We start from the raw sequence: 72,089 nt of genomic DNA, 5'->3' as shown, positions 1-72,089 counted from the left end.
ATTTGCTGTTGCTACGGAGATAGCTTATTGTAAAATAGCCTTTAGTATACAAGGAAGAATACTGTAGATTTTACTATTTTGAAATTTGTGTTTGGTACTCAATGATTACAATTTATTTGATTTTTCTTGCAATGCTTTTCATTTTCTCCTTTTTTAATTAATCAACCCATCCATTTTTGTTGCTTAGCAACAGATAGGAATTTTCAAATTTGCAAAACTTTTTATTTCAAATTCTAAGAGAGGCTTTCCAGTGGTTTTACAAGAAATAGATGAAACAGTTGTATTAAGATGGTGAAATGAATAATATCGACTTGATTTTTGCTAAAATCAAGCAAAATGCTGAATCAGCAAAAAGTGGGAGACATGTATCTTTACCTGTGTCTATAGCAAATATATTAGAGAATGTAATTTCTTTTTATTATGTTGACAGAACACTTTAAAAATGTATCTTTCTTATTACACTAAATAAGAGAAAAAAATCACGATATTTACGTTTCGTATAAAGCCTTCAAACTGAGTGAAATTTCGTCAATCTCAAAGAAAAATTGGGCGGTTGCTAGGGAAATTTCTTTGTCCAGGTTTCCATAGTAACAATGACCCAAAATATTTTTCCTTCCACATACACGGCTTATAGACCAAGAAAAAACTGTGAGTGAAAAATCATTAATTTCTGAGAACCCCCATGTATCACCTTTTATATAAAAGCTGCCTGATTGTTACGTGGAACTGTACTTATGTCTTCTCTGATTTGAACACCGTGATTTAGCGTGAATATAATGCGCACGCGCAAGATTGTAAAATCCGAAAGAAATCCAGATGATTTCCGGAATTTTTTGAGGAATTTTCTTTGATTATTAATTAGCGAGGCTTAATTGAGAAAAAATAAAAACAAATTGGTAATCTTCAAGTACCAATGATGTTTAAAATATATAAAACAAAAGACAGTACTCTTCCGATTTATCGGCATTAAAGGTCAAAAATTCGAGTCTATAATTTTAATATAGTAGTATAGATAGATGACCATTCAAATTCCAACCTTGTTTTTTTTTTTCTTTGTATCAAACAGTGCATCGCCATGACAGGTATCCATAAATTTCTTTAATAGAGTTTTAGTAAAAGTGCTGTTCAAATTTAAATTCATATTTTTAAAATTATTTTTTGTTACATACCCATAAAGTGTTTATGAAGACGGTTTTAATTTTGTATACAACAAAATGCGGTGTCATTATTTGCAATGTGAGCCCCAACCAACATTATCAGTGTTGCCGTTTTATCTACCCAATGTTTGCTGTTTGCATTAAGCAAATATTAAATCTGATACGCTAAAAAAAACCTTGATTGCAATCCATGTACCAGTTGGTAAGATATTTTATATTTTCATGTTTTTTCCAAGTCCCTTCCACAATGTGTGCTGAATAATAAAGCAGTTTTTAAAAAAACACTCAGAGACACATTTCAAGGATGTCTCAAGCTTCTCAAAATATTTGACTGTGAAAGGTAATTCCTGACTACTCAGTATCTTTTTGATGCTCTTTCTTCCTTCTTGGAGATTCAAAATCTTTTTACACTGAATTTGGATTAAAGCAACGCAAACCAATTAAAGAAGTATGGGGAAACACGATTCCCTATACTGCATATTACCCATAAATAAAATATATATATATATATATATATATATATATATATATATATATATATATATATATATATATATATATATATATATATATATATATATAAACAAGCCGATATTGAAAAACGTGTACTTTGCAATGTCCTCTGACGTAATTATTGGGTTTAACATTAGCAATAAAAAAAAAAATCATTGTAGATCAGGTTACAGGTTATTTTGGCATAAAGTCTGAGTAAATTCAATCAAAAATTTTAAACATTAAGTATGAATTCATCTAGCTGTATCAGTATCTCTATTCCCTTTCAACAAATAGTTATGATAATGAATATATTAGGGTGTACAGTATCTTTGAAGCGCTTTCAATGAATTGGATCTCAAATTAAAGGATTCGATACTAAAAAAAATTATACTTACAATTAAGACAAAAAGAATGTTAACGAGGTCTTTCATGCTTTCTAATCTGTAATATAACATATATAAAAAGTTAATTAAAAAAAAACAGTGTGTTTTGAAACACTGATGCCCCGTATAGCAGCTTTTGGCGAAGGTTAAAGTTTCTCAAATGCAAATCAAACTCTAAGGTCAAAGTCAAGAGTTAAAATCCAAAGAAAAGACTTGTCTCAATAAATATACATGAGAAATGTAAAAGCCCAAGGATGAACCATTCAATGCAGAAATCATTTCCTTAGAAATCTTTTTAAAGAATAGTTTATAGAAATTAAAAAAAACCTTTTAGGAAAGGAAAAGTAATTGTAAAAATGGTTAACATGAAATGAAAATTACCTTAATTTCTTTGTTCAAGAATAGGAAACTGAACTTGGTTTAAGTTAACACCTTATTACTTAATACTATATTGATGATAAATAGCACACCTTATCTTATCCAGACTGAGCTTGAATATTAGTATGTCGTAAAAATATTTCCCGACAACCTCCAATGATTGTTTTTCAGAAAATCCTACAGTGGAAACCTAGTTTAATACAGATTGTGTATTTATGATAAAAAGTAGTTCTGAAGTATAAAAAGTCAAGTATTGTCTTCTAAAAATAGATCCTATCAACTACGCACAAAAATATAATAATCTAAGCCTTTGATAATCTCTACTGATATTCGGTTTAGCTGTGTATTTGGACACACGCTTTAACCACAGTGTTTTTCTAGGTGTTTCCTAGTCTCTCCTGTGGTTCCATTGAGTATACTTTTAAATCCAAAAGCAGAGAATAAGTCTTTTGTGCCAAAGGTTTGTAGTCTTTGACACGGACCATGCTTAACATCCCATCCTAAGAAACAGGGTTGTTGACAGTTTTAAAGTACTACGAAATTCTTTATGAAAGAAAAATACTAGTCAAAGCTCATCAAGTAAATAACATTTGGACATTAAATATATATAAATGCGTTTTTTATTTACTGAAACAACAAAACAAAGGGATCATAAAAGCCCACCCCCTTCCTTTAGTCACTAGGTTATTGTGTTTCTAGGCAGCATAAATGTAATTACCGGCCGCCAGGAGGAATCCCTAGGCTCTATTATATTTCTTCAGATTTAAATAAAATAATGTTTTTCTTTCATTTCGAAAAGCGAAACATATATTTGATCGGGATCGAGATATGTTTTGCTGACAGCAATGGGACATACTATCTGCCGACTTCATTGAAACTACGAAAGGAAAAACACATGTTAAAGAAAATATTTTTTACTGTCAAATTTCTACTATATCGTTTTTAAAAGTAGTTATGGAATATAAAATGAGTCATATGAATAAAAATCATATATAATTTCTCGACACGCGTACTTTATTTCAATAGGCAGACAATCGCGGCAAATTTTGACTGGTGCTGTATGATGTTAGAAACAATGATATTCGACTTGCCTATTTACCAAAAGATATTTCTTCCTTATCTTGATATGTTTCTTTGCGTTAACCTACACTTGTAAAATTTCATAATAAAAGATGTTAGCTTAAAATAGTTTAAGTGTTGATGTGGTTGAAGTGTAAAATTAGCGATTCAAAAATTGAAAAATAGTACTTATCTACATAAAATACATAAAATCTGGCATTTTAGCCACCAGACGTAACTATGACACCTTCTGTACTTAAACTGTAACTTAAGACCGGTTCTCTGTAAAAATCAAACAGATTGAAAAAAGGCTGGCCACGACATGTCTCAGATTTTCTTCAAACTTGGCATATAGTATCTTCCCAAGGTAAAACTTATATGGATGACATAATTTTTTTCTGGACATCCTCTGCTACCATGGTAACTGGAATACAAAATTGTGACCAATATGGCTAATGTGTGCATGGCAATCTTACTAAAATAACACTTTTTACACCATTTGTGCTGAGACCATATTTAGGATTGGACCTCTGTTACTAATATTTTATAAAACTACAACATCAACACTTTCAAGGGATATCTTTAATAATTTAAAAATAGTATAAATATCATTTCTGCTTGAATTTTCAGTAAGGCGTGATACTCTCGGCTATGCATATTTAGCGTCTCTCAAATAGTGACCTAGATTCTCATTGATTGTCACCTCATCAATGCTGAAATTTACACAGCTTTTCATTCAGGGGTGAAATACACATAGAATAAAAATGGACGTCAACTAGTGACGCAAGGAACTAATTAGATCGATTCTTACATTAAAGAGGTGTGGCGTATGTCATCTCATTGTTGTTAACAACAATCTAAAGTTGCTAATATTATTAATTTCTTAACCAATGAGAATCTAGGTCACCATTTGAGAGACGCTAATCATGTATCGCCGAGATTGTCACGCCTTAGTGAAAGTTCAAGCAGAAATGATATTTGTACTAAAAGTCGTTTTGGGGATTTTGAAAATCCACAAAGACAACCAGGAACGGTCATATATATATATTTTTTTTTATTTTAGTTCATATACAATGTACCCTGTATTAGAACCTTTTGACAAGTTTTTATAACTTAATTGCTGTAAGTTCAAAATGCAGTAAAATTATTTCGTGCAAGGCCAAAGAATTCCTGTTTAACCACTCAAGATTATATATGTAACCCGGGGTCTTAGGGTTGGTTCAGGTTTAGTAGGAATGACTACGTAAAGCTTTCCATCCTTTATTTGCAATAACCAATAGATAGATGTTCAGCTCAGAATATATTTTTTAACCCTGTAACATAGTAAAAGCTCAATAAACAACATTGCAAGAAAGATAACTCTTACGTTCATGTTTCCGAATAAAATAAAAATACTAGTTACTTCCCTTTTATACACAAGACTCAAAAATATTTGCGTCTATTAAAATATCTATGACTGTTCATTATTTTAACAAACAAGGTATTATAAATATACTGATAATATACTCATTCCAGTTTTACTGCATAATATCATGTAAAACCTTATTTCACATGAATTCATTAAGAAAATATTTTAGGAATGACTCTAATTCTTGGCCAAATTATTCGCGTATAACCTGGTTTCGGTCAGTTTACGCTTTATAATCCGCGAAGCGGATTATAAATCAGCGTAAACTGACCCAAACCAGGTTATACGCGAACAATTTGGCCAAGAATTAGAGTCATTCCTTATAATTTAATTTTAAAATCATCAAATAACTATGGGTGTAAAATTTCGTTGCTTTTTATTAGTTCAAATTTGCCGCTCAATAATACAACCGTAGTAACGGAAGTACCGGAAGTGATGGGAAGCGAGGGGAGGTAAAAACTGATACATAGGCCTAGCAGCCTTGTTGTTTGTTTACACGTGGTAAGATCGAATTATTGTTTGGTACATTCATTAAATCTGGAATTTTCCATGAATCCCGAGGACTGGAAATGAGAGGATGAGAGGATTGTATGGATACAGATGATTCAGCTGGTTGTCAGGGGGGTGTGTCCCCATACCAAACCAGGTTATACAGAAATAATTTGTGTTCCTTTTTGGATATTAACCAATCAGAGGTTAGAATACAAACAAAATTAAATTATTTACATGTATGTTTCATCAGTATTATGATTATAGATGTATCATGATATATATTTCAAACATAGTACTGGTACTCTAGAAATTATGCTTACCTCACATGAGGTGTAAAGGTCGTTTAACAATAAGTTTAGGCTACGTACATCATCTGATCTTGAGCATTCTATGTAAAGGTAAAAATAAATACACTGACTTCAGCTATTCAGTTCACTGTGCTATATCTATAATTACATTACAAATCCTATCTTTCCTTTCAAAGTAAATGTTACACTTATATTTATGCTTTCAATATAATCAGCCATTTCAATAAACATGATAAAACAGGTTTCTAAATATTACTATCATCTCAGAAACAGATATTTATGTATTTAATATAAAGACTATATAGGTATATATAAATCAACTGACCTGATTATGAGAATAAGTTCCAAAGTATAAAAATAAATCAATAAACTGACTGATACTTTCAACAATGACTGCAGCACAGGAACTACTTAACACAATAGAAAAATTCCCTCCAAAATTATCACATGATCAAATTCTTTACAATTGACCATAACTGACCAATCAAATACAAAGAAAGGGTATTCCCTCTAAATATAGTTACAGTATGTAAAAGTTAAAAATATTCACATGAGTGACTTACTAAATTCAAAAGTAACTTACAGTACTATCAATATATTCATATTCAATAAACTCATGTGTTGCAAATAATTCTATAAATAATGAAAAATAATAAATTAATTCATCATAATAAATTGATAAAATTAATTACAAATTTCACTCTGTCACATATATGTCATATGTTATTTTACCTCTGGAATTTCCTGGGGACCGTGTTTATGCCTTGTTTACAGTTTTGTATTGTTTGTAGTTTTTATGAGATCGATTTCAGTTCATTATCTTCACCATTTTTCAAATAAAATTGAAAATTTAAGAGTTGGATCAGGATTTACTTAAGAATTTGAATTTCGTAAAGGTATACTTATTATGTAAATCTATTATACTTGAAACTTAGAAACCTTTTTTTCACTCAAGACCTCACATGAGGCATAAGAGTACAAGGATACTAATACAGGTTTTTTTTTAAAAAAATACACATGTACCTAAGATTAGTCAACAAAATAGAATCAAACATATGTACAAGAGTTACAGGTGTTGGAAGATAATATAATTGTTGTATTCATTGCTTAAAAACTAACATGACGATTTTAAGGTATTTATATAGAATATAGACAAAATTGTAAGAGTTGTCTTTCTTTGTTACAGTGTATATGGTATTTTTGAAATCTTTTTATTGAAATTGTAAACAAAATCATCAAAAACTCTCAAGTTATGTACATAACACACAATATATTCTACTTTGCTAAAACTGGGTTGGGGCAGTTTACGCTTTATAAACCGCGGAGCGCTTTATAAAAAAGCCAGGTTATACCAGGCTTCCTGGCCACCAACGTATAAAAATCTCAGCTCAAAGCTCAACCTCAAATCTTAAATTTCTGCCTTAGCTGAAATTTTCCTAAGACACCGTGCCACCAACATTTCTGACATTCGTCTCACGTAAGCTGATTTTTGAGAAAAATCTAAGACTTATTCTCGTTGTTATAAGCAACCTTTTTTTCTTATTATGCTCGAATTTGTTGAAGGAATGATTGAATTTACCTTTCAGTTAGTTGTTTATGCAATATTTTGGTATATAATCACCAAAATACACATTTTCAACTTCCTTCGTTTTTTTATTAGCTGTTTCGAGTCACTCACACAAAGGATTCCATTACGATCTCTGCGACAATAAATATTCACCGAGTCCCCGTAAAATAATCCCTACAGAAGAATAAGACAAAAATGTATCCAAACTTTATAGTCTTGGCTCGTCTGTCGACATAAACAAACAAAAATATACACCGAGGCGTCACTTCCGCCATTGTGACGTTACGTGTCGCAAGATTACAAAAAGTAGATAGGCGGATCGAGAATAGGGTGAATTCACCATGCATCGGACACCCTTGCACTTCAACAAGTTCTAGCGGTATCGCTACCGACCGAATATTATCAAAATGGAACTTAACATGTAGTATGTGGTTAAAATATAAATTTTTGACGCAATCGTGCCCAATTTCTTGAGAAAATATCATGAAAAACCGATTTTTTTCGAAATAAGTCAGAATTCACCATGGATCGGACAATATTCACCATGCATCGGACATACGATATTTAAACCAGAAAAATATCATACCTTGATTTCGGTGCTTTAAAATTAGTGATATCGAAACATTTTTATCTTTTATTTAAAAATTAACCTTCTAATTAAATTTGAATGACTATTTCGATCCACAAATATGAAGAGATTTTAGTTGCATCACATCGCCCTAGAAAGGCTTTACAATGCTAGTAATATGACAACTCACGCCTTTGTCTCGTGGGCTATAATCATCTAGTTTAAATAAATAAATTGAGACCACTTCTAGTCGTCATATATCGATAATTTGTAATTTCAATGAAAATTTAAAGTTTCTTTTTTCTATTTCCGTAAAAAAACAGCTGTCATTTGGGTTTTACATGAAAATGAAAGTGATTACCCATGCATCGGAAAGTGTCCGATGCATGGTTAATTTGTGTCCGATGTACGGTGAAATAAACATACTAGTTAAAAACAACTCTAAAATATATTATACAAACATTGAAGTAAAATTTTTGAAAAATTTCTGTAATATTATCAATCATTGGCAAATTTTACCAAGGTGCGACCCGTTCCGTCGACGTCCATTTAAAAGAACGAAAACTCTAAAAATTGCAAAATCGTAAAATTCTGGTTACTCCCCTTTGCTGATGCAAAATATGGCGTAATTTCAAGGCCATTCTGTGGTATTTTTATCACAACATGAAAATAAAAATCGACATCGTTAAAAAGTTAAATTCTTCATCTTTAAGACAGAAACAAGTCAAAACATGGGGAGACTCAGGTTCAATGAAAGTTTGTTGCTCAAAGTTGTCCGAAGCAAGGTATGTGTCCGATGCATGGTTAACTCCAGGCCCGTAGGAAGCAACTTCAGTTTGGGGGGGGGGGGGGCACAGCTACATTTTCAGTTGAGGGGGCACTATCAACTACCAAAAATTCCTTGACAAGCAAAAAAAAAAAGGTACGTCATCAGACTTTTTTTTTTGAGGGGGCACAACCAAATAACAGCTGTGTTTTCTATAGTAAACTATATATCGGCAAAATTATTTGGGGGGCACGCCCCCCCCCCGTGCCCCCCCCCCCCCGGTTCCTACGGCCATGAACTCACCCTATATATTTGCATGTCGATTACACATTTTTCTTTCTTTGCTTTTGCTTTGTGAAATGTCAAATATATATATATTACATTTTATTCTCCATAGCAAAAATATGTAGGTAAATGGACTTTTTGTCCCTATTTAGATTTTAAAAAAATCAAAGGAAATAAATTTTACCGCCGAAATTATTATTTAAAACTGTCAATTCAGCGTTAAGAAAAAAAACACCGAGTGATTTTTTTTTCATCCCGATCAAATGCTCGATATATAGCTAGTTTTCTAACATGCGGGTACATATGTAGACTATGCTTGGTTTACATGATCCCAGTTTATCAAGAAAATTTCGATACGAACTGTTTAATTGTCAGGTAATTTCAGGTCCAACCCCCCCCCCCCCCCCATTCTCCAGAAGATAGAAAAACCTGAAATTGAACTACGGACATTTTTCGGAACGAGGCTAAATAAAACATCGCATTTTCCACTATCTCCTGTTAGAAAATGTCAGAGAAGAGACTACAAACTACGATCCCCTGTGAGAAAGTGTCACAGAAAAATATATTTTTCGTTTTAAATATAATAAGAACGAATATACTTGATAAAGTGAACAATTAACGTCGTTACACTGGAAACCAAAATCAAGTGGCGATTGACTGCATGATTAATTCTTATTATCATATCGTTAGTAAAAGTTTCATGTCGTGTTCATGTAATATTTGAAACTTAGGACCATATTTTTTTTTAATTCATTTCAAAATGTAACCAGTCGTATTAAAAAAAGATTTAATTATACTGTAAGTTCTTGTGATTTATACATGTACTTTCGAATGGTCATAAGTCAGGCTTATTCTTATAAATAATATAAATGGTCAAGGATTTTTGTGCGCGATGCATCATAAGTATATATAAAGTAGATTCCAATTCTCTATTAAGAATTTTATAGATTTAATTAAGCAAATTAGAGAGACTATAATCATCAGTGATTAATAAATGGTGATTTATAAATCATTTCAAAAGCATAGAGATATTTGTACATGAAATTCTTTTAATATTTTCCGATAATTTACAAATAAATATTTTGAACAAATAAAAAAAAATGACTATAGGAGAAAGAAGAAAGAAGTCGCATGGGAGGTTTGATATTTTATCCAACAATATGTCCTTTTTCTGATATACATGAAAATTGTGATTTAGTATTTGCCATGCTATAAATAGCAAAAGATGAATTTATTTAATTGAATAAATCAATTCCTGCATGAATGAAGATATACGTTATGTATAATATACAACTTAAATATTTCTATCATCACCCCCCCCCCTCCCCCCTTTATTACGGCATATCACAGGATTATCTAGTTTTGGAAGAAATTAACATGTTTTTCGTGCTTGCACGTTAATTTCATGTATTCATGGATTAAAGTGTGCACTGGCATACTATTTGCGACCATTTCACCATAAAATAGTTCTGTGAGATTTTGTTTGAGACAGCAATCTCAAGATTTTCTGAGAAATCTCAGAATTTTTTTTTCAGCTGAGTCTGAAAAAACAATGGTGGCACACATGTTTGAGAAAAATCTCAGACTTGAGAAAAATCTCAGATAAGAAAAAAAAACTCAAAAGACTGGTCTGAGTTTTAGATAAATTTTTTTTTTTTGGTGGCACAGTTTGGCGAGAAAAACTCAAATTTTCTGAGAAATCTCAGTTTTGAGAAAATCTCAGCGTTGGTGGCCTCGAAGCCAGTATACTTGGGAAGCCATTAAATTCATCACTTATAATGTAGTTTTCCATCGTTAAGTGTAGAAATTAGACAAATTCTCCTTCAAAAATGCCTTCAAAATGTACATAATTAAATTAAATGTAACGTCAAGCGGATTGATACTTTTTTGACTTAGTCATTGTGACGTAGGCAACAGAGGTTAAACGATATAAACTATTTTTTTATCCAATCAAATTACGCGTAACAAAGAATATTAATCTATTGTTTGATAAGCATGACTGTTAATGTGTTCAAACATAGGGGAAGCTGCGATCGATGCATGATCGATCAAAATATGATTTCTGGTTGGTGCAGTGAGAACAATGGATAGTAATAGATGTAATCAAGGTAAAAACCAAACTTAACAAACTAGTTGCCAAAGGGTTCTGCATGGATTTCTAACAGTCTTTCATTTAAGAATAAGAGCTGCTAGCTAGATCAAACGTTGTAGACAAGTGAATAATATATTGTAAAAAAAAAAAAAAAAAAAGAAAGAAAATAGAGTTAGAGTTGTTGCTTATTACATCATTCTACTTACTTGATAGAAGCAAGAACAACCAAAGAACTTTGCAAATTTCCATTTTAGGAGATTCTTTAGATTTCATGCATTGGAACTAGGTCACACAAATCGGGATTACGTAAAGGATGTGTACAAATGTTTGATAAGGAGCATTGCTAACGTAAGAATTCATGTCTCTGAAAGTGCAGTTTCGGAAAAGAAATAGCCTTGTTCATTTTAGCCTTATTACTTGTACGAACAGTAAATTTGTAAAGATAAAAATTATATCTCCGTGGTTTCATAGACCACTTATGCATATTTTATAACTTGAAGCGCTAGCAAGATGTTCAATTATGTTGAAATACACTGCAAAACAGCCATTTCACTTCAAACCTCGGTAGCATATATCCAAGAGGCTTCATTATATTTTTTATCCGGTATTGATTTAGATTTTTTTTTTATTTTACAAAAATGTATAATGCAGATTTAAAAGAATGTTGCTTTACCATATTTTTCTTTTTTTAAACATAAACATGATGCAGTAGTTCTTTTGTCTAAGACGGGGATGCTTCCTGGACGTATGCTCCCTTGACAGAGACTAAAAAAGCGGACGTTAACACTTTTTTGGTCACAACCTAGGTGAAGTCATATTATATCAGATGTAAATAAAACGCTGTATGACACATGAAGGAGTAATGCACTATATAATATATATCATTGTGAAAGGGGACATATGGTGCAATTTACATTTTAAAAAATAGAACACTGACAAGGCCGTACAGGTATCTGCAGTCTGCCCTTTACAAAATGATGACCTTTTGTCTTTGAACTTTGAGCAGGTAGCTATAAAGTATACTGACGTTATGTACAATTTCATTATATGTATATACGCTTTCCTATGGTGTAGCAGGAATATTGTTCATGGGGAAATAAAATATCTTAAATTGTCTCGTGCTATTCAAAATCTAAAGTTATCTTCCTACAATGATATTCATCTAAAAAATCGAAACATCTGTATTTTTCCAGATACTACATTACTCTAAGATTTAGATGTCACAAGAAAAGTCTTGACTTTCTTAATTTTGATCTTTGCTCAGATGACATTCAAATCAATAAATGACTACATTAACCAATTCTGTTTACTTGAAACAAATATAAAATCATTAATGTAATCGTATTAAAATTATGATAATAAACTTACAATATTGTCAATAATGTTGACTTTTTTTTTTTTTGACTCACCTGAGCTGAAAGCTCAAGTGAGCTTTCCTTATCAGATTTTGCCTGTTGTCATTCTGTCTGTTCGTTTGTCTGTTAACATTTACATTTTTTGACTTCTTCTCCAAAACAATGAGCAAATATCAACCAAACTTGCCACAAAAGATCTTTGTGTCAAGGAGGTTCAATTTTGTTCAGAGGAAGGAACATGCCCCTTTTCAGGAGAAAATAATTAAAAATTTGTAAAAAATTTATGGTATCTTAAGAATCTTCTTACATGTATAAAGAACAATTAAGCCAAGACAGTTGAAACTTTTTTGTACGCTTAATTACATAATGAAAATTAAATTCATTCAAAGCATGACTCCCCAGAAGGGGGGGGGGGGGTTAAGGTAGGGCCACAATGGGGGATCAAAGTTTTACATAATTAGTAATACATAAATCTTGTTCTCGTGAACGGCAAATCCAAGATTAGTCATACTGATATTAAATCATCCTCAGGAAGTGTAATTTCAGGTTTGTTCAAATCATGACCCCTGAGGATAGGGTGGGGTCACTTGAGGGATAAAAGATTTACATAGTGATATATACATGTAGACAAAAATCTGATGAAGAAAAAGAGGGTTAAATTGACTCAGGAGAGAGACGAGGCCCATGGGCCTATTGTCTTGATATTTTTACCTTCTTTAATGTAGGAAATATGAAGTCTATTGGTCAAAACTACATGAAATATTGCACCAAACTATAGGTGAAATGGTCAAAAAACAGTTTATCATGAATTTGAAATTACATGTAATATTAACTTAGTGATTTCTAAATGCTGAGGTTCTCTCAGGCACATAGTATCATTTTTGAAAAGGGGGAGGCAGAAAAAATACAACTTACCTGAAGCATCTTTGACAAACAGACAAAAAAGGGGGATTGTCCAGAACAAGGATATCGGGAGTTGCAAATATGATATATTGCAACAAAATGTGGGGGGACCACTCCTTTCAATCACAATGAACATTTTATACAGTGGTAAATAGTGCCCCCCACCCCCCTCCCCGATACTACGTGCCAGTAGACTCTTTCTCTAACCGTAATCCAGCTTTATCGTATAAGTCTATAAAATTTATAAGTTAAAAAAATCATCTTGAATTTTGACTTTAAAATTTTACCAGGTTACCTTTTCCCTCTACCCATCCCTTATCTCAGCAGAAAATAAAAAAAAAATAATGAAGATTGAAAAGTACTCACACGAAATTAATTGATGACAGACAGAGAGCTATACAGACGGACAAACAAACTGGCAGACAGCCATGGTACAAAGTTTTTTATCAATGTCAGTCATGCTACAATTTAATGAGCACAGAAATATATCATGTAAGCCTTTAATTGTTTTGCAATTATATATTTAAAAGAAAATATCCATTAAGTATCCCGGCATCATTTTGGCAACGAGAATCGATTTTTGAACGAATTTGTTTAATACTTCATTGACAGAACAGTTTATTGGGCGAAATCATTCTTTTCAAAAAAAAAAATCCGGAATATACATTCGTAAAGATGCAGTGTTAGGACTTTTCTTTGCATGTATCAGTTGTGGCATTATTGCTGGTTTTCTGGAATGTTTGGCTTCCTGAAGGTAAAATGTGCTTGTGCCCTTTTTCCTGTTTGCTAATTAGATTAAAGACACAATTTATATGCTGAGCCTACTCTGACTTAATTTAGACCAGTGTTATTGAAATAACATTGATACTGGTAAATGCAAGGAGATGTTGATGTATTTAAATGAAAATGTTGATATATTTAAATGCAAGATGTTGAGATATTGCAGGTTTAGAAAGAAACTCATAAAGCTTATAAAGAATGAAAGAAAGATTAACTATAAATGTACGTGTATGCATAGAATTGGCTTTCGTTATGATTGGAACAAAATCATCATATCGTGCTAAAATAAGAAAGAAAGAAAAAAACATTGTCTGAAATTAAGTATATGCTGAGTACTTGCTTCTGATACTTCATGTACTTATTAATTGCTGTCTAATGCTTGTAATTCTAGAAAAGGATTTTTTTTATCCCAATTCTGATTAAACAGGAAATAATCCCCTTAATAGTCCCCTACCGGTGATACCGGAGGGGACTATAGGTTTCCTCTGCGTCTGTCCGTCCGTCTGTCTAGCTGTCCGTCCGTCTAGCTGTCCCTTCCTCTGCATGTCAGTCTGTCCCACTTACTTTTCCACATTTCCCCCTCTAACGCTTGCAGATATTGCACCGATTTTTGGTATGTGAATGTATCTTGATGAGATACAGATCAAATTTGGATTTTGTTCCGCTTCAATGATTTTTTAGGGAATTACGGCCTTTTTAATTTTTAAGAGTTTTCGCTCCTTTTTTCTATAAGCTTGTCGATAGATATTCAGCCGATTTTTGTTATGCGAGTCTACCTTGATGAGTTTTAGATCAAGTTTGTATTATGTTCTGCTTCAATGACTTTTTTACGGAAATACGGCATTTTCAATTTTTAACGGGAACTAGATTATATTTGCCGGTAGGGGACTAGTATTGCTTATGCAATACTCTCAGAACGCTTGTTCAATTAGTGGCTCATTGTCATTTGGCCTGGCTATATCTTTAGACTTTGGAAAGTAAGATTTAAATTGAATATACCTCGTTAAGTATTTACAAATAAAATAATGCTGGATCTTAGTAGACCTCAAATATTTGTGTAGGAATGCAAATCTAAGTGTAGCGTGTTTGCCTTACACGTATATAGTTTTCCTCTGGGTCTAGGGCCCCCTCAGATAACTTGCTGAGGTATCTGATTGTTTGATAAGAAGTCATTTACATTTACTATATGTAAATATATAGGGTGCTTCCCTAGCACGCAAATAAACAAAATAATTTTATCAACTGCCTCCTAATCAATGGGGCTTCTAACACTGGTGTGACTTCCAAAAGCGCCCTCAGAAGCAACCAAAGCGCCGGCACGACACTTCTACCAGAAGCGACTGGTTACTTCTACTTAAACAAAGACTGCAGGCAACGCTCACGTAGATTGTTGCACAGGTAAAATACTGTTCTGCAAATCGCTGAGCAATGTTGATTTACGAACAGAATTACCAATGTCTTGCTTGCCGTCTTCTTCTGCTTATCTGCTACTGACTACAACACTCGCACTCTATCAGTAACTGACTTAATTGAGTCTCTAAAACCTTATATATACTCTGGGTATATCACGTGATCAGCCCATTCGGCATACTTGGGAACTCGGGGTTTTACGAACTCGGGGTCCTCTCGGAACTCCCTGTGCCCTTCCCATTATTAGCTATTTCCGTTACATAAGAAATGTGATCATTAATTTGTTCTTCTAAGCATAGGCCTAATTAGCGGCCTTCTAACAAATGAAAAAAAATTGAATAATTTGCAGATTATCACATGATTTTATATGTCTCGTTCTTCAGGATAACGATGTATTACAGTTCCGGAGAAACCCTTTAATACTTCATCATCTCTTGATCTAAGCCCTCAAACAAATGTTATCTTCGATTTCCAGCTCTCTCATTTTTTATCTTGTTTTACTGCTTTATGTACATTTAGGTGGAAGGCATGTCCATATACTTTTTTCTGCTTCTTCTCTTCAAAAACAGGCGAGTTATTTTTTTTTAAATTTCAATAGCATCCTTTCCCTGTCCACATTTACTTGATGAAATTGTAGCTTAATTTGTAATATTGAGATAGTAAACAATTATTTATTTGTACATGTTTATGCAAAGTATACTTCACATTTCTTCGAAATAAACGTTTTAAGAAATGTTAAGTAAGTTGAAGTTCTTGAGTTCTATCTAGTTTAAGATTAAAAACTCGAAGAATAAAGCTGAAAATGTATCTCAAAATGAAGCACTCTATTTAATTCGAGCAATGTATCTTAATGTTAGCCAGATATTTATCGTTTCTGTATAATGCGATTTACTTTGTAAGTTAGTGTTATGATCAGGAAAAAGTATCTTAAAACAGCTAATAAAATTAAGACATTTTTATGATGTAACTGATTTTCGGTTGACTCAAAAGCAATTTCTTAGAAAATGGTAATTGGAAACAAATTTCTGCTGACTACCTCCACATGATTTAATAGCCTCTAGGCATGAGGATTAATTGATTGTTTGGTGGTATGCTGTTAAACATTCCATTCAAGAATTTTTCAAACACTTATAGAGGCGTCATCATATACCGGTAAAGGGCTTCAAATTTAGACCTATACTCGGCACTCAGGGCCATTGAGAAGTGAGGGATCTTTATCGTGCCATTCTTATTGTGACACGGAGCCTCAGTTTTTATGGTTTCGTCCGAAAGACCCGAACCATCAATTTTAACCCCTAGGTAAATTATCAAAAGTTTAATTACAACGTATACATTTAAGCATAATTCAATTCACATGCTTATTCCGTTCCAATTTTCAGTAGAGGACATTTCTGTTAGTCAATCTCAAGGGTCTATGACAAATTTATCAAATTCTTAGCTTGCCGACTTAGACGCTTTCTCATGCTGCTTGGTGTTCTTAATTGTGTATATTCTTTATCGATTAAAAATTGGCAATGCAATAAATATATACATAATTAATATAAATATTAATTTCAGCATTGCTATTTAAACAGTTATAAATAATTTTGAGTCTTTTGATTGCAAAAATGCATTTAGAGATTCTCACAAAATGTAAACGGAGAACTCTTAATTTTTGCTAAAGTACCTTTGTTATTTTCAAAAGCACAATTGACTTAGTTCTGATGCTAATCAAGGGCTATTACATACTGATGGAATGCTTGTAATGCTGATTCTGTTCACAGACAATGCTGTTTGTCTGCTAGCTGAATCATGATGTGGATTCAGTCAGGAACTCAATTTCTATCAAACACACTAGTGCTTCAACTATTCTTATAGAAATCGAATCCGATGTAAAAGAATGCTGCATTGTTTCTTTATGTTATTTTTCTTTAATTTTGTTTTATTAAGGACTGAAATGTTCAGAAGAATGAATGGAAATGAGGCAAACACGTCACATCACATACTGATTGTGTAACAAATTTCCAAAGTTCTCTGGAATAAAATAAACACAAAAAATGTTTCATTGAAAAAAAAAGCTTACTTTCTGTTTTGATTTCTTTAAAACAATCACGATTCAATATAGTTTACGTTTCAGTTTGTTCATGTTTGGTTTGCTACAAAACTAAACCAATTAGTCATTATTTGATGAAATATAAAACGGAATATTATTTTTATACGATTCTTACTCGAGTGATAATACTTCCTCTTTTGCAAATATTTAAAATAAATTGTGAAAATACACTTGTGATGACAACTTAACATGAAAAGAATGAATCAATCTTGTTAAAAATAACAAAGTCTTTTTCACTTAAATATGCTGAAGATTGACGACAAAATCACAATTCCAATGGAAAGCTTGATCCATTCAAATAAACCTGAAAAGAAAATAAAAAGACACGTTTATCCAGTCACAAAGGTTTCGGACGATCTTTTCTCACATAGATTCAAGAAAACAATTTCACTAAATGTTAGTAACAAATAAACTATATTCAATCTTCTGATTTTGATATCAGGGTCAGGTAAAAGTAACAATCCTTCCCTCGTACTGTTGTCAATGATGTGATTTCCTAATTTCTTTCAATACTTCTCTGTTTTACGTTAAAAAGATATTATTTCAACTACAATAATTAGATGTGAATTGAATTTCTTCTGATTAATTTGAATTCTTCAGGTATTTTTAGTTTTTATGCCTCGTGTATTTGAATTCTTATATTTCAATTTGGTTAAAAGGCTACATGTTGTATTATATACAAAATGATGGAAAACCAAACAAAAATTTAAACGATTTATTATTCCAAACAGTAGAAACAATTGATATTTTCCACCAAAAATATAGTTCCAGGTAGATTTTAAAATCGGTTTACCATTGCCATTTCTTCATTAAGTTGAAGAAGTATAAGACGTAAAGAAAAATGTTTTTAATGAGATTTCATGAAACTGTATTATATCCAATTTAACTTCTTCATGTCAAAAGTAATCTGCAGCAATGTCAATGGTGACACAAACTTATACAGGTTTCCTTCGAATAAAATAGTAAAAGAGGATTGGGATGATTTTTTTTTTTGTGCAGAAAAAAACAGAAAGTGCTAAGATCTTCTCGTAAAAATGAAATCAAAATTTTAAGCGTCAATTTGATATGATTGAAAAATAATTTCTTGATCATTAAAAATAATCTTTTAAATTTTAATGTCTAATCATTTCCTTAGCATCGCTGATGCTAGATGAAGGTCTCTAGACCTACACAAAATTAGAGGTATGACAAACAGCTTGTTCTATTTATCTTATTTTGTACTACTACCACAACTACTACAATGATGATAATAAAACTTATTTTACCTCCAGTTTTACTGGCCATATTTTTATATTCAGAGGGGTGATCAATTATTCTTATTTTGCCGATGATGTTCTTCCTCTGAACTGCAGTCTCAACAACACCCCGTCTCCTCAGTCTTACATCCCTTTTTCGTTTTGTTGAATTGCATATTTTCTAAGTGAAAATAAGATAAATGGAAAAAAAGAGGAAACGACTCCAAACTTAATTAACTCTGAAGAAAGTGTAGCATTTTTTGAGACTTCCGCATACACATTGCTTAACCTATCAAGTATGGCATAAGCGGAAATCCACTATTATAATTGTTATTTTACACTATCTTTTAGGAACCCTCTATACACTTCATAATAATTCTTATTCCATTCTTTTATGCAGTTAGAGTGATCTGTCCTTAGATCTTAATTGAAATTGAAATCAAAAGTTTGTTTCTCAATTTGTAAGCTATTTAAGCGTGTTGCCTAGATAAATTATTTGAGCATTTTTAGGTCACCTGAGTCACTCAGGTGACCTTATGCTATCCGTTTTTGTCTGCCGTCGTGCGTCGTGCGTTAACTTTTGAACATTTTCAACTTCTTCTCTAGAACAACTCAACCCATTTCAACCAATTTTTGGCAAATAGCATGTTTGGGTGAAGGGGAACAAAAAATGTGAATTTCATGGTCCCTGTCCCCCTGGGGCCCTAGGGGTGGGGCTAAAACCACCAAAATTGATGCAATCTTTAAAAATCTTCTTTACTCCTGGACATCAAGCCGTCAAACTGTTTGCATGTTTGTAATAAGCATTGGGCCCTCAAGAAATTGTGAAATTCATGGCCCCTGGATCAAGGGTTCCGGTGTTGGGGTGGGACTCTATTGATTATAGTAGTGAAAGTGCATTATTTCTTTGAAAATCTTCTCTTCTCCTTGGTATTATTTAAACAAACTAAGTGCATGGTTATGACAAACAATGATGCCTTTTTCAAAATTGTGAAATTCATGGCCCCTCGATCAGGGATTCCGGTGTTAGGGCGGGGCTCAATATATTATAAAGTGAAATGCATTAATTCTTTGAAAATCTTCTCTGTTCCTGGATATTATATAAACAAACTTTGTGCATGGTTATTATAAGCATTTATGCCTTTTCCAGAATTGTGAATTTCATGACCCCTGGGTCAGTGGTTCTGGTGTTAGGGCGGGGTTCTATTGATTATATAGGAAAATGCATTAATTCTTTGAAAATTTTCTTCTCTGCTCCTGGGTATCATTTAAACAAACTAAGTGCATAGTAATAGGTTCTGGTGGTTGGGCGGGGCTCTATTGATTATATAGTGAAAATGCATTAATTCTTTGAAAATTTTCTTTTTTGCTCCTGAGTATTATTTAAACAAACTAAGTGCATAGTAATGGTGCACAAGGATGCTTTTTCCAAAATTGTAAAAGTCATGGCCTCAGGGTCAGGGATTCTGGTGTTAGGGCGGGGCTTTATTGATTGTATAGTGAAAATCCATGAATTCTTTGAAAATCTTCTCTGCCCCTGGATATTATATAAACAAACTTAGTGCATGGTAAGATAAGCATTGATGCCTTTTCCAAAATTGTGAATTTCAAGGCCCCTGGGTCAATGTTCTGGTGTTAGGGCGGGGCTCTATTGATTATATAGTAAAGATGCATTAATTCTTTGAAAATTTTCTTCTCTGCTCCAGGGTATTATTTAAACAAATTGGTTATGATGCACAAGGATGCTTTTCCGAAATTGGGAAGTTCATGGCCCCAGGGTTGGGGAGGGGGCTCTATTGATTATGTATATATTGAAAAAAGCATTAATTCTTTGAAAATCTTTTTTTTTCTGCTCCTGGTTATAGAGTAAACTAAATGTGTTGTTATGATGGACAAGTGTACTTCATCATGAATCATTGCCTCTTAGTCAGATGTTCTGGTGGAAGGGTCGGACTCTATTGATGATATAGTGAAAATGCATTAATTCTGTTAAATAATCCTGTCTGCTCCTTAGTGTTGAGTAGATAAATAAAGTGCATAGTTATGATGAACAATTGTGCTTCTTACAAAATTTTATAACTTGTGGTCTTCAGGTTTTGGTGTTTTGTTTTTAGTGGGGGGATATATTTATTAATAAAGTGAAAATGTGTTAATTCTTTGAAAATTCCCAACTGAGTGCATAGTTATGATGATAAGGGTACCTCTACCAAATTTATGAATTTCATGACCCTGGGACATGGGTTTTATTGTTAAGGTAGGGATGTGTTGAATCTGTAGTGAAAATGCATTATTTCTTTAAAAGTCTTCTCTGCTCCTTGGCATTTCGAAGACAAACAGAATTAAAGTTTTAATAAGCAAGGATACCCTGGTATTTTTTACCAGATTCTTGAACATCAGAACCATTTAGTCAAGTGTTCTGGTCCTAGTCAGGACTCTATTAATTTGTATTCATCTGAGAGAAGTTATTCCCCTTTGCCATTTACTTTTGATAATTAATTACTGTAAATAATGTATTTGAAAATGATTAGAATAAGAGAATTATGCATAAAAAAAAAATTATTGAATGATACAAAAAGGACTTTCATAGTTTTAATGATCAGGTAGACCTGTAAATAATAAATAAATAAAAATGAGATAAAAATAACTTGTTAAATGTTCTTCAAAGACCAAGAGAGGCCAATTTGAGAGGTCACAATGTGGGGTTAAAAGTAGTACAGAGGAACTAATAGTTTGTTAATAGTAATAATAAGAAACTTAGGAATAATACATTTTGCGTTAATACGTTTTGCGTTTATTTCAAAGCAAAATCTAATAACGTAAAATGTAATAATATATTTTTTGGATAATTATATTTTTGTTATTATATTTTGCGTCGATATTAAGCAAAACGTAACAATGCAAAATGTAAAAACACACTTTCTGGTCAGTAAGGTTGAGAATAATTTTCACACCAATGATTATATATTGTTTATTATTAGCTGATTTCTGATCTTAACATAATGCATGTTCCATTTCAAGGGATCACATATAATGTGCCAATTTCCTGGTTTTCAGACATGACAATTATTATTATATATTTTTTGTTTTTGTTTTTTTTTTATGGAAAAGGACATGCCCATATCTTGTGTTTAAATATATTTGAGTAACTAGTTTTTGATTCGCCAATTATTAAATTCCACCGATTTTAAATCATCTTTGCTTTAAGTATCACTAGTATTTATTGGATATTCAATTTTTATGATAGAAAGGTGCAACGTAAAAATTTACTAGGAAATAAAACCTCAAAATTCTTTGAGACAAAGCTTTATTCATGCATATTAAAAGGGAAAATTATATAAAGGACCATAAAAGAATTTCATATTCCTAACCGACTTATCCACTTCGGCACAATACCAATTACTTCAAATTTTATAATATTAAAGATATGTTTAAATCAATTTTATGATGCTTTGCGTTGCACACAATAAAAACAGCATTATGTTTTGTGTTGTTACATTTCTATTTTATTACATTACTCCCTGAATAACGCAAAATGTAATAAACAAAAAGTACATTATTACATTCTGCGTTAATCTCAACACAAAATGAAATAACGCGAAATGTAATAACCCTAGAAAGTCTGTTATTAAATTTTGCGTTACTACACTCTGCGTTGATTTTGACCATTTCGCGTTGTAACAGTGCACGCGATTCCACAACAGTGCACGCGATTTCACGAAGACTACTGGATAAATGTTTGCTGGAACAACGTGTTGCAATCTAACGTTATTTCATCCTAGAGAAAATTTGAAAACTCACTCTCAGTGCCAAGATACGGAACATTTTTCTGAATTAAAAATGACATTTTGTCTGCAGATAATCTCAAGGACGGCAAAAGATATTAATGTTAAATTTTAAGGGATAATCATTATAGATTATGATAAATACAAGCTAATACGTGACTTTTCGTTCGTCATCGGTACCTCCGGTGGCAAATCTCAAAAATCGTATTTTTTTTTTATTTTCTATTTTTATGATACAAATATGAATACAAGAGAGTTTTATAAGAATGCGAAATATATAATATTTTTCACAATTTTCCAAACAATTTTCTAGATATTCGTAATTTTTTACTCTGAAGCGAACAAGTCCCGATGGTTTAATGGTTAGCGCCTTGGATTTTTACGAACACGACCCGGGTTCAATCCCTAGATTGACCAATTTTTTTCATTTTTATCATTTGTTTTAGCTAAAATTTATGTTTTACCTTTTTTATGATATCTGCTAATTGTAACTGATAGAAGTTTGCGTTATTTTTTATAGTTTTCTTTGCAAATTGCAATTACTTCTTAGGATTGCCGAAAACCTAGGTTCTGCATGTACACTTTATTTGAGGTCCTTCGGATGAGACCTTAAAATCAGAGACCCCTTGTCACGGCAGACGTTGGCAAGATAAAGATCCCTCACTGCTCAATGGCCCTGAGTGCCGAGTAAAGGTCAAAATTTGAAGCCCTTCACCGGTATACATTGACGTCTCTATATGAGTGAAAAATTTTCGAATTGGAAGTAAAACAACAATCAATCAATCATTTACACTTTATCTCCGGATCCAAGCTAAAAACTGTTTTTTTTAAATATATTTTATGTATGCCAGGAAAGGACGTTATAGGAGTTATATGCATTCTGTGAAATAAGTAATAGCTTTTCAAGAGGCTTGGCAGACTAAAGCAATCAATATTTATAGTAAACAATACTTAGCAAATGTTTCTTTCGCATGCCGATCTCTTCTCCTATTCAATGAACAGAAAACGACAAAGAAGAAATCATTTTGTTAAAAAAAAGATTACTTATTGAAGTTGATAGAAATGTTTCTATAAATGCAAGTTACTGAATATAATTATTCCGCAATATGAAAAATTGACCTTTACCCTGCCTGACGCTCGTAAATTCAGGCAATGATCCATATTAAATTTCCACGTAGGTGATCTGGGTTTAATCCCGACTATGTTCGATTTTTTGAATTCATTTTTTAATTTAATCCTATGTTTTCATCTTTATAAATGATGTTTGGCTTTTTTTCTGTGTGAATTTTGCGCTAGTTTCAGTTTTTTTTTTTTTTTTTTTTTTTTTTTTTAAAATGAAATCTATTAAATCCTTGTATTTTTTAAAGACTCGAGTTATATTTTTAGGTACATTGTACATGTATTTTTACTTCGAACAGCTATAAATGTAATTTTACATGCAAAGAATATCACATCTAAGGATATCTATTCGGATGGAAGACCTCTCTTTGCTCCCAACGATTTTCTAGTTAACTTTTTTTTTCACTGCTTTTCCAAATTATGGCAAGACAATCAACGTTGATTATGTAAAGACAGACAAGAATAAGATAAATTAGCACCTTGCAGGACAAGTGTCACCTAAATAATCAACTCATTTCTCGGGTCCAGGTGTCATTTTAATGTTCAGGTAAAGATACTGATTAACTCGTAACTAAACGTTTGCGTACACATAGCCACATGGAGGTATAGAGGGTAAATTACATAGCAGGAGTTCCTTTTGACTTCAAAGAATTAAGGTTTCGAGAGGCTAAAAGTTTGAGAGATAAAGAGTAAAATTGTTCAGTTATGGAAGGGGAGGGGGGACGGTGGAATCGAGAATGGAGACACTCTTTAAGCGATCAAAAACTTCGAGAGATGGAAATTCGAACTATCAAGAATTACCTGTGATTTTAATTTAAAGATCTATCTTTAAAGCACATACACTATAAAGGCCTCTTGCCTTAACATTTTTCCCATGAATTCAAGCCTAAAGGACAATTTAATACTTGATAGAAAACCCTAGTACTGTGTGAATGACATTTGCACAAAAACTCCTCTGTTTGACCTTTGGCGAGTTCATTCAAAATCTTTTCAAACAGTTGGTTTTAGGCTGGATTTTACAAATAGCAAAGCTTTAATTCACGTAAGACTTCAAAACCTCACTGACAAGACAATGAAAAGAGCTGTGTAGAGAAGAGTTAAACAGATCTTATATTTATAAAAAGTGATTTGCATATATGACTCTTTATATATATATATATATATATATATATATATATATATATATATATATATATATATATATATATATATATATATATATATATATATATATATATATATATATATATAAGATATATATATATATATATAAGATATATATATATATATATATATATATATATATATATATATATATATATATATATATATATATATATATATATATATATATATATATATATATATATATATATATATAAGATATATAAGAAATATAGGACTTTCATAAGGTCGATCCATAGATATATCGACGAACACGAAGTGCGAGGTCCATCTGCTATTATTATGGAATGACCGAATGAAAGGGCTACATTTGTTATAATATTGACAAAAACAAAATTTGAAAATAATGGGAACATCAAGCCATAAGCAATCCCTTATCTTTTTTAACACGTAGAGACTACAGATCAAAATAAATTAAGCTGAGACTAGAGATCAAAATAAAGCTGTTTTACATGATTTATGTTTGTTTATACTGATGGAGTAATTTAGGGAATTTAATAATAATATGAAAGGCTACAATTGTTTTATTATGCTTTGTATCGATTAATGAAATACACGTCTCATATGTTTTAATGAAATATATGGAAATAACGAACAGTATTCAAGCTCAGAAGTCCATTAAAATAGAAAATATAATGTAGTATTATAATTGACCGAATGAATGGGCTACATTTGTTTGTTATATTATTTTTTTTATTGAGATTGACAGAACAAAATTAATTTGAAAAAGAGGAACAAAGTTTTCTCTCTTTTTACACATACACACTAGACATCTAAACAAAATAAGCTGTTTTTATGCCACATCGTGTTTCCTTTATTCTGAAGGAATAATTTAGGGAATGTAAAATAATAAAATGCTAAATTTGTTCATGTTTTTTTTTTTTTGGCATAATTTTTTCTTGATATATTAAACATCTATGTTCACTATGTAGAGTAGTTCCACATTCAAGATATTGTTATGTCATACCCATTATGACGTCAGAATTACAAAGAGGAGTTGATATATCTTTTTTAAAGAAAGTCTGGGTCTATCCCAGTTTTTAAGTTTACAATTAGAAAGTACAGGTCCATCCGCATTTGTATACCTTGGCACGTGAATTACTAATCTCTGTACAATGTATGAAAATAATATATATATATATATATATATATATATATATATATATATATATATATATATATATATATATATATATATATATATATATATATATATATATATATATATATATATATAATTCCAATCTTAATTTTATTTATTGATTTCCTGTGTTTTGATTGGACGAGAACAAATTCAAGAAAAAGTTTACACATCGATAAATTCTAAATCAGAACTACTTTCTTGACCTAGCTTTTATTGTAAAAAAAAAAAAAAGAAAAAAAAAGAAGAAACAAACAAACAACCCCTCAAATTCTGTGTTTTAGCTAAACAATTACAGAAACTTGAAATTAAATAAAAACAAAACTGACGACATACAGGACTGTCAGACGGCAATATTATGTTTATGTCACTGTTAGATCACGAGCGTGAATTTTAAATCTCTGAAGTCATATTCTCGACGTTCCTAATAGGCCTACAAAACAAATCAGCTCGGTTCTCGGTAGGGCTGTGATAGGAAAGAGAAACGTACCTTAAGGAGGTTGGATCCTGTCATCAGAAGTAATGAGAATTTTTTATCAAGTATATTTTTAGAATTTATACACATAGCTTTATTAAAAATCAAAACAAAAAATGGGGGTCAATGCGCTTCGTTTGGCGCTACAGAGCATTTAGTTTGACCTTTTTGCACTGAAAATACATCTTACACATAAATCAATTTTAAAGTTTTTCCTTCAATATTTTTTGTTCAAATAAATTATGGGAACAAAAACAGTCTTATTTTATCTTAAATAGACACATTAAAATTTGTGACAACGAGGAAATTTTCAAATTACTCCGCATGTTCAATTATTTGACCTTTTTGTACTCAAACATTTTCATTTTTCTGGCATTAAAAATTTAACAAGCAAAAAAATCATTAGAAAGTAATGACATTTTACTGAATTTAAGAAGAATGGTAAAGAGTATCGTATATATTCAGAAAAGAAAATTAAAAGTGGGGGTCTGTGATGTTATTTTTTAGATATTACTAAAATAGTGCTAATTTTAAGCTTAAATTAGGGCTATTTTTTTTTCTTCATTTTCACAATTTATTTGCTATATTTATCAAATATGATGATAGAATTCATGACAGTTTATTTAATAGATAATTTAGGACCAGTATAAAACAGTCCACTGCAAAAAAATAACTATGTGTGCAGACTGCATGTAAAAATAGGAATCCAAACCTAACATACTTTAGATACTTCGAAAGAGAAAAAATGATCATTTTCTTCTAAAAATCCTTCCGCCACAAAATATAGTTCCTCGCTTAATGCTTTTGGTATGGAATTCAATCATGGAGTTTTAACTGAATATAGTTAAATTGGCATTGTAGAATCCAAATTTATTGTAAGAATTAAAACATTATGGAGAATTTTTGAAATATAGGTTAAGATAAAAATCTGCTCAAAAGCTCAGGAGCGAACCTCGTTAAGACTCTTGCCTTATTAGCATCAAATTCATTTTTCTACATCCTATATTCTGTCCCGTCTTTGAACAAACCAGAGCAAATCAAGGTTGTCGTCGGTCTGCTACTTTCGTTTTAGAGCGTCTGTCGTTATATTGTCAACATGGTCAAGGACGAATTCTTTTGAAGTTTACTTGTATTTACGATATTTGATGACTTAAACAATATTCGAAGAGCTTTTATAAGCTTATTTTATTAAATGTTTTGACAATTAAAGTTGAACTTATCGACGTTCATCTCGATTGCGATTCATTTCCACATCGCGGCATAAAGTATTCCTACGCTGTACAAAAATAACAGATTGTATGGAGGCTTCAAAGAGAAATAATTTTAAAACTTCGTAATTGGAATTATAAGAATTAAACGTTCTTTTTTCAGAATCTATCGATGTGTAAACACATGCCTTTGTACTCACAAACTTTACATAAATTTGTGAGTACAAAGGCATGAGTTTACACATCGATAAATTCTGAAAAAAGAACATTTAACCCTATAATATATATATATATATATATATATATATATATATATATATATATATATATATATATATATATATATATATATATATATATATATATATATATATATATATATATATATATATATATTCAATAAAACAGTTTCCAAACTTCATTTCACTAGCGCTTTACGGATTTTCATACATCTATCTTCAGGTGTACATACATACATTTGCTGTGATTTCTACTAAGCCAACTGTGAAAGTGATCTGAAAGCCATTTTTGTGTATATACACGTAGAAACTCGCGCTATGGTGACGTCACATAAAGGCTACAGAGACGTTAACGAAAATATAACAATACAGGGCATCGAGAAATTCAAATATTGAGTATATTTTTGGTGCTTTTTAACTGTAATGTAAAATGCAGATATAAGGAATGTTTTAAAGTTTAGTGTGAATTATAGATGCCTACATGACAAATATGATCCTTTTGCTCAGAAACGTTAACTATGACCCTGGACTACATGACGTCATAGTTAACGTCAATAAGCCAAACAATCTGTTCAAATGTATTTACGTCAGAAGATATATGCATGAAATTCGAGAAAGCGCTAGTGAAAGGAAATCTGGAATATGTGCATTTTCTTTTTCTTTTATAATTATTTTTACCGTGTGACATATATTTATCATTTTGTATACAACTTCATATCTTACTCACTTTCTGAGAATTCTTGGGGAAAACACCAACTTCACAGGCTATAGTGATGTAATTACTTCCTTTAAACCTGAACCCATATATCTTGGCGGCAATGACATCAGTTTTGTTTTGGTATTTGTTTATAGATGACAATAATTCCTCGTGTACTTTGCATCCCGTTCTATTATGAAAAAGCGTAAAGCTGCATTGTTCTTTGAAAAGAACTTAAGCTTGTGTTAAAAAAGACAAATATAACCCAGTTATCAATGACACAAAACCAATAAAATATACATATTGCGCACAAGGCAAATAAATAAATGAATGAATAAAAAGATAAATAACAAAACGAATGAATAAAAAATTATATATAAAAAATATTTTCAATATGAATACTTACACCGCACATACCATGTTTACTTTATGATTGTGTGGAAGGCAAATTGCATTTTATCGGTTCCAAAAAACGAAACTGTTTGCCTGAGTTTGTTAGGCTAAGGACAAATGTTTGGTTTAGGGGTTCGATGAAACGCATTTTGCACAAAAAACAATTCAGTAAAAGTTTTGCTATACTTTAAACAATTGTTTCTAATGCTTATAATACAATCCATTGACTCATCGAGCAGTCCTACATTATATTTATGGACTTATCAGGAGAAATACTGGAATAGTAATTTATAAAAAAATATATATATATATAGGAGACAATTATTATTAAAAGTATCATCCTTTAACAACGTCTCCGATCTATGTGCATTTAAACTAATTTAGAAGATATTTTGATTAATGAAATGTCGAGTGATGAAAAATAAATTTTATGCTTTCTTCACAGTGAGAGGTGTACAAGCAAATTTTCATAACGCACTTATTGTAGAGACAAGAAGGAAATAAAAGTGGTCTTATATGATCATGTTTTTCCCCTTACTTTTTAAAAATGACAATATTTTTTCCCGAAAAACGAAAGATCATATTTCTTTCGGGAAGATTTGGTATGATGCAGCAAAGAGATTTTTTATATCTAACAACCTTGAAGCCCAACACACTGCGTATAAAACAAATGATATGAAAATTGTTCTTACTTGCTTTCATCCCATAATGAAACATTTTTCCCGCGTTCTCCAGGGACTACTGTTCCTGCATATGCAGTACATTGTTTTGGTATTACCTCATAATGGGAGACTGAAAATGATAATGATAGAGTAAGAAAGGTCCAAAATACTTTTTCTTTACATTGGGACAATTAAAACTAATTTAAATGTCAACATGCAAACATATGCATTGTCGTTAGTAAAGATAAGTTGCTTAAATATGCAAGTACATGTATTACCTGGTAAGTGTACAAGTTTATGATACGCTTGAATATTTCTCAACTACATTTTAAAGAGGTTTACTAGAATTATACATATCTCTATGATATTCAAACCAAAGATTTCTATTCATTTTAAGGACTTAATATGCATATCATAATTAAATAAGGGATATTGTGTATTTTTTCAAAATATGTTTGATAAACTAAGCTGGTATCATGCCAGATTTTGAACTTGTAACACACACCGACATTATTCGATTGCCCCAACAATTTAGATTTTATACGCACATGGCGATTTCTTAATTGCCTTTTTATCTCACCTGAGCCGAAGGCTCAAGTGAGCTTTTCTGATCGAAATTTGTCCGTTGTCTTTCGTCGTCGTCGCTGTTGTTGTCGTTGTAAACTTTTCACATTTTCATCTTCTTCTCAAGAACCACTGGGCCAATTTCAACCAAACTAGCCACAAAGTATCCTTGGGTAAAGGGGATTCAGTTTGTTCAAACGAAGGGCCATGCCTTCTTCCAAGAGGAGATGATCAATTATAAATTCGTGAAAAATTAATGGCATCATTTAAAAATCTTCTTCTCAAGAACCACTGTGCTTGAAAATATGAAACTTATATGAAAGCATCCTCAGGTAGTGTAGATTCAAATTTGTCCAAATCATGACCCCCGGGGGTAGAGTGGGGCCACAATTGGCGACCAAAGTTTTACATGGGAATATGTAGGGTAATTATTTAAGAACACTCAATTATTCTCAAGAACACGAAGCCATGATTGGTCATATTTATATGGAAGCATCCTCAGGTAGTTTACATTCAAGTTTATTCAAATCATGACCTCCGAGGGTAGGGTGGGGCCACAATGGGCGATCAAAGTTTTATATAAGAATATATAGGAAAATTCTTTAAAAATCTTCTCAACGCAGGTAGCTATAGGTTAAGGTTCCCATAGAATATCACAGTGCACTCTGTACCTTCCCTTCTCTTAACTACCAAAATATGACGTCATAATGGAAAATGACGTCATGTCACTGCAAACTTGAGTTGTTATGACGGGGAGAGTGTCATAAACTTTACACTTTATTTCAAACTACATGTAAAATGCTAGATAGCTATTGCAAAATTCACGAGTCATTAAAGGTTTTTTTAAGTCTTATATGTCCGAATTTTTTGAAAATACATCACTTACGTACCCTTCGTTGAAAATCAGCATGTTCAAAATGCTTACGAAAATTAAACTTTTGAAAAGTATACTTTTTTCCCCCGTGGTTGAAGGTAGAATTTTTTTTTGTGTGTGTATAAAAGAGTCTGGCGCTGGTGATTAATGAGGATTAATCTGAGTTTTCTTATGGAAATCTGTAAGAAGAGGTTGTTCTCTAACTGAATCTTGCTTAGGAAAAATGTGTAATGGCTTTCTTTTAATACAGATAACGATATTGTGTGGAAAATACACATACATTTGTAGGTAAGATGAATTTCTCACGAAATATTTTGTACCCAAGTAATACCATGACTTTTCCCAAGCACATTTCGGGTACACAATGATACGATGGGTTTATTTATATGACAGAATATTAATAATTATTTTGTTAATCAGCTGCGCCGAAGCGATTTATGTGAAACACTTCAAAAAATTATAAATGACCGTCACATGATCAACAAAGTCATGTGATACCATGACACATATCTTTAATATATAGCCGAGGGAATCCTTTATATTATTTGGAAGTACTAAAGTACAATGCTTATAAATTGAATCCGAAACCGACCTCGCAATGCAATATTATGCTTTGAGCGCATTTCAAAGCTTCGGGAAGCCTTAACATAGCTGCGAAGAACAACAAAGCCGTGATTGGTCATATTTATATCGAAGCATCCTCAGATAGTGTAGATTCAAGTTTGTTCAAATCATAACCCCCCCCCCCTCCCCTGGGTAGGGTGGGGCCACAATGGTCGATCAAAGTTTTACATAGGAATATATAGTAAAAATCTTTAAAAATCTTCTTCTCAAGAAAAGCATAGCTATGTTTAGTCGTATTTATATGGTAGCATCCTCAGATAGTGTACATTCAAGTTGGTTCAAACCCTCAACCCCATGGGTAGGGTGGGGCCACAATGGGCGATCAAAGTTTTACATAGGAATACATAGGAAAAATATTTAAGAATCTTCTTCTCAAGAACAGCAAAGCCATGATTGGTCATATTTAAATGGAAGCATGCTCAGGTAATGTAGATTCAAGTTTGTTCAAATCATGACCCCCAGGAGAATAGAGGGGTCATAACAGGGGATAATGGTCATACAAATGATTTATCAATAAATATTTTCTTCTTAAGAACAGCAAAGCCATTATTTTTCATATATATTCAAAACATCCCAATGAAGTATAGATTCAAGTTGGTTCACCCCCCCCCCACCTCTTTTATTTTTAAACTTTTCAAGACTAAACTGATTTCTACGGTTTCCTAGCCAATATGGCCCCTGTGCCTCCTGTTTTATTTACATTTCACGTGTCATCAGAATATGAACTATTCTGTACAGAGCTTGATGATATCGAAAATTGTATTGTTAAAAATTGTCCTTATGTTTACGTGTTGTCATATGCTGAAGGAAATTGACTTGTCATGACAAAATGCATAAGAAATCAATTATGACTGTGAAGTCTTAATTCGTTTTACTTTAAAAAAAAAGAGGACAATTACAGAAGGTACAGAATACATCCCTTAGTATTCACAATAATTTTTCTTATATTTTTATGACAGAATTCATAATTAATATATGGTGAGTTATTGCATTAACTTTGCTTTTGTTGCATTTTGCAATGGTTTGGGAAAATTGTGCACTAGGATTAAACACAAATACATTTAGATTTCAATAATAAAAAAACAATGCTTATATTACGGATCTTAAAGTGAATTTAGGATATACGATTATTATTTACACAATTCATACATACCTCCAGTATATTTAAGAAACATGAAAAATTCATCTCCAATATAGATCTCGCTGATGTCAGGAGAGTTGATATCCTCGATTGATTTAAAGTGCATTTCAATTGATGATACTTCTTTTTGGTTGTCTGGTAATATGTGGGACCTGAATGTTTTTGAAATTCATCATCAATTTACTTACTTCAATAGTAATGGTTTGACTAAGAACTTTCGAAGTTGATATGTATTCAGGTGCATACATACAATCATTTATACTCTCTTTTTTTTCATAATACAGAAAGTATTGGATTGTATTTAAAATATTGCAACTTTTATCTGAAATACACAATTCCGAATATGGCACATCACACGTTGCAATATTCGATATTTTCCATTTGTATTGTACACCTTTATTTGCATTCTACTTATACTTTTCCATTTTTATTCTTTACTTTTTCCTTTGTATTCTAAAATGTTTAATATGTATTCTATAATTTTCAATGCGTATTCTATAATTATATAATACAATTGGAAAATTATACAATAAAAAGGGACAATTATATGTTTACAATACAAATGAAAGTTACTGTATATAATACAAATATAAATTATGCAATACAAATATAAATTATGCAATACAAATATAAATTATGCAATACAAATGAATAATTATACAATACAAATAAAAATTTTAGAATAGAAACGGAAAGTATAGAATACAAATAGAAAATTATACAATACAAATGGACAATTATACACTACGAGGGTTGTAGAAAAAGTTGGCGGACACGTTGATTTATGGAAAATATATTGTAGACTTTGAAGAATGAAATATATCTAATTAAATTCTTATCGTTTGTTAATTTGTATGTAAGAGGTCGGATCCATTTACTATAACTTGGAAAATATACGATGGTTTTTACTGCGCGGTCAAAGGATTCACGGAACAATCACTTGACGTTTTATGATGTTAGTTGACGTGACAACCTGTATCCAGACCTGTGAAGCGTTTTCATAGTTCTAAATGCATTTCATTTCTACAGACTTTTCATGTCTTTTTCTGACCTAAAAATTGGACAAGTATATCAAGACATGTTATAATTTTTAATAGATGTGTAGTTAACGCCACAAATGCCCTCGCAAGCATCCAAAATTTCAAATGCAATTTTTAGTTTTAAATTTGTATTCAAGCTTGACCCGTATTTTCTGATAAAATAGCTGCATATGTAATTTTAACCTTTTACATACATCCCTACAAAAGTTAAAAAGCAGAAACTGAAAATCTCTTATTTTTTCAACGTTCAGGTTCAAAAATCATCGGACCATGACCAAATTCGAACTTGACCTGTATTTCCTGGTTAAAATCCTGCATATGCAGTTTCAACCTTATACATACATCCCTACAAATGTTAGAGAGTGAAAACTGAAAATTTCTTCCTTTTTTTAAGTTCAAGAGGGATAACTCTGTCAAAAATCATCGGACCATGACCAATTTCGAACTTAATCTGCGTATTCCTCTAACGTATCCAATTGTCAAATTTGTGTTGATTGAAATATGAAGATAACGAACAGTATTCAATCTCGATTGATTGATTGATTGTGTGTTGTTTTATGTCAAATTCCAGAATTTTTCACTCTTTTAGAAACGTCACCATATACCGGTGAAGGGCTTCAAATTTTGACCTTTACTCGGCACTCAGGGCCATGAGCAATGGGGGTCTTTCTCGTGCCAACGTCTGCCGTGACACGGGACCTCGGTTTTTAAGGTCTCATCCGAAGTACCCGCAACGTTCACTTTAAAGTACCGAGCTCATGGCGAAAACGAACAGTTTCACCTATTTTTTATCGACTTATATATAGGTCTGTCGCGGCCGTGGTTCGCACTCACGACCTCCCGATCACGGAGCAAGCGCTCTACCGACTTAGCTACGGTGAACGGTATATTCAATCTCGATAGTCAAATGAAACGATACATATTCTAGTACTGCGGCATAGGTAACCTATTGTGCATTTTGTGATAAAAGCACCGTTTTTTGGCACAAATATAGACATTCACAATATAAAGAAATCTGGATATTGGGCCATCGCAGAATCTAGCCTTGATGGCCATGGCAGCCATTTCACAAAATGGCCCTCAGAAATTACGCTTATGGTTGACATTTACTAATTTCTTGCACGGATTTCCCCTACTATTATGGTTTAAGATAATAAAAATACTTTATGAATTATTAGTAAAAATGTTTGGTGCTTTTAATAAAATATATGCATATGACATCACTTTTTAATATACTATGCCGCTTTTCATAAGATGAAACTAAGATAAAGTCAAAAATAACATTTGCATCTAGCTACCTAAATTAATATTGATTTAATAAATGATCCCTTTTAGATATAATTAAATAGTAAAAGATATTATAAACAACATACCCAGTTATCAACGTCATTTGAATTCAATACAACAGTCTAAGCTGTCCTGCTATATGTCCCAAGTGGTCACAATTACAATATTCACAATGTTGTGATATAAAGTCCATATTGACTTTAAACAAAAAAATAAGCCCTTCGTATAACTTGAGTTTGGGTATTTTACATGGGCTCAAATGACAAGAGAAGTACCTGCACAATTCCGTTTTTTCGCTTTGCTCTTGCTGCATTTTTAAAGAAAATATACATGTATGCATTTTTAACTAGATCTAATGTGAGACTCTTTGAACTTGCTAGAAATTTGATCAAAGAAAGATCTGATGACCATTTGGACAATGATATAAACCATCCATAGTAAATAGTTTGTCACTTGATCCTCGGGCTACATATCCTTACTGAAAATCCTACATGCATAGAATAAAATCACTTTTGGTTCTAAGATGTAGATAACAACCACCACAGAATGGAGATGAGCTCGATTCTTATGCTGAAAGGAAAATGTGAGGTTTCTTTGTTTTATTTGAAAGACAATATAGAGAGGAGATTAACATTTAATCTGAATGAAGTCAAACCCTTCTATCCTGTTACCGATTGCTGGATTTTGTGTTGTTAGGGGTTTTGTGATGAATAGAAATATGGCCGAACAGAATAAAGACGTTCTCTGACTAAAATCTTCAAACTTATCTTTTCCAATTCTATTCAAACTTTCTGCAGAGTTTAATGCAGAATGGTCTGCATGCTCCATAATATCCAGAACTATGAGGCCATTACTTAATTTTTCAGAGGGATTGTTAGTCATTGATCAAACAAGAGATCAAACACCTGTAGCAAACAAGGTGTATACACTTGTAATTTGATATTGATGACATTTTTTTTCTGTGGGGTCATCATGACACTTCTGTATTAATCTCTGGTCCAGCTAGCATCTACCTTCCATCAGAGAAGAACTAATTCTTCATTGAAAAGGAAACAGTTTCTTTCTAATCCTTGATATATACATTCTTAGGTGTTTGTATCTGATCAATGGGAAAACAGATAACACCCTCTTGGTATCCCTTTCTTCATGGTTTACTTTAAGGTATTTTGATATATCACTAAAATGAATAGTATCCAACAACAGATTGCAAGCTCTATAAGAGCTGGAAATGATCGAAGCTGTGGGCTTAAAACGAAGGTCAATTCACACAACAGTCTAAAATTACTAAAAATGGGAATAAAATTGATCCCTTTCTTTGCAAGAGTTTTTGAACTCCAAAATTTTATTTTCAGTTTCTGTGAATATCATTCAATAACAGTCAATAGCACGTTGCTAATGTATGAAATATGAAGTTTTGAACAGCAATCAAGCTCAAATGTCTAATACAACGTTACAAATTCGGAGCAATCAGCATAAACGGAACTCTAAAGACATAAGAGGTGGGATCAAGTGCTATGGAGGAGTAAGCATCCCCTGTCGATCGGTCACATTTGCTGTGTGCTCCTTGTCTTGATGGGTAAACGAAAATATCCGTAGTAAATTCAGTGAAATAATGGCTTTACATCTTGATAAACACAAGACAGAGACGGTTACCTCATGTTCTCTTCTTGAACAAGAATCATAGGATGCATGTGAGAAAAGGACATCTTTCTCTGTAGTCGTAATATCTGTTTTTGAAAAGTGACTGGATGGATTAGTAAACCCAGCCGTTCTCATAATTTAAAGAATCTGATGTGATTACTTTTAACTTAACGCCTTGGGCAACAATGCATAATATAACTAAGTAAACTTGACCATTCTGTTCTTCAAAAGAATTCCGTTTTTCTTTCAATTCACCGAAAGTTTTTGCCACGTACTCTGCACTCATCCTAACCCCCCAAAGGGGCCATGACATTTGAATCCACACAACATTGAGATGTTTCAGTATTCATATGGCTAAATATGGCCATTTCATGGCGGGGGCATAAAAATGTCTTTTATGGCGTATCAGATATTAGTGAGATGTTTAAACCAATGTCTACGCAGTTCAGCGATCAGATATACGAGAAACACTGCAAATTCCATAGGCGCAACGTCCATGCAAAGAGCAGGATTTTGGGGGTATCGCAGGAGTTGAAAATAAAAAAAAATGTCCATCCTTTCATTCTTAAAAAGTTCTACCACATGAACATTGTGGTACTAGATACGTGTAAGCCATCCCCAGCAGCATCTAAAAATATATTTATATCTTTCGGGCATTTTCCTGTCTGCACACAATTTTTTTTAAAAGCTTGGTGCTCCTAGACGTTCAATGACGTTACCATTTTTTTTTTTTTTAACGCATTGATCATTTACATGTATAATTAGCGATACAACAGTCAAAACTTCTCCAATTTTATTCAAAAGTTCGCTAAATGACGTTTCATGAATATCTTAGAGAGATGTGAAATATCATAAATCTTAATACGCTACAACAGTGCAATTTTTAATTTCAAAATTATGTCTCTAAATTGTAAAGCTGCAATAATTTAGCTAGGTATACTTTAAAAAAAAGATCATCGGAAAACACATATTCTTTGTACATTAATAGGAAAATGCGTATAGCTTTTTTTAATGCAGAGTTTTACTGATTTCATACAAATAGCGCGCTCACAACAGAACTTGTCCGCGAATATTCTAACAATCCTAGTACAAATGAAAGTTGTACAATGCAAATTAATATTATATTAAACAAATATAAATTATGCAATTCAAATGAAAAAAAAATACAACACAAATAAAAAAAAGTTTAGAATGCAAATGGAAAATTATACAATACAAATGTAAAATTATACAATACAAATGAAAAAAATTGAATATTGCGACGTTTGACATGCCATACACATACTTCTGCACAGATGGCACAAATTAGAGGGGGAAAAGTAGAAGCATATTAGAAAAAATGCAGCATTTCTTTGATCAGAGTACACCTGATAGACCGGACGCAATTCATAGCGCTCCGGATTTCTTTCTTCACAACTGTTTATAAACTTCTTAACTTTTTTCTTTGTCCTGAGGAAGGGACAGGTCGTCCCACAAAATTTGACAATTTTTATTGTTCGTGTCGTTGGTCATTTTAAGTTCTTTATAGAAATTTCCATCCGTGACCTTGTATCTACATAGTAGATCCGACACTTAGGATATACAGTGTTGTTGGTTTTTAGTGCTTTATATATATATATATATATATATATATATATATATATATATATATATATATATATATATATATATATATATATATATATATATATATATATATATATATGTGTGTGTGTGTGTGTGTGTGTGTGTGTGTGTGTGTGGGTGTGGGTGTGTGGGTGTGCTAAATGGGCTAGATCTAAATGTATTAATGTATTGCAGTAGCAAAATTGGATATATGAATGGGTAAATGTTTTTGTTTAAGCAAGATGAAAAAGAACCTTGATAGAGCCGAATGAGTAGAGAGAAAACACCATCGGGCTTTCGGTTCTCGGAGGGAATGTTTTCTCTACTAAAGTATTCCACACCATCTCGTTATTCATACATTCCATAATGACCGATGTGAGACAAGTATCAAAAAATATATAGAAGAATATCCGAATTGAATTCAGACATTTTTCGAAGGCTACATAAATGTAACGATAAAATATATTATTTTCTCAATAAAACGATACATACCCTCCTTCAAAAACATGTGCAACAGTTTTATTTACTCCAGCATTTGGGATGTTAAGGCATCTTATTTTAAATTTATGGTTGTTGTGTCCTCCAATAAAAACTTGGGTCGTTGTAGATAAAGTTTTGTTCGCTGATACAGTTGTGGCACTTGTGGTTTCATCAAATATTGGATCTTTAACACTTATTTCTACTTCAATTGCAGTGGGAGTTTCCTGCAATTTGTTAAAACTGTATTGTAGAATTTGCTACAATAAATGTACGTATTGACGTGATCTGGTTAAAATATTTGATACAAATGTTTTACAATGTACAAACATATTTTAGATCGATCGAGATGCAGGATTTTGAAAACAGGGAAAAATAAGATAAAAGAATCTATTTTAAAACAAATGTTCATTCAAAAACCTGTCTTACAAATACGTGTATCTTAGGCACAAAAAAAATCATTGAAAAAGGTGACATTAAATGATCTTATTCAAATTAGCAAATATAAAATTTGATAAAAGAAATCAGACCCCCTTCACTTCATCAGTGCAATTATACGAAATATTAAAAATTCCTTCATGTTGTGTCAGAGGTGTATTTTTGCAAGTTCCATTCGAAATGATCACTGTACTATCCTTATGAATCCCAAAAATTTCTATGCCTTCACTCTCACGGCATCCTGGAAATAAAAATATGTTTTTGACTAATTCATTGCAAGGAACTTCATTCGTCATTCACATTTTACTTATATGGAATATTCTTTCTATTTCCATTAAAAATAGAAACAAAATTACACAAACATGACATACTAAAACTATAGTGAGGATGCATCCAGTCAGCAAGCGCTTGGCCAGAGATCTTAAAAGAGGAAGAGAAATGAATGAATAATTGTAAAAAAAAATATGTATCAATTATAGATTGGCTTCAGAGAGTGTGTATCTTCGACAACCTCTAAAATTATTTCTCTTTTCATCTTATTGTATTACAGAGGATTCTTTCTCTTTTCATCTTATTGTATTACAGAGGATTCCTACTCAGTCCTTCTTGGCAGCTGATCCAACCTCTGGTGTTTCCATGGGTCCGTATTTTTGCCCTGTTCATGATTAGTTTTGTTGACGTGATTGATGAGGGTGATCAATGTTCGTTATTTTCACCTTTTATACATTATTGGTAATAAAAATTTATGAAAATTGAATTGTGAAAAAGGATGGATATATAAATATATATAATGTTCCATAACATTAACTTCAAAAGTTATTAATATTCAAAGGAACGTCGTTTCTTTAACATTTAAAGATTAAGGAGTCATCAGATTTTTGCATATGGAAAAAAAACATCCTTAAAAATAGTCTCATTAAAAAGTAGTGCTAATTGTAACGGGAACCGTTACAGATGTTCCCCAAACGGCTCCCCAATCCCTTATGATGCTCCATTCCCTGAAAGCTTCATTATACTAGACAATACTTTTGTAATATAGTTGGACACTTTATTTTTAAGGGTATTTCATCGGAAAACTACTCCGATATAGCTATATGGGTATTAGCCAATCAAATTTCAACGCATGTGCTTGCACATGTTTTCTACATTTTTCACATTAATTTTCCTATAGTGTCTCACAATACATATATTTGTGTTAAATATTAAAGAATTTCATTGAAAAATAAGAGCGATGTACCCCTTTAAGTATTAGCCAATCAGAATTCAGCATACGCGCATGCATGGCGTTGCATTCAATTTTGATAGTATCATAATGTAAGAGCTCTATGTGCCTATCCATGTCGTAAATTTCATCCTTTCTTTTGTTTTTTGAAAACCAAGGGAGTTATAGACATTTAAAGTTTCAACCAATCAGATTGCAGCACACTTGCATGCGCGTGTTTTCAAGAAATTTCTTATATATCATGTTGAAGCACCTTATAATATATACTTATATTCTAAATTTGAAAGCATTTTGTCAAAAAAGAGGGAAATTATTGAAATTTTTGTATCAGCCAATCAGAGAAGAGCACACGTGCATGCGCGTGCGTTCAAGCTAATTTGACCATGTTATCTTGTCTAGACTACTAATATATCTTTATATTTTGAGTTTCAAAGCAATTCATCAAGAAATATTAAAGTTACGGCTTCATCAAGTATATCAATCATTTCACTCATTGCACGCGCGCGCACGTGCATGCATGTGCGCGCAAAATGACCTTCGTTCCGAACACCTACACAACATGCCTATTAACCCTAAAAAGGTTTCATGTCAATCGGATTCTATGAGAACACTCCCGGACAAAAAAGTACCGGAGAAGAAAGTAGAAAAAAAAAGAATAATAAGAAGAAGAAACAGAGTAAAAACAATATGTTCCCAAATTTCGTTTGGGGAACATAATAATGTAATTTAAATCTGGAAAAATATAAAATTAATCAATCTACGTTTTTTTTTACGTATACTCGTAAACACCCATTATTAACACATGGCACCTGATCCCACCTTTGATGTTTTAGAGATCCGTGTTTGCTGTGCTCCTGATTTGTATTGTTTGAATGGATTTTTGAGCTTAAATACTGTTCGTTATATCCATATATTTCATCGTTGCCTTCTTACTTCGCTAATATTTAGAAAAAAAATACAGGTTAAACACAGGTAAATCTGTACCAAATCTGTGTTGGCTAAGTGAGAATAGGATATAGGTGGAGAACAAAAGAATTTGATAACAGGTAGGCTATAGTTTCTTTAAGCTACTACTGTGTTGGCTAAGTGGGGATGAGGTACAGGTAGAAAACAAAATAATTTAGTCACAAGTAGGCTATTGCCTGTTTTAAGCTACTACTGTGTTGGCTAAGTTTGAATGGGTTACAGGTGGAGAACAAAATGATTTAATTACATATTTATTATATTAATAGCATAATATATACAGCCAAACATCGTTATCTCGAGCTCGATATTTTATATCTTATTTGTAATCTATTTTAAAACAATAATTAAATATTATTTATCATAAAAATCAAATAATTTTAGGAAATATTTTCAACATATTGATTTTTCTTCTATTCCTGACTTTTGTTGGGCTGGTTATCTATCAGTGTTGTCATCTCTCTCTTTCTTTAAAATAATTAAATTATAGCTCATCACTGATGTAAACTAAAAATTAATTTATTAAATATTGAATTAAATATTTTTTTCATCAAGATAATATATCAATAAAGCTTTATAGAATAAGAAATTAAAAACGCTTGTGTATGGTAATGATATTTTACTTCTGGTATTTTTTTAACATGGCATAAGAAACCTTAATAAATAAGACAAAAATAAGACTGACAATCATCACAATCACTGTTCACTGCTCACTTTTAAAGAAATATCATTATTATTTTATCTATATAATTTCTGCTCACTCAAAATGAATTAGTTGCGAAGCAGCATCAGCTTAGACCACTATGTCCATTTGCCCTTGACACAGACTGTCCTTGAGACGTTGTAGAAGTGAATCCAGCAGACGATACTATCTTTTTGCGACGCACGACTCATCCTATTGTGATCTGAATTATCTTTGCTTCATTTGAAGCTTGTTCTTTTTGAAGCACTTCGATAAACACAAAGATGTTTGTGTGGGCACGTCTGCACATTCTATTGAACTTGTGGTGCCACCCCTCAACTGCGTTGTTGGTTCTCGGTCTCTCATGATCAAAATGGTTCCACGTTTCAAGATGTCCTTCGACCCAGGTTTCAGTCACATAGTCCTTGAAGCGCATTCCAGCGGTAGTGTTGTCATCATTGTCATCTAAGGACTGGAACAACACATCTTCAACACGGGGACATGGTACCAGAGGGAGGACGGCAGCTCTTCTTACAAGTCTATGGAAGTCCTCGTTCTCCTTAAATTCAGTTGTCAGACCACAGTTTTGGACTTTCCTCGAAATAGACTGAGTGTAGTGGAAAAAGCATCCTCAAATGGTTGTGTTTGGAAAGTTCTCTTTCATTGCATTTCTGGCTGCCACTTAAAAAAAAATCATCCAGGATTCGGTTGTAAGCATGGAATGTCGTTCGTTGACTGTGGTCTTCAAAAGAGAAAACAGTAAGTTGCTTCAGTTTTGTTGGGAAGCAAGCAAACTGTTCCATCAACATCTGCATACAGGGTGTATAGCTGGGTGAATAGAGATGTTCAGGAATAGAAAGTTCCATTACTAAATACGGTTGTGGACTCACAAAGTCTCTGAAGGTTGGAATCAATTGCAAACACAATTATTCTTTTTCCTGCTTCATCTCTGTCATCACATAAAAGCAATCTCTCACGAGCTAAGGTCTATGTCCATGGATCCGTAGATTGATTTCTTCTTGTGTGGTAGGCTGTTTGAGCATCATTTTTCCTCGACTCAGGTACGTACAGATTTGCAGGATTGAAAGGTAGGGATCTGTCTAATCATGTCTATCACAGTGTCATCACAGTCAGCATTCTGGAGTGCTCCTAACTCCTCATCATATATGGATGGTATGAGTGCTGCTTTCTCTCTGCATCTCTTCTTCATTTTTTTGACAAAGGATTCTGTTGCCAAATCAATGAAGTCCCCTTCATGATTTTGAGGCCGACCAAAGGACATAAGGATGTTGTCAATTGTCACAACTGTAGCTTGACACTGTCGGTCTACACATCTCCAATATGTTCGGTCGTTGCGTCTCGTCCTCACTGAATACTTATATCAACCATGAAGAAGGTATAATTTTCTCTGTCGTTCTCTAGAAAGTTGATTTGCGCTTGTAGATTGGCCATTTTCTTCTTCTTTTTTGTTGGATTCAATTTTTATAATGGAAAGCCCAGAAAACAATTAAGATCTCATAATTTTCATGCCTGTGATTCAGTAATTTAATGATCATTATTATGCCTATCTAGCTTATATTCTATAAAAACTAAAGGTGTAATGATACCTTCAATTTGAACCATTTACATGTATAAAGTAGTTACACGAACTTATAACTGGTGTATAGTTATCAAAGTGTTTGCATAATTGTGTATTTCAATTCTATGTTGTATAAAATGTACTTTTGGCTGATAAAAACTCCTTTAAGAAGCGTTTGTGATAGCATAAGAGAACTGTAAAGTAATATCTTTTGAAGTCTGACCATGATTTTTTTAAACGGACAAAAAGATGGAATTGTCGATCTCTTCGAGATGTTGCAAATTAATTTTTAGCAATTTACTTAATGACGGTGGATTTTAAATATTTCTTTTACCAGTGGTATGAATTTTTTTCCACACAAGCATTTTCTTTGCGATTTTCCCCATTGTTTACGTCTCAATATAGATATTGATACCCCCATGTCATTTTCATACAAACAGGGACGTAACAGTTTACTCTTAAACTTTGTGATTATGATAATGAATTTAAATCAAACAGACCTTTACTTTAAAAAAAATCATGGGCAGTTTAAAGCGGTATTTTCTGCTCCAGGCAAATCTTGTTACCGTCTCCTTACAAGACGTTATCTAAAGTTAAAGTATTTTACAGTCTTCGGACTACGCACTTCCTCTTATGATTTGTAGAAAACGCATGATATGAAAATTTTCAATTATTTCATTGGTTGAAATGCTGTTGAGGACAGGGAGATAATTTGCTGGTGATATGATTTTCGTACGACTTAACAATTCTTCAAGATTATTATTCTTCAAAAAAATCTACAAAAACGACCAAAGAAAATTGCATTAAATTGCAATAAATAAAACTGACACTTCAATTTTTATAGCAATTATATAAATGCATTTTTTTATAGCAATATATAAATGCATATTCATGGTAAACAGAAATGTTCTTTTTTGCATGCAAATATTGAAATTTGTATTTATTCTTTTTACTTTAAAAAAGTCTTTCATTTGGTAAGGCTAATGTCTGTAAAAATCTAATGAAGAAACTAACTGCTCAAAAAGGATACGTCCTTATAGGTTTATGTCACTCAGTTAAAGAAGATGGGAAAACAAGGCGAGCGAAGTATACCTATAGTGCGACAAACACGTAGGTGAAAAAATTTCTTTGATACTTCATCCATCATTAAAGTATACCTTTATGTAAAATCTCCACAATTTGCAAAATTCTTCCAAAGATAGAAATTATTTGCCTCTGAAATAACATACACACACTTAAGAGAGCAAAAATGATAATTTTCTCATACTATAACAGAATGTTTTGATATGAGTGAGTATTTGCTCCATTTTTTTTTTTTTTTTGGAAAGTTTATCCTTAAAGTTTGCGTAAAAATATACATTTATCGGTTAACAAAAACATGGAGCAAAGACCCACTATACTATATTAAATCTTTTAAACAAAACATTAAAATATAAAGTTTCCTTTCTTCCATAAGAGGCATAAAAACTGATTCCGTTTCGTCTTTTACTACAAAATATTTCCATTTAAAACTCATAGCATTATACACTGTGTTAAATGGAAATAAAAATAATGAAAAACAATATAACAGCTAAAAAAAAAAAAAAGAAAACTTTCTTTCTTGTTTTTATTTAGACCATTTTGACCATTTTTTTTTTCAGATTGACTGATTGTGTATTGATTTAACAACTTATTAAATTGAATAAACTTGTCAAAATATTTATTACTGATTAAGAGATTTTACAGAAAGAAAAAAACTTATATGTCCGATAATTAAAATCTGATACAAATATTTAATAATTATTTTTCATCATTTGAATAATTTTCTTTCCTAAATCAATTATCATGCAACAGAATAGAAATTCGAAAATAATTTTGAATTTTATCAGTCCACAGTTAAATTGTAATCTTTAGAAATAATGAAATTATTTTTAGGTAAATTTTATGGTTAATAATCACAATTTAACATTTAAGTAAACAATTTAAGAAGAAATAAACATCTAACCATTACCAGTTCTACGTATCTAAATCTTATCACAATAAGAAAAAAACAAAAACATTTAAAGATGTGAACAATTTTATTCAAAATTTGTAAAAGAATAATTATTGATAAACTAATAAAAGCCGAAAAAAGGTCGTTGAATTACAACTGAAAGGTCACTGAAAGATGATGGAGGGTCACTGAAAGGCGTCTGAAAGACGACGGAAAGGTCACTGAAAGATAACTGAAATGTGTCTGCTGAATGATGACTGGAAGGTACCTGAATTGTGAAAGGTCACTGAAATGAACCTGCCATTCAGTGACTGACTGGACACTGAAAAGTCACTGAAAGCCGCCTTTCAGTTTTACCTGAAAGAGTTTGTTTCTTCCTTGATATAAAGCGGAAAAAATATTAAGCTAAAGTAAATATATGGATACAAAACATGATAATTATATGTATGGCAATGAATAATTCTTATTTGTGCACCATAAAACTACACAGTCTTTATCTCCTACATTTAAATTCATATTGTAAAATCAATACGGAAAATCTTGCGCTAATGCTAGCATTCCATTTCCATGCTATTTAATTGTCTCCGCCTTTTTTCGGGTACCTTAAACTTGAAAGTGGGCTAGTTCAAATTTCCGGAATTTAAGGCTTTTACATGTCTGTAATTAAAGAAATATGTATGACGAAAAATTCCAGGCATTAATATCAAAAGCATATGCATGCACAATTTAACGATATATTGTAATTCAACGCTTAAAACGGATAGCTAATAAGATTCCAAATGACGTGCTAAAGTGCACTGATTCTTTACACCATAGAAGCCAGCACAAGATACATGTATGTCAAAATAAACAAACATTCTGAGAGTAGCGCATAAGCAATACATGTCCCCTACCGGTATTCCCTTTTCTTTTTAGGATGTCATTTTAAAAGACCCTGTATATGGAAAGTGCCCCCCAAAATGTGGACCTTTCGGTAATTACTTGTTTATACATGAAATGCCTTGGAATGAAGTCTGCCTTACACAGACGTGTTTGACTGTCTCTAGACATACATGCATGTTTTGATCAGAACAGTTCGTGTAAGCAGAACATAGTAAAGAAGTGACAGTCAAACAGTATTTATCTCCAAGACTAGTTGTTTTATTAAAATTGTTTGGAGGTACTGCGATTTAACCTGACAACAACGTTTTTGAAACATTAATTTAGTGCACCACGAACCCGATCCTGAACCCTGTTAAAAACTGATTTACTGTTGGTCAAACGTGACAAAATTCAAACTTGATAAATAGTTTGTCGCTATAAAGCTACACAGCAAGTTTCAAATAAATAATCTCTTACCTGACAACTTCATTTGGAACATTAATTTAGTGCAGTACGAACCCGATTATAAAAAAAGGAATGTTTAAAACATGTAAAAAGTCAAAGGCAAATCCCTTATAGGTGCAAGGAAGCTTCTAGGTTTTAGTTCTAGAAATTATTCTTTTGAGTTTTTTAGCAATTTTTTTTTATAATTTTGTATTAAAAAGCAGAATCTACCAACAGAAAATTGATTTATTCATCTTTTCTAAATTTTGAGCTTCAAAATTTGATGGGCATGCCCCTTGGTCCCTTCTGGTACTGCTTTGCATATGTTAGAAATATAATTTTTTAATGAATGTAAATTACGTATGTAACTTAATATTACCCGCAATCAGGAGGATTTTTGGTGACGGCGGGCCCAGTGCACGCAAGAGATAACAGATTATCAAGTTCCTTCAATATCAAGCTTCATTTGTCTTACTTTGCCCGTCATTTGATGAAATCAACTGGAAATGCATTAAATGTGTTATCTTTCTTTTCATTCCTTTAATATTTCAGATAAAGTTGGAACATTTTAAGTAGAATTATTATTTGTTTTGATGTTATCGACTATTAAATACTAACTGTTTTACCGTGTCTACCATTTGGCGTTTAGTAGATGTAGCTTAGCTTGTTTAGCAGCAAGGTAATTAATGCATATTATTCAGTTTTATCATTCTGGAGTTGATATAGGAAAGATGCTGAAGTTCCTCATTAAAAATATCTACAAGCTTGTAGCCTTAAGAGACCAGATCTTCAAACAATCTGTTGCATGGGTACTCCTTATCCCAATTTATAAGCAGCATGGAAAGAAGAGGCCTTTTTTTCTTAAATTCGACATTTAGATACGTCAACGACGTCCTATCAATTAATTATACTTTTACTTTGCTTTGATATATCTCATTGAATTTGAAATAGAAGACATCAGAGACCCCCCCCCCAAAAAAAAAAAAAAAAATTAATTTGATATCCTTTAAACAATTTAAATGCAAAACAATATTTAATTGTAAATATGTTCATATATTTCCACTTCGAATACATGTATGAAGACTTTATTTTACGTACAACGATAAAGTTCTGACCAAAGTCTAAATCTTCAGATATTCAAAGGTTGTCCTGACATCTTTAAAACAAGACGCCCATGAGCCAAAACGCCCGTCTGAGTCATTATGGCTATGTTTTTTCATCAGTATAATATACTCCCTATACATACATGTACCTATGTATATCTTGACCTCACCCTATCCCAAGGGTCATGATTTGAACAAACTTTTAATCTACAATGCCTGAGGATGTTTCCATATAGATATAGATATGAATAATTGAAAAGAAGAATTTTCATCATGCTATTAGGGAAACTCTACTGGTATTTTTTTTTTTTGCTATGTATTGAAGATTTTTGAATGACCCCACCTAATTCTCCTTATTTCTTATTTATATTTCCTTGGAAGAGGGCGTGACCCTTTCTTTTGCACAAACTTTAATCACATTCATTAAAGGATGCTTTGTGCCAAATTTTTTTGAAATTGGTCCAGTGGTTCTGGAGAGGATGCAAATGTGAAAAGTTTACATGCACAACGAAGACGACAACAACAGCAATAATGACGACTGACAACGGACAAATTTCAATCAGAAAAGCTCATACACAGGTCAGCTAAAGATATAATTCGGATGCATTATCATACATGCACATATTTCAAAGGGACATATTTTCTTGGCATTTCCAAAATATGGTATAATTTTTATGTTGATCAAAAATATTTTTCGACATTTTAATCATATACATAGGTATCATAGATGATTGCAGACTACTTTGTATGATTCATTTTGTACATTTTTTAGGGTTCAAAGAAACCTATACCTATAATGAAGGATTCAAAATCATTTAAAACAATTCAAACCATCTGAAGGACTGTGGGAAAATATGTAAACCAACACGTCTTAGCTCATCTGAGCCTTCGACCCAGGTGAGCTTTTCTAATCACATTTTGTCCGGCATCCTTTTGTCTGTCCAAGTGTAAACATTTCACCTATCCGACTTCTTCTGAAGAGCCATTGAGCTAGTTTTAACCCAACTTCCTACAAGGTATACTTGGGTAAACGGAATTCTATTTTTATTTAAATCAATGACCATTGGCTCTTCAAGGTGAAGATAATTAAGATTAGGCGAAAATTTAATATAATCTTAAAAAAATCTTCTTCTCAAGAAGCACTGAGCCTGGAAAGTAAAACTTACGAGGAAGCATCCTAAGGTAGAGTAGATTCAAGATTATTTAAATCATGTCCCCAGGGGGAGGACGGGGCCACAATGGGCGATTATAGATGTATAATGGAATATTTGGGGAGAAATTCCTCTAGCAAAGGTAAAATTATTCATATAGATATAGAAGCATTCTCTGGTAGTGTAGATTCAAAATAGTTCAAATTATGTCCCGCGGGAATATGATGGAGCTACTCTTGACAATTTAGGTTTTACATAGGAATAGGCGGTAAAAATCTTTGAAATACTTCTTCTCAAGAACAACAGAGGCATGAAATGTCATATTGATATGGTAGAATTCTCATGTCGTGTAGAATAATGCTTATACAAATCAAAAGTCCCAGGGATAGGGTGGGACCACATTGGCAAGTTTTACATTGGAATACCGTTTATTGAAAAAAAAAAAAAAATTAAAACCTTCTCACAACCAAATGGGCGAGAGGAGTGGAAATTTAGGAGAAAACTTCATAACACAGTGTAGTTTGAATTTGTCAAATCATGATCCCGTCGGTAGGGTAAGGCCACAATGGCCAATCAAAGTTTAACAATGGAATATATTTGGGGAAAATCTACAGTTGCAGTACATTACTGCCACAGCGAGTCAGGTGAACGTTGTGACCCATGGTCCTCTAGTTTTATTAGCGAGCATTTTACATAAATACCAGTGTTGAAAAAAGGACAAAATGCATTGTCTGCCATTGTAATATATGCTTTTTGAATTGGCAATTGGAATTCAATGTAGACCATGTTATAAGTAATCATGGTAATCAAAGTTATTCTAATCAAGTATGAAAACATAATTATGTTAATGCATCGTCTACTGATACAATTCTTTTAAAAATAATATATAAAAATATACATATAAAAATATATGCTATGCTTAGATGCTGTTATCAAATTAATTCAATGATGAATCAGTGCTTAAAATATGAATAATACTTACTGCTAAAACACAAGCAATTGCCACCAGAAGTTTCATAATGTCTGATCTACATAAAAAAAAAAAGGTTCGTAATTAAACTCCGTCAAAGTATGCAACCTGTTTTAATAAAAAGATCCTTGATTTGAAGATATTGATTTAAGTGAAGATAACAAAAACATCTTTATCATTTAGAGATGAATTCAAAAATAAACATATTAAATTTTTAAAAAAAAAAGGAAAACACCTTATTAGATAATTATAACTCATATAGTATCAATATATATATATATATATATATATATATATATATATATATATATATATATATATATATATATATATATATATATATATATATATATATATATATATTCTAGTTCATTTAACTAAAGTAGACTACATCAATTAAATTATCCCAAAAGCAGGAAGTTTTTTTGTAAATTGAAAGCGGTTCTTTCTTTTTTTTTTATACAACCGACCAGACATTCTGACTTTGATTTTCATATTATCCAAAATATTGAGCTCGATCACATTTGGAAAGATATATCGGAAATGCAGTATTGAATTCATTGTAAATGCCATATCAACATGTTGGTTCGCGCTTTAGAAATAGAGATGTGTCATATCGAAATGTTGTTCTGCGATTTCAAAACGGAAATGTTTAATCACTAGAAATAGAGATTTTAAAAACAGAGATCCTATGCCTTTAAGCAATTTGAAATATACTGGATACAAAAGATAGGGATTATAAAAAAACATACTTTTATATGCACTCTTGTAAAGAAAAAAGTTTGCTTTTTACTTAATATTTTCGTCATTTTATTTCATTTAAAATTCATAGTGATTAACAAGAACCTCAACAAAATTTTCATATGCATACAGAAAAACACACACAATTTCTAGCATATCTGTTAACATAAAAAATAATTTGGACTCTTTATTTTTTTTACAATGTTTGTCAGTATTTTGTATGACTTCCCCGCAAAGAAATAACAGTTCTACAACACCTTCCATGCTGCCCATTAGCCGTGCAATGCTCTCCTGTATTATCTGCTGCCATTCTTCTTGCATGAAGTAATAAATTCTTGACGATTCTGGGAAGTGTTGGACGAGCTAAAATACGAATCTCATCACGATACTATAAACCTGACAGGAAACCTTCAATAATGAGCAAATCAGTTTTGTAGTCAACACTTATCCCTGCCCAAATCATTAGTGATCTACTACCAAATCTATCATGCTCAGAAATGCAACAATCAGAATATCTCTCTCCCTCTGTTCTCCACTCAAGTCTTCTACCATCATGGAAGTCGACACAAAATCGAGATTCGAGAACTGAGCGCTAATGACGTTGATGTCAATTTCTATGCTCTCTTGCCTATTTCTGCAATGCTCCAGTTCTGCTATGGAACATACGGCTGGTCTGCAAGCTTTGAGATTAGCGTAATGTACATGCAGTCTGTTTCTTACAGTCTGAGTTGAAAATTGTGTTCCTGTTGCTCTCTAGAAGTCAACGTTTGACTTAACTGCACTTTGAAAGCGTTGTCTTTCAGCAACGTTGGCCAAATAACGGTCCTCATGGGCTGTGGTACACTTTAGACGTCCTGATTTTGGTCTTCTTTGGACGTTACCCGTCTGCAAATACCGGTTCCATAGACGACTGATAACGCTCTGTGAAACACGGAGTCATTCTGCAAAGGACTGTTGAATTTTGCCAGCTTCCAGCTGCATCTTTATTGCTCTGGAACTTTCAATCACATTTATACGAGGGGTTATCAAAAAGTTCGTGGACTAGCGCCATAAAATTAAAACCGCTTTAGATACATCAATGAATTTTTACATATTTACTTAGCATCATCGTTTCTATCGATCGAATAAACCATAAATCATAAGGTTTATTTTTTAATAAATTGTTAATGTTTTTGTAAGCAATGGTATGTCCAGGCGGCGCAACCTCAAATATTACGCTTTTTCTACCTGAGTGTATCTGAGAAAAACTCTTAAGATACGACATTTGTCATAAAAAATCCTTTTAATTCAGGCATGTGGTACGACACAATTGTTCCGTAAAAATTGCAATTTTTACCCCATTCTGTAAGTAATATGACATTTTATCGTAAATATTATATGAAGTGTCCAAACAATTATGCGCTTGAAAATAACGTCAAAAAGGGGGAGGGGTTTCTTTTTCCAACATTCTATAAAGTTTCGCTCCTGGAAAAACTGGTAAGGAATGTTTAAAAGGGCAACAGAAAAATAAAATGCACCCACAGTACTTGTTTTTAAATGTCCAAAAAGATTCAGAAAGATGAAAAGTGCACAGTTAGTGTCTATTTGTAGTCAGGGTGTCAAAAGTCAGTCACGTCGAAAATGACGTTGATCATGTGTGGTAAAATTGAATCCCAACAAGCTAAGTATTCTGGCATAATCAAGTGAGGGTCCTTCCTTATGTATAGATCCATTTACAATATTATATGCATTGAAAGCAGCTGCTCTGACATTGTAAAGTCATATAAACAAGACGGGCTTAAGTCCTTACTTAACTCAAGGTAATCTCATCATGATAAGTGTATGAGTTAGAGAGAGCAGACATTGAGAACAATGACGTTGTCGGACGTCATGAAACTAAACGGTGACAGCACCGGATGATCATATAATATCTTTTTATTATTTTACAATAATTTGGCAAATTATCAACGTATCTAGCTAAAATTTTCAACATTTCTTAAACTTTTGTTGTTTTATGTTCCTTATAAATTTTGTAAGCATAGACTACATAGTATTAATTTTATCGCATCAGTCTACGAACGTTTTGCTTACCCCTCGTTCAGCAAGAATCCTATCCCCTCCAAAACGAAATGATTTATGTATACTACAGGAAACCGAATTGAGATCTCTCGCCTCTCTAAGTATCACTCAGTTTTCCTACACCCCTCTTTTCTAAAGCAACTCACCGGCAACACGCAGCAATGTTAACGCTTCCCGAAGCTTTAAAATACGCTCAAAACATAACATTTCATTGCGAGGTCGGTTTTGGTTTTAATTTAAAAGTATTGTACTTTAGTACTTCCAATTTATATAGAGGGTTCCCTCGGCTATAAACTAACATGTTTGTTATGATATCACATGACTTTGTTGATCACGTGACGGTCATTTATAATTTTTTTAAGTGCTTCACATAAATCGCTTCGGCGCAGCTGATTAACACAATAATTATAAATATTTTGTTATATAAATAAACTCATCGTTTCCTTGTGTACCCGAAATGTGCTTGGGAAAAGTCATAGTATTACTTGGGTACAAAATATTTCGTTAGAAATTCAACTTACCTACAAATTTGAGGGTATTTTCCACACAATATCGTACTCTGTATTAAAACAAAGCCATCACACATTTTTCCCAAGCAAGATTCAGTTAGAGTACAACCTCTTCTTACAGATTTCCACAAAGAATCTCAGATTAATCCTCATTAATCACCTGCGCCAGACTCTTTTATACGCACAAAATAAATTCTATCTCAAACCACGGTTATAAAACAGAGTACATTTCAAAACTATATTTTTCGTAGGCATTTTAAACATGCTGAATTTCAATCAAGGGTACGTAAGCGATGTATTTAAAAAAAAGAATAGACATATAAGACTTGAAAAAAACCTTTAACGACCAGTAAATTTTGCAGAAGGTGTCTAGCATTTTACATGCAGTTTGAAATAAAGTGTAAAATTTATGACACTCTCCCCGTCATAACACCTTAAGTTGGCATTGACTTGACGTCATTTTCCATTATGACGTCATATTTTGGTAGTTCAGAGAAGTGAAGGCACAGAGTGCACTGTGATTTTCTACGGGAAGCCTTAACATACCTGCGCACTACTCGAATTCTGGGTAAATCTGGGTGAATGGCATATTTATTAAGCTACTGCAAGCTTTGTCGTAAAATAATTTCAGCTTTTGAAAATATTGTTATTGAAGTAAAACTACAATCCATAACTTTTTTGGCCCAGTATAAATCAACTTTCATAAAGTTATGAAGCTACATCATATATAAGTGTATGAAACTTGGAATAATTTAACAAATCTGTAACATACCAAGCGAGCAATACGTAAGAGAAATATTTCAATTGACACGTAAATGATTTTGAAAAACATTATGTTATTGATGTTTGTTTGTCTTTGAGGAACATGAGATTACAAGAAACATGACAGGTCTCGATCCTGAAGTTACAATCTATATCCGATATGCAGCGATATAAGTCAAATATGCACAGTAAAGAGATTTTATTTCACTTACAACTCACATATCATGTTGTAAATTTTGAGTTAATGGCCACCCAGTAAATTTACAACATCGTACACATCTCAACTATATATTCAAAATCGAAATTATACATGTAACCAGGCAGTTTTGTTTGTATTTACAGGACGTCGTGTTAATTTTTGTGGTTGTAAACATTTTGCAAACGTGCCTGTGCAATAGCCAAACTTCCATAAACCCTTAAAAGCTATAGGCCTATTTGTCAATAACGGGTCCTTCTAAAAGTTCTACGTAAAAGTTGCCTTTAACGAAATGGACTTTAAATGAATAAATAATAATATACTTAAGAAAATAAAAACACCTCAAGTAATGTATATATCAATAATAAAAAATGAAATGTGATTAAAATATTTTAAATTCAAAGTAATTCTGAGTTGTTATGATTTGACAGTTTTGCTTTGACTTATTAGGAGGAAAATAAAATGCGCCAAGATACTAAAAATATCTTACCGCGAACAGTGTTATCATGACGACATACTGACAAGGAAGCCCAACAAGTGTTTGGTTATCACAGTGCCAAAGTAATTTATCAGGAAAATGTCCTTTAGTTTGAATGTTTTTAACATGATAACAGAAAAGAATCACAGATAGCCGCATTAGTCTTAGTATTCTACGCACATCTTTTATCAATTTTGCAAAGTTTTGTTGTTGTTGTTGATGTTGTTGTTGTTGTGAAGGGAGCTTCCATTCGTGATCTCTTCTGTACGGAGATGCTGTTTCAGATTTACTAAAAACCATATTCAAATTCACGCCTAAATATAATACACGCTATTTAACAAAGAAATATGAGGAACAATTCCAATAAATACTTTTTAATTTTCTACGCCTGGATATACCACGACAATGTTATTCAAATCAATTTCTTAGCTGGCATAGTAGAAGGACTTAGCAAATGTAAATATTTGTTCTCAATGTTTATTGAATTATTTTTTTTTACCAATTCAGAGATATTATATTTATACATGCAGACAAAGAGGCAAATATAAATATGTGTGAACCCCCCCCCCCCCCCCTTGCCTTTAGCAATCCTGATCCTCGGCAGAGGTTTAAATTAAAAAAATGAAGGTCTAGTAAAAAGGAAGAAAAGAATATAAAGAGAAAAAGTTGACATGAAATGGAAATTACCTTGCCTTCTTCGCTCAAAAATCAAGAATAACTTAAGAATTTACTAAATGTGAACTCAGTTATCTTATCCACAAGGAGATTAAATATTAATCTGTCACAGGGAATTCTCCGAAAACTTGCAATAGGTTTTAACTGTTCTGATCTAGTATACAGCATGAGCGAGTACCAGTATTAATGATAAAAAGTAGTTTCAAAATGCCACGTGATATCAGATAAAGGACACCACCTTTCAGAAGTTATTTATCAACTATGCAAGAAGGTCGCATATCTGATATCTGAGCATTTTAATATATATCCACAGTAACTTATTTGAGTTCGTGATCAAATTTTGTGCAACTTTGAAATTCTCTTTCAATAAAGAAATAGTATTTGAAACACTCTATGTTATTTTTTAATGTTTTTTCCAGTGTTTTATCGTGTTCCTTGTCCATTGCATAGGATATTTTCTTCGCTATGTGTACGCAATGCAGATACATGTACCTCTGCTGGGTAATCTAGACTTAAAACAGTAGCCCCAATGGAAATCGTGAAAACGTTCAGAGGTGGGACCATCTACGCTTTATCTTCCCGGATTTTACCAATTGTAGATTCAGGCTCGAACTAACCTATCTGCAGATCTTTTGCTCATTAATTTAAAAAAATAGGGATTGACTCCGGTCTGACAAATAAATATTTTTTTCCCGGAAAACAACATTTTTGCAGCTAAATTGGGTACTCCCAGTGCGCACCCATTTTAAAGAGAAAGTCCACAAATAAATTTGCTCATCTCCTACACAGAAGTGTAACATAGATATTTTTCCGATATAGGAAATTTTGACTGTGTCAAATTAAAAACAAAAAACTTTTCAGTGAAAAAAAAATTAAAATATTTAAAAGCTCCATTGTACATGTATTTTTTCTTCTTAAAATTCAAAAAAAAACTATATTGAACAGATAAGTTACATTTTCCCAATTTTCACCAAGTTTCGTGGCTTGGACTAGCATAAAGATGTCTACTAAATGAATATCATTACTTTATATTTCTAGTTACAGGGGTGTTATTTAAGCAAAGTTAGTTCAATTTTGGAAGAAAAAATGTGTTATTTATCTTTAAACTTAAAAAAAAAAAAAAAAAAAAAAAAAAAAAAAAAAAAAAACCTCTCATGCACGTAGTTTTCACTGTCAAACACCGAAAAGCAAGGTTCTTTAATTGCCGAATTTCATGAGCGAACGGAGTCTTCTACTGATGTTTTGCAACTCTGCGTCATATTTACTAGTATATTAGGAAAACTTAAGGAGAAAAAGTACTGATTGCAAATTACACTACGTACTTGAGAAAAAGGAGAAAAAATGGTTTACTGTAAATCTTTGAACAACTTTCAGAGATATTAAATATATGCAGAAAGACAGAAAGAAGAATAAAAATACCTGTACACCCCTCTCCCTTCCAACGCCTAAAGGAATACTAATCTTGTAGGTTGAAACTGAAATAAAAAAAAAAGAAAGTCTAGTAGAACGAAAGAAAAGAACACAAAGATCAATTACCTTGCCCTCTCCGCTCAAAAATCGAGAGTAACTTTAGAATTTACTAAATTTATGTAAACTCAGTCATCTTATCCACAAGGAGATTAAATATTAATCTGTCAGAGGGAATTCTCCGAAAACTTGCAGTGGGTTTTAACTGTTTTGATCTAGTACAGCATGAGTGAGTATCAGTATTTATGATAAATTATGATAAAAAAGTAGTTTCAAAATGCCACGTGATAATAGATAAAGGAGATCACCTTTCAGAAATTATTAATCAACTATGCAAGAGAAGGTCGCATTCTGATATCTGCGCATTTTAATACATATCCACAGTAACTCAATGTTTCATGAGTTCTGTGCAACTCTGAAATTCTCTTTCAATAAAGAAATATTATTTCAAACACTGTACTGCAAGATTTGTTGTTTTTTTAAATGTTTTTTTTTCCGGTGTTTTATGGTGTTCCTTATCCATTGCATAGGATATTTTCTTCGCTATGTGTACTAAATGCAGATACGTCTGCTATGTAATCTAGGCTAAAAACAGTAGCTCCGATGGAAAAATTGAAAACGTTCAGAGGTGGAACAATCTACGCTTTATCTTCCCAGATTTTATCAATTGTAGATTCAGGCGGAGGTACATCTTCCTGCTGATCTTTTCCTCACTAATAAAAAAGGGATTGACTCCAGTCTGACAAATAAATATTTTTTTTCCCAGAAAAGTACAGTTCTGCAGCTAAATTGGGGTACACACAGCGCGTGCCCCCTCTTAAAGAGAAAGTCCACAAAATTTTTTTCCAATATCCTATACAGAAGAGTAACATAGATATTCTTTCCGATATAGGATATTTTGCCTGTGTAAAAAAAAATTTAAAAAAAAAGTCAGTGGCAAAACTTTAAAATGTTTAAAAAGTACATTGTACGTGTATTTTTCCTTCGAAATATTTAAAAGCTAAATTGAACTGTTAAGTTACATTTTCCCAATTTTCAGCAAGTTTTTTGGCTTAGACTAGCATAACGTTGTTTAACTAAATGGATACAATTACTTTATATTTCTAGTTACATGGGTTTTATTAAAGCAAAGATAGATCAATTTTGGACGAAAAATATTTAATTTATCTTTAAACTTAAAAAAAGAAACTCTCAAGCACGTAGATTTTACTGTCCTTCATCGAAAAGTAAGGTTCTTCTTCAATTGCCGATTCTCATGAACTAACGGAGTCTTCTTCTGATGTTTTGCAAAACTGCGTCATAATTACTTTAGTATATAGGAATAGGTACTGAGAGAAAAATACTGATCGTAAATTACACTACGTACTTGAGAAGAAGGAGAAAAATATGGATTACTGTAAATCTTTTTACCACTTTCAGAGATATATATGCAGAAAAACAGAAGAATAAGAATACCTGTGTCTTTCCCTTCCTAACACCTATAGCAATGCTAATCTCATAGGCAGAAGCTGAAATAAAATGATGAAGAATAAAAGGTGACATGAAATGAAAATTACCTTGCCCTCTTCGCTCAAAAATCAAGAATAACCTTAGAATTTACTAAATGTAAACACAGTTATCTTATCCACAAGGAGATTAAATATTAATCTGTCATAGGGAATTCTCCGAACACTTGCAAAATCTCTTAACTGTTTTGATCTAGTATAGCATAAGCGAGTACCAATATTTGTGATAAAAAGTAGTTTCAAAATACCACGTGATATCAGATAAAGGAGACCACCTTTTAGAAATTATTAATCAACTATGCAAGAAAAGGTGGAATATCTGATATCTGCGGATTTTAATACATATCCACATTCACTTAATGTTTCATGATCAAATTCTGTGCAACTTTGAAATACACTCTTTCCATAAAGAAATAGTTTTTGAAACAGAGACTCTACTGCAAAATTTGTTGTCTTTAATGTTTTTCAGTGTTTTATGGGGTTCCTTGTCCATTACATGGGATATTTTCTTTGCTTTGTGTACTAAATGCAGATAGTTTCATTTTCCCAATTTTCACCAAGTTTTGTGGCTTGAACCCTAACAAAAATTTACTATAGTTAACTATAGTTTACTATAGTTAACTATAGTGAAAACTTTGATACTTTGATTTACTATGAAACTTTGATCTGGAACATTTTTTGAGATTTCAAAGCTTAAAATCTCTAAAATTCGATAACAATTATGCAAAATTTGGAAATAAATGTGTGAATATACAGATAATATTCAATTTAATGATAAAAAGTGTGCATGTATGAATTGAAGAACAAAAAAATATAACGATCTGAAATCCATAGTAAAGATACTTTGATTTACTATAGTGAAAAAACTTTGATACTATAGTTAACTATAGTAAACTATAGTTAACTATAGTAAACTATAGTACTTTTTTGTTAGGGAACTAGCATAAAGATGTCTACTAAACGGATATCATTGTTTTTTATACATGTATATAGTCACAGGGGTTTTATTTTAGCAAAGATAATTCAATTATGGTAGGAAAAAATGCGTTACCATTGTATTTATCTTTAAACTTAAAAACTCTCTCATGCACGTAGTTTTCACTGACATACATTTAAAAATAGAGTTCTTCAATTGCTGATTCTCATGAGCGAACGGAGTCTTCTACTGATGTTTTGCAAAACTGCGTCATAATTACTTTAGTATATATGAAAAGGTACGGAGAAAAAAATACTGACCGCAAATTACAATACGTACTTGAGAAGAAGGGGAAAAAAGGGTTTACTGTAAATCTTTTTACCACTTTCAGAGATATTAAATTTGCAGAAGGACAGAAGAATAAGAATACCTGTGAACCCCCCCCCCTCCCAACACGTAAAGGAATACTGATATTGTAGGCAGAAGCTGAAATAAAATAATAAAGATCTAGTAGAACGTAAGAAAAAAATATAAAAGATAAAAAGGAGACATGAAATGAAAATTACTTTGACCTCACCACTCAAAAATCAAGAATAACTTTAGAATTTGCTAAATGTAAACACAGTTATCTTATCCACTAGCAGATTAAATATTAATCTGTCATAGGGAATTCTCCGAACACTTGCGATGGGTTTTAACTTTTTTGACCTATTACAGCAAGAGCAAGTACCACTATTTATGATAAAAAGTAGTTTCAAAATGCCACGTGATATTAGATAAAGAGACCACCTTTCAGAAATTATTGCTCAACTATGCAAGAAAAAGGTCGCATATCTGATATCTGCGCATTTTAATATCTATCCATAGTAACTTGATATTTGTATCAATGTTTTATGATAGAATTCTATATACAATTTTCAAATTCTCTTCCAATAAAGAAAAAAACTGAAAAACGCTACGGAAGAATTGTACGTGTTTGTTTTTTTTTTCAATGTTTTTAGTGTCTTATGGTATTGCTTTTTCATTAAATAGGATGTTGTCTTCGTTATATATACTAAATTCGTCTGCTAGGTAGTCTAGGCCAAAAACAGTAGCTTTGATGGTAAATGTGAAAACGTTAAGAAGTGGTAAGACCATCTATGCTTTATCTTCCCGGAAGATACCAAGCGCAGATTCAGGCAGAGGCACACCTTCCTGGTTACAGGCTACTAATTATACCCCCTAATTCATTGACCATGCAAGTAGTGTCAGGTTAAAAGTAGACGATTTTTTTCTTTAAAATTCTTGGGGATATATAGTGGTTGGAATGGGGTTTTTTTAGGGCATAGATGGAAAGGTGATTAATTGATCGTATGTTGTTTAACGTCCCATTCGAGAAATTTTCACTCATATAACGGTGAAGGGCTTCATATTTTGACCTTTACTCGGCACTCAGGGCCATTGAGCAGTGGGGATCTTTATCGTGCCAACGCCCGCCGCGACACGGGGCCTCAGTTTTTAGGGTCTCATCTGAACGACCCGCTACTTTCACTTCAAAGTGCCAAGCGCATGGCAAGGGAACAGTTGCTTCCCATTTTTTATCGTATTAGGTCAGTCGCGGCCTAGATTCGAACTCACGACCTCTCGATCACGGAGCGAGTGCTCTACTGACTGAGCTACCTAAAGGTCTAAACGCATGTAATAATATATCGCCAAATAATATTTCTTAACTTCTTATATAACAGTTATTTCATATACGGTACAGGTCACTGCACTATAAATGAGCCCGGCTCTCTGTACTTCTGAGTAGTTTGATTCCCTGGAGGTTATTCATGCTAATATATACGTACACTGTATAACGATTGGAGAGTTATCTCTCTTGCTGCTTATCCTGCTGAAAAAAAAAAAAAAAAAAAAAACTTTATTTCGGAATTTCTGTTATTGTTCTTTTAAAAGATGTATATTAGCTATGCTTTCAATGAAATCTACTGAATAAATGTTTTAGAGAATTTCTAGGATAAAAATTGACATTATGACTAAAAGGAGATGGATGCATGAAGAAGGCCTGCCGAATGCTAAAGTGCAATAAACCGTCACCTGAGAATTATAATGTTCTAAGTGTCAAAATGGTCAAAAATGAGTTATGCATACGTGTATCATTGGAATCAGCTCTCTGAGATCTATCTACCTATTAAATCCTTTTGTTCCGATGGACAAACATAAAGATGATATGTAATTGTTCGTTCTATCTCCATTTGATGCAAATTTATTAAAAAAAAAAAAATAGAGTGTTCTACCTCCAAAATGTCGAATCATATTGCGTACCATTGGTCACATGATCTGAATATCAATAGAAAAACTGGTCGGGGGGGGGGGGGGGTTAAATAACCTTATTCACATTTACTTTTACAGTTTAATAATATCAGAATAAACATTTTTTTAATTCAATGTGAGGGTTTATATAAAGAATGATTAGTGAAGCACTGGATGACTTTCCCCTGAGTATCATGAAATTCTAAAGCTATTGCTTTAGTACCATAAAGCAAAACATTTGCCTGGTAGATGTCAAATAGAAAAGAAGAACCAAAGATGAAGATTCTTTAAAAACGTTCTCCTCCATCCATTCTTATTTGACCAAAGAGTTTCATAGACCATGAAAATTAGCAATTATATTATTTAAATATGATTTAATGTACATAGTTTATATGTATGAAATATATGTGTATTATTTTTATCCATTAATGATATACTAATACACCAAAATTGGTTGAAATTGGTTAGCTGTTCTGGTGTAGAAACTGAAAATGTTTAAAAGTTTACGTTTGAGGAAGTTGATGACGGGACAAAGGAAACCACACGACGCACCTGAGTGTATCAGGCGTTTTTTTTTTTTTTTTTTCGTTGAACATACAGAACTTATCCATTATAAATTTTGCTTTATGCTTTGAAGAAGATCTAGAATTTTTTTTGTTGTGTTTGTTGTAACCGTGTTTTACTGTATCTGTATAAATAATCATTTAAAGTAGGTTTAAATATTGTATTATACTAATTGATGTGTAAGTCTTCGCATGTTTGACTGATTGAAAAGCACACTGCTAAAGAAATCAATACAGGGCCTGGCTTGAAAAATGGTTCTAACTGACAATTGCTGATTGATAAAGGAAGCAGTTTTGATAAGAATTTTCAGTTTAGTGCAGCGGACTACCGATTTAAGACAAATATTGTTAAAGCTTTTAATATGGGAAAATTAATAACTCTTATCATGTAATCTTGGTTAATCAAATGTTTAGTAATAACATCCTTTTTTACCAACTAGGGAAATAAAGTATTTTAAAAAGTAAGGTTTCAAATAGGAAACATTTGTCTCACCACAAGACAAAACCCAAAAGCTCTTACAGTGAATGTTAAATTCTCCTTTAAGTTAAGGTAATTAAGAGAATCCATAAAGACATGTCTGCCATATATTGAGGTGTCAACAAAAACTCCCCTGAATGTCTGATTAATACACCATTCTAACTGTTGGAGGGCCAGATAAAAAATATTTATTTGTTCGGACGAATGAGATATTTGTTATTAATATATTTGTTAGATATTCATTCGGATAAATTAGATATTTGTTCGGACAAATTACATGTTCGTTCGGCGAAGTGATACATGTATGACCGGTTTTCCTTTCCAACATCTTTTCCCTCTTTTTCAGGTAAATTTGATAAATAGAATGCATTAAACAGTAGTTTGCCAATGTTGTATACTGTACAATTCTGACAACGGACCGATGACAACGGCCTAAATTTTCGTAACTTGTCATGACAACGGACATAATTTGAAATATAGCAAAGATTTTCAGTTTTACTTTGCTTTGATTTTTATTTCAGTATTATTACAATACCTCAAAATATTACTTGTACCTAGTGCTGGGTATTGTTTATTGTATAAAGGAAAAATATGTTCATTTCAAAGAAAATTTAAACACAAATCAAAATATGTTTTAAGCAGGGTGGTGTACTGGTGTATCGCCAAAACAAACTACTGTAATATAACCTGTTAGTATTTGACGTTATTGATGCACCAACAGATATATTGTCAATTCTCTTCCACATTGCAATTTGAGGGATTGTAATCAATTATCTTACTTGGAACATAAAATTAAACTAATTATTAGTTCTCTGAAGTTTTGACTTCGGACAGACATCATCTTTATCTCACCTGTGTGGGCACCAATTTTAATACTTAATTTTAAAGATCTCTGACAACGGTACTGTAAAAGAACTTAACGTGTTCCTGGCCGTGAGTTCGCCCTTATATTTCTCTTGGTCTGTCATATACGCTATACATTGATTAATGTTATAGAGGGTATAGTAAATTCATACAACTCTGTGAATGAGAGCATTTCAAGCCTACATATTTAAGAGATCAGACTGAAAGCTTAACAAAATTACGGAGCACTTATTATCTTTTAATGACTAAGCAGTCGTCCGATTGGCGAAGTGTTTAGAGCGTTCGCTACAGAGTTGCGGTGTAAGGAGTTGATCCTTACGTCGCGGGTTCGAAGCCCACTGCGGGACTTGGAGACCGGTTCTTCGGATGAGACCGTATAAAACGAGGCCCTCTGTCGCAAAAGGTGCTGGAAAAAATAAACCTAACTGCCCAATGGCCCTGAGTACCAGTATAGGTCTTAATTTGCAGTCCTTCACCGGCAAGTGGTGGCGTCCCCATATGAGTAAAAAATTCTGGAGACGGATGTTAATCAAAACTAATTTGAAAACTTTTCTTTTGATTGTTGAAACTGTCATTCGAACATTTTTCTTTTGATTGTTGAAACTGTCATTCTATTTCTAAAGGATTTACTATCCATTTTTTTTAATGATAACAGCATGCATTTTAGGATCCATTACTTCTCAGTCTACATATTAGTGATTCATTAAAGCCTCTGGTTAAAACAAAATACTGTATTGAGAATTCCCCTTTCATATTTAACAAAGAATTATCTGTCTTTTGTGTAGAAAAGTCATGTGCCTAAATATACCAACAGAACAAAATATGCCCAATAAAGGAACTCTCTTACACTGGCTACAGTAAGTACTGTAAGTAAGTAAGTATTGGTTGATTGATTGTATGTTGTTTTACGTCCTATTCGAGAATTTTTCACTCATATAGAGACGTCACCATATACCGGTGAAGGGCTTCAAATTTTGACCTTTACTCGGCACTCAGAGCCATTGAGCAGTGAGGGATCTTTATCGTGCCAACGCCTGCCGTGACACGGGGCCTCAGTTTTTAAGATCCCATCCGAAGGACCCGCAACTTTCACTTCAAAGTGCCGAGCGCATGGCGAAGGAACAGTTGCTACCCATTTTTTATCGACTTAGGTCAGTCGCGGCCGAGATTCGAACTCACCACCTCCCGATCACGGAGCGAGCGCTCTACCGACTGAGCTACCGTGAACGGTATAAATAAGTAAGTAAGTAAGTAAGCAAGCAAGTAAGTAATCATTTATTTTAGTGATATTGTGCATTATAAACATTGTAATTTACACCTTAAACAAAATAAACATTAAACAGAAACTGCAGCCAGCCCATTGGACCTATAAGTCACTTTTTCCATTAATCTATATAAAATTACACATTAACAAATAACTGTTATTTCATCGAAACGTCTTTCAATTTAATTTGTGGAAATATCGTCAAAATGTTAATTACTGGTTCTGCTGTCATTAGTATCACCACTCAAATGTTAACACTAATGTTGGGTATGATTAATCCAGTGATAAGATAATTACTTTTATAGCAAACTCAATCAATTAACCGTAATTATATTTTTTTCAGAATTACAGTCATACATTCTTTATGATAATTCTTTATTCGAAGTACACAATTCTTAAATATTGAATAAATTCAAGATATCATGTTAAATGGAAAGTAGACAAAATACTTTCACAGTCTATCAGCTAAGGTTGAACAATTTAAAAAATCGAAATTTGTTTCTTACTTCCAGGCTTGATAGACATTTTGAGAAATCTAATTAATTGATATTTGAATTTTGGCGATTGATGAAATATATAGTATAAAGTTTTTAAGCGTATACAAAGACATAAAATGTGTGCAATTTAACAGCCCGAACATGTATAAGTTGGACAAAGAAAGGAATATTAAAAATGATTGAAATCATATACTCCTAGATATTCTTAATCAGAAATAACTGTAAGATATACTTCTGATTCATTAATATTTCGGAAATTTGCATTTGAGCATCCTTCATTGGGCATTAAGTAAACTTCGCTCTCCTCAGATTGTTTAGCATTCACCTCTGGCGTGTGCAATTTTCTTTGTTCATGATTTGTTGATATTTTATTTCTAGAGTCGATTTTGATAAAATCGTTTTCATGAGTAGCTTGAATGTGAACAGAATTATAGTCAAGAATAGCGTTTTCTAAAGGAGATTCGTTTATTTCGTGGTAGTACGCATCTGCTTTTACTGCACGTGGGGATTTTTTGGTTGCAGATTTGTAACCTAGAAATGCTGCTAGAGCTATCATTCCAAGAAAAAGCAATGGGATCGTGGTACTTAAAATGTAAATGTATTCAGTGCTAAATGGCTCTTGTTCACTCCAGTTTGGTGTGTAGGTGTTTTCAGCAGTTGTTGTCAAAATTACTTGGTTGTTCATATTATCTAACTTGAACGTCACATCAAAACTATGCATTTGAAAGGTATTCATTGATTCTGTAAAGAAAAATAAATAAACGTTTTGAAGACTCTTTTAAGAACAATATTATATTTTATACAAGGGTAAAACTAGTAACGAAACACTAAGGTGCTTTCTTTATGTTGCTGAGTGTTACACAGTAACTTCAGGTATAGTAAATTTCTGTTTTGTTTTAAATTGCAGTTTATTAACATGTATGCAAATAAGAACCTACTTTTAATTCCCATTTTCTGAAAAACTTATTTCCTCTTTACAAAGTGTTTTTTTTTTTTAATTTGCAGTGTCTGGTACAAACTGTAACATTTTTCATGAATGCTTTCCTGCACCGTGGTAATTGGGTTCTAAATAATTTTCTAATAGTTATGAAATATTCCATGAGAAAAATGATGCTTTTGTTGATTTACAAATAAATATTCGCTAGTAGGACCCGAGGAGATATACAGTGACAGCATTTAAATTCCCAATGACCAAACTATCTATCATTGCATTGTACGATATTCTTCATATTTTCTATTACTTGCTACACATAATATTTTTATGTTAATAGGATTTTTACAAGCATACCATTTGTACAACCTGATAAGAAGTCACAAAGACCTCTGTCGCACGCACAGGTATTAGAACACATGGAGCCAAACGTTGGATACTCGCATCTTTCGGTGCAGAATTTACCATGATAACCTTTCTGGCATTCTGTAATTAGAATAAATGTGTCATATAGTTTTCCATGTAGAAAATCTAAGTATGTGTGTTTGTTGGAAAAAAGAACGCTTTGCTCAGATAAAATCTTCGGCGTCGAACAGTTGATACTTTTCCCAGTTTGGATCATGGTATTTAATCCACTCTCGTGTGTGAAGAATAAAGGATAAAAAGGGAAATATAGGATTAAGAATATTCAGGACTAGCTTTAATTTTCCTTAAATCAAAATTAAGACAAATTAAGCCAAGATTAGTGGACGTGTTTTATCTTTTGAAACCATTTAGCTAATTAAAATAGTTTTTTTTAGAGTATTTTCATGAATTTAGGAAATTTGAATTAAACTAAAGTATTGCGGGGCCTGCGCTTTCTCTTCTTACTTTCAGCACAAAATACTAATTGAAAGGCCGGGATGGCAATACAAAAAATAATATTTGGTATTTTCTAGATACCTAGCATAACTCAGATATTTTCTCACTTACAAGTTGCGTTTGAAATGTAGCAAAACGTTCCTTTCCAATATAATTGTGCATAATATATTTTAATACATCAATTTCTAGTTTTTTTCAAAGTAAAATTGAAATTTAATAGAGACGATGACAACAGTTTTATTGAAGGCTGCTTATTTGTTTTCAGTGTATCTTGAGGGTTTGAACAATACAAACAGTGTTAGCATGCTAGATTTATTTCACAATCCAAACGGTAAAACATGTGTGCATAATTACAGTATTATTTTGTTATATTTCTTTGTAAACCAATATAATACATATACATGTATTATTTCACCACAGTCAGAAAATAAGAGATATTGAAAAAAAAAATTCACAGTAGGTTTCTTAAGGTCAATTTAAAGTGACTTACTTGATATTACACATCCAGAGGAGGGATTACAAAGGTGTTCCTCACATTCACATTTTTTCTGACACTCTTGGCCATATAAGGGATAAGGACATGGGATATCACACAGTGCCCCGATAAAACCAATGTCACACCCTGGCATTGGTTAAAAAAAGACATGAGCAAATCGATTGTAAAATGATCAAAATATAACTTGCAGTTTTATCTGAGAAAAGAATACTCATAATAATTTCAAATGATTCGTTTGTTTCAAAGATAAATGTTTTTTTAATGCCATATCAAACAGTCATATTTACTTTGGTATATACATGTATAGAGATATAAGTATTGCATTTTTGTTCCTCTTTTCTTGTACAAAGAAAAAGAAAACATTCAATATAGTTTTTACTTCATCTACTTACGTATGCATTTTGCTTCCTCTTTATTCCACATATACCCCATACAGCATATTCTAGGGCTGAAAAAAGAGGGGTGAAATTTCATATCAGATCTGAAAAAGAATACATTCATTCATTTTTTTTCGTCAGAAAAAAAAATGATACCCTTCACAATTTCCAGTCCCTTCAACCTTGTAATTTACGATTTGGAAAAACTCCCAAACTCTACATAAAATAAAAATTATCTTCATTTTTTAAAGGTGGTTGAAGTATGTATTCGTGGCATTTACAAATCATTCTCAAAAATTTTAATCTATACTAAATTCAAATTAAGTATTTATGTTCAGTTCCATAAAAATTTCCTTGAATCTATTTACACATTTACTTCCAGGACGGAATAATGCAATTAAAAAATAATAATTAACAAATAAATTAAAATTATAAATATTCTGAATTAAGCATGTACAGTGTATGATGGTTATGATAAAGAACAATTTTTGGAGACCTTTTTCCAAATTCACCGAGTTCGCAACATTTGTTATGGCCTTAATAGAGACTACAACGTTTTTTTTAACGTAAACGTGTTAAAATATAAGTGTGCTAACAATTAGAGGCCCTAATGGCATTTTTTTAGAACAGAGAAATAACGTCATAAAGATGTGACGTTGCAACATGTCTTTGAGTGTCGACGCAGATTTTTTTTTTTATCCACATGACACATTTTGCTCTTGTTGTAGTTCTAAACATTGATATAATAATTTATTTTTCATTTATATATTCATTTTTTCTTGATATTTTTATCCATATTATATATTTATATTTGGAATATGCAATATCTAAAATATGTTTAATATTTTTTGGAATAAAATTTAAAATTTTGAAGTTTAATAAAAATCACCTTAATTTTCAATTGTTGATGCTTTCATCTTTATGTCATTCAGAACATATATATGAATGCCTTGTTTATCTAATATTAATTGAATGTATTTAAAAATCACTTGAAGTTGTATTTGAACAAAGGAAATTCATTTATATCTTCTCATCATGCAAATACATCTTAACGGGGAAGTATATTTTTAGGTACTATGACCTTGCAAAATGTATATTTTGTACATTTAATTGTTTGCCTTTTGTTCTCATGCTTTTCATTTAATATGCATAAAATATGTAATCGTAATTAATTCCTCTTAATAAGGAAGTGAGATATTGTAAATTATAGTGAATCAAAAAGTTAATTTTAGCAGCGAAGTAATAATTCAAAGCTATTAAAGCTTGCTCAAGGAAAATACCTATAATATACTGAGGGCAGATGGACAATGCATTTTGAGATCAAAAGAGTGTTTGACATAAATGTGTAAATTGTGAAGAAAACGAACAGTGGTCAATCTCATAAATCCAGCAAAAAAAAAAAAAAAAAAAAAAAAAAAAAAAAAAAAAAAAAAAATCCCCAAATTAAGTATAAAAGCAATGACCTAAGTAATGGTATCAAACATCTCAGACAAAATACGACCCAGCGCTAGGTTGTATTTACAAACAAGGTCATTATAGTGATCTTAGAAAATGCAAAAAACTGGGTTTAAATGAGGTTCTTTCAGAACCTTGTAACATCAATATTTTTGTATGAGCATGCTTCGGTTTTAAAACTGATCTTGCTCAGAATATACCCATGCGTATAGTATCAGCTGGGAGACATAAAAACGACATGAAATGGTGATGGAATATTACTAAATAAAAAAGGAAAGTTGACGACGGAAACGCTGAAGTCATACCCTTTATAATACAGTATAGGTATTAGTTGGACATTATCGTATTTAGTAAGTAAAATATTAAAAATCTGATATGAAAAAGATATGACAGACTCTGCAGTGTCTTTAATTTTGAATTTACTGGGATATATAGAGTCGACATATGAATGAAAATAACTACTGTTAATTGATAAAAACTTGTCAATATATCTAAATGTGGAGTTGAAGGCCACAGCAAAAATTTCTTCTTTTCAAGCAGAAGTTAACGAATAAATACTGTTTTAAAGGAAGAACTTAAGTAACAGTTAGTGGATAAACGCAGTTAAAGTTATAGGTGTTAACTTTTGCGATGGTCAGTATTTTGTAATCAATAATATATCTATATAAAATATATACACGTGGATTGATTGTTCGCTAGACATGTCAATCAAGGAAAAGTACGAGGGGCATTTGAAAAGTTCTGAGAACTGTTTAATAAAAATATTAACCATTTCACGGAAATTAATAAGTTTGATACCATTGAAAAGAGCTGGAAAATTTGCATTTATATTAACGTCAATTTCTTATGTTGACGTAATAACTCCAAAAATGACGTCAGAATCTCGAATGTTTAGCATACTGAAAAGTCGTGTGTTTTGTACACATGAGAACATCGAAATATGCTGTCAAAGGCCTCTTTAAAAAGATATTTCAAAGAAAGTTTGCATGGAGGTAGAGTAAGAGTGTAAGAATTGTACGGTAAATCAGCAATTCCATATTTTATCTTTTTTCTTGGTTAATAACCACGGTAATGTTATAGTATTAGAACTCTTACGGTTTATGAATAATAATAATAACTCCGACAGACTTGTTTCTGTGCGTATTTTTTCATATTATTTCAACTATATATATATATATTCAAAAACATTAGTTAGATATGACGAAAGAGAGTTAAAGGAAAGATACTTTTAGGTTTAGTAGTGTTCATAAAAGCTCATAAGTTTACCTCATTGTCAGAAGGTCCATCGGTTAGTAAAGCGAGTTTCTCCATATATATTCTATTTAGCGAAGAGTAACTGATTCACTATTTTTTTTTTATAATATATTAAATCAATTTAAATAAATGTGAAAAATGTTGGAAATAATGAGCTAATTCTCTAGTTATTGCCAAGGTTGAGAGACACTACACGTACAAAACACTGCAAAAATGGGACGTATAATTCATGAAGGAAATCTGATAACTCCAACAGTGAACTTATCAAATACAACGTCAACATTTCAAAGGACGGTGTTACGCCATAACGCAAGGAAAAGTATTATTTATCGTAGGACAAATTCTAATTTGCACATTTAGAGCGAATGAAGTTTATGGTGATTTGGGATACCAGACAAAACTTCTCCCACGTATTTATTACCCTACACTAGTATGATTTAAAATGTCCCCATCTTGCAGTTTTTTTTATTTTTAAAAATTATTTTAAGAGAAATACAAAACTTATATTTGTTATATAATTCTTTTTTCAAAAGCTGAATATTATGGGCAAGAGTTGATTAATACAGAGTTGATATAAAAAATGACAAGAAATAAGTCTTAGCAATTTTTTTTTTAATTTTGAACAAAAAAAATAAGCATAAAAAACTTGGAAAACTAAATTTCTTGAAAACACACGGATAAAAATTAATGTTAGTCTACAAGTAAAGCTAGTCTAGATATGTTAACAAAGAGAAATATATAAAAACAACGATACACTGTACATATGTCAAATCAAAATGGAAGAATTTCCAGATAGTATAGATTAAACTCGATTAAAGTTGTCAATTTATAATTAAAGACAGATCATTTTATTCGAAAGATTTAATTAGACGAACATGTCATCCCTTTATCCCCATTTTACGTATACTAAAGGTGGGCAATTTGGTTCACATGCTTTTTAATTCATTATTCTTAATCTTTTTTAAAAGATTTAAATATTTTTTAAAAGAAAAATACATGTATATCACTACAAAATCTACAAGGGGTCATTATTCTACAAAGGTTAATTATTTTTCTTCACGTAGGGTATACAGGGTTTAAGGGTGATTCCACTTTTTCTTTAGGCAAAGGAGTCATTTTTCGACGTCGAATAATGACAAGGAGTCATTTTATCGACGTGGAAAAATGACCTCCGATCT

The 72,089-nt window shown here is 32.0% G+C and overlaps 1 protein-coding gene and 1 pseudogene across 1 annotated transcript; both read right to left on the bottom strand.

The window, feature by feature from the left end:
- Positions 1-28,594: 28,594 nt before the first annotated feature.
- Positions 28,595-50,326, bottom strand: LOC133177311 (uncharacterized). The gene is made up of 7 exons (XM_061312368.1): positions 50,285-50,326; positions 39,697-39,745; positions 39,418-39,566; positions 38,903-39,114; positions 32,850-32,989; positions 29,665-29,764; positions 28,595-28,769 (listed from the first exon to the last, which is right to left on the bottom strand). The coding sequence occupies exons 1-7, from the start codon at positions 50,318-50,320 to the stop codon at positions 28,595-28,597; spliced, it is 861 nt and encodes a 286-aa protein (XP_061168352.1). The 5' UTR covers positions 50,321-50,326.
- On the bottom strand, positions 42,268-43,402 carry LOC133177285 (uncharacterized; annotated as a pseudogene).
- Positions 50,327-72,089: the final 21,763 nt, after the last annotated feature.

The sequence above is a fragment of the Saccostrea echinata genome, unplaced genomic scaffold, assembly GCF_033153115.1.
Source record: "Saccostrea echinata isolate AGI-Se365-2 ecotype Australia unplaced genomic scaffold, CSIRO_AGI_Sech_v1 ptg000117l, whole genome shotgun sequence".
NCBI classification, from domain to species: Eukaryota; Metazoa; Mollusca; class Bivalvia; order Ostreida; family Ostreidae; genus Saccostrea; species Saccostrea echinata.
The sequence above is the reverse complement of the archived record's forward strand: the minus strand, read 5'-3'. Positions and strand labels throughout refer to the sequence as shown.

What these genes read in the sequence shown, in the direction of transcription:
- LOC133177311 (XM_061312368.1), bottom strand. Translation starts at nt 50,320, where the DNA reads ATGAAACTTCTGGTGGCAATTGCTTGTGTTTTAGCA. An exon ending in GCATCCTCACTATAGTTTTA is followed by an intron (nt 39,567 to 39,696) that starts GTATGTCATGTT and finishes TTTTATTTCCAG; the next exon opens with GATGCCGTGAGAGTGAAGGC. An exon ending in TCATTATGGGATGAAAGCAA is followed by an intron (nt 28,770 to 29,664) that starts GTAAGAACAATT and finishes TTTTCATAATAG; the next exon opens with AACGGGATGCAAAGTACACG.